We start from the raw sequence: 72089 nt of genomic DNA, 5'->3' as shown, positions 1-72089 counted from the left end.
AAAACCTTAAGTTACAAAAAGACACAGAAACAGGAATATACATTCCATTCAGCATAGCTTATTTTATCAGCCATTTAAACAAAACAGAATCTAAGGCATATCTAGCTAGATTACTTACTAAGTTCTAAGACTCCATTCCTTTTCTATTCCCGGCAAAAACATTACACAGACAGAGCAAACCTTTGTTTCTCCCCCCCTCCAGCTTTGAAAGTATCTTGTCTCCTCATTGGTCATTTTGGTCAGGTGTCAGTGAGGTTATCCTAGCTTCTTAACCCTTTACAGGTGAAAGGGTTTTTCCTCTAGCCAGGAGGGATTTAAAGGTGTTTACTCTTCCCTTTATATTTATGACACGTGCATTGCCCCTTTAAGTACGTTGACCCCACTTTAAGTACACTACCTTTTTAAGTAGATAAGCAAGTTGAAACAGCAGCTGCTGCCAGCAAGCTCCCTCCATCCTGAGCCCCGTCGTGTCCTCCGCCCCACTCTATGGAGATGGGGTACAGGAGTGGCGGGAGGGGCATCGGTGGCGACTTCTAATGACGCTGGTGGGTGCTTGACCCCCTCTGCCCTCAGCTCCGCCCTGACTCCACCCCTGCCCCGCCCCCATTCCAACCCCTTCCTCAAATCCTCACCCTGGCCCCACTCTTCCCCACCTCCTCCCCTGAGCACACCACGTTCTCGCTCCTCTCCCTCCCTCCCAGAGCTTGCTACAGCTGTTTGGTGGTGGCAAGTGCTGGGAGGTAGGTGGAGGAGCGGGGACGCAGCGCGCTCGGGGGGGGGGAAGGAGGAGGAGGAAGGGCGGGGTGCTTGACTGCCGGTGGGTGCAGAGCACCTATGGGGAGGGGAACACCCTGACATTAGCACCCCTTCTTCCCTTCCACCCCCGCATAGCAAGCAGCAAGCTCCTGGGAGCAGCTCCCAGGCACAGGGCAGGAGCAGCACATGGCAGTGGGGGGAGGGACACCTGAACTGCCCAGCAACTGATAGCCTTCTTGGCGGCTGCCGCACAGGGAACTTTTTTAGCTGAAAGGAGGGCTGCCGGCCCCCCCTAGTTCCAAGCCCCCACCAGCTCGCTCCAACGGGCTGCTCCTTCTGCAAGCAGTGGCCAAAGCAGGCAGCTGCCAAACAACATTATAAGAGAGCACTGTGCAACTTTAAACGAGCATGTTCTCTAATTGATCAGCGACGCAACAACGAAACAACATTAACTGGGACAATGTTAAGTGAGGAGTTACAGTACTATGCAGATGGGGTTCATTGATAACTGCTTTGGTACAGACAGAGCACAAACTTCTGGTCTCACAGTACTGTCCACCCTGAAGTAAACTGTTGGTTAGCTACTTAGTAGTGGCTTCTTCCAAATTTTTGATTTGCACTGCCATGGCAATGATACCAGCATAAATGAACCTGGGGCTGTCGTTTGGGTGAGATATGATATTCAGACGTTAAATAAAGTCAGGGACTGCATAGAATCCTGTCCTACGTCATTCAGGGAGGGAAGTTTTGATTGTCCATGCAGACAATAAAACTGAACAAACTTTCAAGATGCTACCATAGTTACTTCAAATAAAAACCAAAGCAAACTAATGTTTGATTAAAGATATATATCCCAGCGGATGGGCATTTGTGTGGCAGATTTGAGCAACACGTATTCCCAACACCAGGATTTTATGATTTTCTATGGCCTAATGTAATCTACCACTTGCAAAGAATAGCCTGTAAATTACAGTGATGACAAAGGTATATATGTTTCCCCTTGCACAAATACCCTCTGTGTTCCCTCCATTACTCTAACACTAGCTTTCCTCTGTCTCTTCACACAATCTCAAAGCTGTTGGTGTAGGATTCTTCGTATCCACATCCTCCTGTTGTCTCCTTGTGTAGTCACTGTGCCATTTCATTTCAAATCTTATCTGAAAGCATTTCTTTTTTCTCTTGACTCCTTTTCTCTCATGTCTCATCTGTTGCCCAGTTCTTTTGGAAAAGGTACAAAGATGCTTACACAGAGTGGAGAGGAACATCCTAAAAACACATGATTTCTCTATACATATCCCCACTACCATTGGCTTTTTCTATGGCTTTGCTCCCCTCCACACCACACAACGTGTGGAAGAACACAGGTCTTTAAGTTGTACTATATTGCTGCTAGATGCGTGGTTATGTACATACTGTATCTGTATTAATTTCACAAAGACGTAGAAGTGTAATTTGTTGTGTTCAAATATCTGGCACATCGTGTAACGTTAACATGTTTTACTTTTGAAAATTACCTCACAGGGTCATAGCTGTTTATGTATCAGCAAAAAAAGGAAGAAACATATGTTGATAAGCAAACTTATTATTATCACCACATTATTAGTAAATAAAAGTTTGAATGACCTAACAGATTTATTTACAAGGTTGCCCAATCAAAAACTATTCAACAATTTATGCTGCTAGTACAGTACCTTCTGACTAGCATAACAGATCCCGTGGTTTTCTAAGGGTACAGCCAGGTTTAAAGCTCTTCTTGGATCTTGCAACACACACACACAAAACTACACTGCACTACAACTCTCTTGCACCACCTCCTGCCGGATGCCACCATCAGAGGCAGACACAAATGCCTGCAGTTGGACAGTTAACAAGATCTGCTAATGCTTAGGCCAGATGGCCTCTTGCGTTGCATCCTGTCTGTGATACTTTATCCTCAGCCAGTACTTAATATTATGAGTCCAATCCATAAAGCTTATATTAGAGGGAAAAAGAAAGAATAAACTTTTCTGCTGTGGGATCTTTGGTCTAATGCATTATATTAACCATTTACTAATGTACTGAATTCAACAGAGGTGATATTTTGATGTTTTAAAACCTTACACCATTGCTTTGAAAAGACAAACTTTTTTTAATGTGGAATTGTATGGCTGCACATTCCTGAACTGAGGAAAAAAAATAAAAAGTTGTCTGGACTCCTTTCTCAAAGAACATTGTCTAAAATTTTTTCTTTGTTCAACGCTATATCAGAAGCCAGTTGGTGAAGCCAGCATCTGCACTGAATCTGGCTATCATTCCATGTTTAACAATTCTGGTTTGTAGCAGCGTTGTTTATGCAATAAAGAATACCAAACATACCCTATTCTACTCTGTTCCCCACACTGTTAACTACCTAGTTACTGCAACTTGGTTCTAAAACCAGGACTGACAAAACCTTCAATTTATAATCAGCTTTTACTTCTAAAGAGGATTTTCCTATTTCTGTTTTTGAAGACCTTCATAACTGTTTTCATGAAAGAAGGAAGCTTTTACCAAAAGCCTCTATCTACCCTGTTTTCTAAACTCAAGCCATATCTACACTACAGCTGCTAAAGGACACATCTTCACTGGTTTGTGAAGTCGCAGCAGAGCGCTGGGAGAGAGCTCTCCCAGTGCTCTAAAAAAACCACCTCCATGAGGGGTGTAGCTCCCAGCACTGATGCACCGTCTACACTGGTGCTTTACAGCGCTGAAACTTGCTGCGCTCAGATTATGCAAATTATGATTTTTCACACCCCCTGAGCGAGCAAGTTGCAGTGCTGTAAAGTGCCAGTGCAGACAAGCGCACAATGGCACTGCTATTGCTGCAGCACTGTAGTGTAGACGTTTCTGGCACTGATGGAAGGAGTTTTTCATCATTGTAGTTAATCTATCTTTCCAAGTGGGGGTACCTAGGTTGACTTACGTCCTTATGTCGACCTAGCTATGTCTACACCAGAAGGTTAAATCAACCTAGCTACAGTGCTTAGGGTGTGAATTTTTCAATATAAAATAGGTCTATGCTCTCAGTTTCCCAGTGAATAAAGGGCAATGTTTTCAAAAGCGCAAAAGTGATTTAGGCTATGTACACACTACATCTTAAATTGGCATAAATTATATGGCTTGGGGTATGAATAAGCTACCCCCGAGTGATGTAAGTTACACCGACCTAAGCAATGGCGTGGACAGTGCTATGTTGTCAGGAACTCTACTGCCAACATAGCTACCACCGCTCGCGGGGAATGGAAGAATTAAGTCGATGGGAGACCTCTCTCCCATTCGTTTATAGCGTCTGTACTAGCAATGCTACAGTGGGGCACCTGCATCGGGTGCAGAGCCTAGGTTCCTTTTTCAGAAGTGAGCACTTAGGAGCCTATGTCCCACTGAAATCAGAGTGGGTGGGAGCATTAGACTTTGGTCTCTACTTCAAAGGCTAGTATAAAGAGAAGTGGCTCTGCATAATCTGCTGAGCATGAGATTGCAGAGGTGTGAAGTGGCCTGTTCATCGCAATAGGATATTCCCATATGAATCAGAAAACCCCATGGAGATGCATACAACTTGCCACAATAGCTCTTAGAGGTGACATATTCTTCCCAGTGGGTAATTTCCTCTCCTCTAACTCAATATCTATCCCAGCCCCTGTGGTGGAATACTAACTGAAATATTAAAATCAGCTCCTTATTGGGATGCTGTACCTTTGGAACCTCTTGACAAAATTACTGCAGATTTCCACCAAGAGGTATACATACCTGCTCCTTTTGTGACATAAGTTTTTAATATAATCTCCCTTTGATTATTAAAATCATCTGATATTATAACTGATACCTGACAAACTCCTTTACCAAGTGCTTCAACTTGCACCCCTCTCTCCACTCCTGGATCTAAAGCAGCACAATAATACTATGGTAAGGTGGTAGTGCCAGTTACAGTTGCATCAGTATTTCCATTTAAATCGAGATGAAAAAAAGATCTACAAATATTCTGTCTTTGGTTTAGTGTTTCATTTTTGGATTTTATTGTCGCTTGTGTACTCATTATTTTTCGACAGCAGTTTGTGGAAGAAAAATACAACTTGATGTTTACTATGAGTGTTTTAAAAATGGCCATCTGACTAAAATGTTCTAAAAACTGACAATATATTCAGGGTCCTTTTTCACAGAAACTACTGCACTCAGTTGAAATCGACAGGTGTGCACCTTTGGTTTGTGTTGACTGGCTGAATTCTTGTACAAAATTGAAATTTGTTTTCTGTTTATTTTTCATGTTATTGTTTTGACTGACAAAACAGTATCCTGGTACCATATTAGTCAATGTCGACTTTATGCAAGACCTTAAAGCAGAGCTCTCTATTTGGGTGCATTTTTTGATGCTTAGCAACCTCTTTGATCATGCTGGCATCAATGAGAATCACAGCTACTTGATTTTCTTCTGTCAAGGCAGTCCCATTGTTCAGGAAATGGGTGAGGAGAATGATGCTGCTGCTTACTATCTTACTGTCTGATGATGCTGCCTTTCATTTTCCTTCTATGGAATTAAATTTATTTTCTTTTACAATTCTTCCGAAGTCAAGTCTGAATACGCACGTGGATTTTAGAGAAATTTGCAATATTGGCTCTTCATCCAGAAGCTTTGCTCACAAGGCAAAACTTCAAGAAGGAACCTCTGAAAAGGCAGACAGAGAGCAACAAATATGCATTCTCAGAAAACTGCCACAGCTAGGACTTGAACTTACAGTACAAGGATGTTAGGCAAATTGAATAGTCACAGCACAGCACCTCAAGCCACCAACATATTGTTATTTAAGGCTGCCTGCAAACATTCTGGTCTGCCAGAGTCTCAGCCTGGCTGCATGAGAACAAATGAGAGATTTGAGAGGGGTTCTAAAATGAAGTGAGCAATTACACAGGAAGTAAGTTGTGTTACAAATTGTTGTAATAAACCAAAAACCAGTGTCTCTGTTACATCCATAGTTGTTAAGTGTCCAGCAGTTAAGTTCCCAAGCTCATCTTTTGAAGTTGTTATTCAGGTTTCCTCTGAGAACTGAGAGGTCACATGTGGAATAATCACTTTGTGAAAAGTGTTTGCCCACAGGTGATAAGGTGTTTTTGTCTTTTATATGAGGTTCTGTATGAGGTTATTTGAGAGCACAGTGATTGTCTGGTTTCACTTGCACAGTTGTTGGGGCGTTTGATGCACTGTTGTGATAAGCATGTATGGAACCCCTGGGTCTTGAAAAGTATGTTGTGGGGAATATTGATCATCGTAGCATCTGTTGCTTCTGGCAAGGTCTAGGGCCTTTTTGAGTTGGTGAGTCCTGATCTTTGGGGAGCTTGCTTGGCAAGGCTGGGGGGTTGTTTGAAGGCCAGAATTCTTTCAGGAAAGATTTCTTTCAGGATGTGGTCCCCATCAAGTATGGGTAGTAATTGTTTTATGATACTCTGTATGGGTTCTAGTTCTCAGACTTGTTATCCTGGGTAGAGCCACATTGTAGATCCAATATTTACCTTCAATATTAAAAATACTGCTTCCCAAAGGAGCAGAGGAATACAGATGATAGCTGAAATCAATCCTGAGTGGATGATACCAGTTTATGGAGGATCACAACCAGTTTCAGTTCCAGAGGTGTGCAAAAAAGTCATATTTGTAAGAACTATAAAATGTTGATGTCATGTAACTTTTGGTAGGGTCTTTATCTCAGGAATCCCTTGCTCAAATTACCTCAAATTTGGAGCACTAACCCTACCTCAGATCTCCATAAGGTACAGCAATATTCAAGACATCCAAGTAAGCATGTGGATTTTAGAGGATTTAAAAATAATGGCTGTTAAACAGTAAGCTGGTCTCAATCTTAACTACAGTTACGCTACCTCCCCACTACACTATAGAAAACAATAAATAACTTCACAGTTTGCTCCTAAAACAAAAATGAGACACCACTATTTTTGTTGCATTAGCAAGTGAATTTTTATTCTCTTGAGAGCGATAAAAAGAGTGCTTTCTAATCCAAATGTACTCCGGAGTAGCACAATATTCAGTATTTTTTGCCATAGCATTTCTTAACCCCTGCCTGATGCACCCTTCTGTAGTTTCATATTAAAAGCACATTGTATATGAATCAGAAAATATTTTCCCACCGACTTTCTACAAGGTCTGACGTAACTGCTGACATTTCCACCTTTTTGTACTTATACCAAATACATGAAATGCTCCAGTCTATTCATGTCTAAATCATTACTTGTAAGGCTATTGGAATCAATAAGGAAATATTTACATTATCTGCTAGGGCTAAATCCTGCAACATGCTGTGCACTTTTAGCCTGATCCACCAAAACCCTTAAGCATGTGCTTAAAATTAAATATGCAAGTAATCCCACTGAAGTCAATGACTTGTGGGCATAGTTATTTGCATGCTTCAGTGTTCCATTGGATTGTGCTAGAGAGCTCAGCAATTTACAGGATTGAAGCCTTAAAAAAAGAGGACTAGAAAATTTCAATGTTTAAAGTGGTAGAAAAATTTAGCCACATTCAAAGTTTCATGTATATTTTTACCCTAAAAAGGAAAGAATCATTCTTACGTAAGTACTTTAGCAACAGCAGCTGAATATAAGGCATGTTTATAGATCTATTTTCCCCATGCCACATCCTGCATATTTAGTCGCCTACACGAACGTGTTCTAAGGTGGTGTACTGTGTAGTAGTTAGAGCAGGGGGGGCTAGCCATTAAAGCTCATGGATTCTGTTCCCAGTCCTACCACTGACTTACATGGGCTTGGAGAAGTTGATGTACAGCGGACCCTCGCTAGAACACGCATCTATATAGAGCGAATTTGCATATAACACGGTCACGGCCATGAATCCCAAATTTAATTACTTTAATTTGGAATTCATTTTAACATGGTCCCCGCGTTAACGCGGTACCATGCATGGATCCCAAATCCCGCGTTCTAGCGAGGGTCCAGTGTCTTTGTCCCTTTGTTTACTCATTTGTAAAAGGTGTCTAATAATACCTTTCTCGTAGATATAGACGTTAATCTTTTTAAAAGATGTATTGAGGTCCTTATGACAGGTTTCAGAGTAGCAGCCGTGTTAGTCTGTATCTGCAAAAAGAAAAGGAGGACTTGTGGCACCTTAGAGACTAACAAATTTATTTGAGCATAAGCTTTCATGAGCTACAGCTCACTTCATCAGATGCACACAGCGGAAAATACAGTGGGGAGATTTATATACACAGAGAACATGAAACAATGGGTGTTACCATACACACTGTAACGAGAGTGATCAGGTAAGGTGAGCTATTACCAGCAGGAGGGGGGGGCTCTCTTTGAACTGATAATCAGGGTGGGCCACTTCCAGCAATTAACCAGAATGTCTGGGGAGGGGGGGAATAAACATGGGGAAACAGTTTTACTTTGTGTAATGATCCATCCACTCCCAGTCTTTATTCAAGCCTAAGTTAATTGTATCCAGTTTGCAAATTAATTCCAATTCAGCAGTCTCTCGTTGGAGTCTGTTTTTGAAGTTGTCCACGTGCAAGGCAGTCGCAGATGTCAGGACATTGCGGGTCCGCTGTCCAGAAGAGAAATCAGTGATGTGGATTCTGGGTATATTCTAAGTGCAAATTGTTTATTTTATACTATATACCAGGGATCGGCAATCTCTGGCACGTGGCCCCGTCAGGGAAATCCAAGGGATGTGCTGGCCACCGCTTCCCGCAGCCCCCATTGGCCTGGAACGGCAAACTTCGGCGAGTGGAAGCTGCGATCAACCGAACCTGCAGATGCTGCAGGTAAACAAACCGTCCCGGCCCACCAGCGAATTTCCCTGACAGGCTATGTGCCAAAGGTTGCTGATCCCTGCTATATACAGTCCTTGAACAGAGATGATCACAAACAGCATACAGGCAATCCCCTCTTTCAGGAATTTCATCCCAAACACTAATACCCATTTCCTAGAAAGCAATTCTGACTCAAGAATTAACTCTAATTACAGAGATTAAGACAAAGAGCAAACTCTCTTGTTGCTTACCACAGCTCTCCCAAAGGAACATCGTCACAACATTAACAATGCAGTATTTCTTCAAAGACTGAACAATATCTTTATGCTAAGTAAAAGAATTTGTAAGATTAAGTGTAACTGTGCCACCTGCTGCCTCCTACCATGACACTTAGGACTTAGGCCATGTCTAGCAAGCTTACAGTGACACTGCTGTACCAATGCAGCTGTACCACTGTAAGAGTGCTCTGTGCCGACAGGAGAGAGCTCTCCCGTCAACATAATAAAACCACCTCAACAAGCGGCAATAGCTATGTCAGCAGGGAAAGCTCTCCCACCAACATAGCACTGTGCATATGAACATTTATGCTGATGAACACTTATGCTGGTGAAACTTATGTCACTTGGTGTGTGTGTGTGTTTTTTTTCACACCCGAGTGACATAAGTTTTGCCAACATAAGTAGTAGTGTAGACATGGCCTTAGAATAAAGGTGCTGTAGAAGCCATATGCTCCCAGTTAAAATCTAAAATGTCACTTAAATCTCAGGGCCTGCCTACACTTAAAATGCTATAGCAGCACAGCGACACCAATGCAGCGGTAGCACTTCAGTGAAGATGCTACCTATGCCAATACTCCACCGCTCCAAGAAGCCCTCCCATAAACATAGTATTGTCTACACCAGAAGTTAGGTTGGTATAACTGCATTCCTCAGGAGTGTGGATTTTCCACATCTCTGAGCGATGTAGTTATACCAACATAAGTTGCTAGTGTAGACCAAACCTCAATCATAATGAGACACAGAGGTCTTGATCCTGTAAACACAGGGATGAAATCCTGCCTCCATTTAAGTCAATGGCAAAAACTCCCATTGACTTCAGTGGGGCTGGGATTTCATCCACAATGCTCATTTCCTTGTCCTTTGAGCTTTGGCAAAACCAATTTTGCACAAACAGAATGTCAATGAACAAATATTCATGTTCTTAGTCAATTATTATAATGTCCTGTTTTGGACTGTTCACAGCATCACCCTCATGCAGGCCTGTAACCAGGGTGACATATTGGACTCGTCTTTTCTCTAGAACAGTGGTTACCAACCGGTTGATCGCGATCTTCCAGTCAATCGCAATCTCCGGCGGCACAGCGGGGCTGCCGCTAAAACAGGCTCCTTGCCTGCCCTGCCCCCACGCCTCTCCCGGAAGTGGCCAGCGCAGTCCTGCAGTCGGGGGGCAGGGGTCTTCCTCCGCATGCTGCCCCCGCTTGCAAGCACTGCCCCCACAGCTCCCATTGGCCGGGAACAGGGAGCTGTGGCCAATGGGAGCTGCGGGGGTGGTGCTTGCAGAGAGGGGTAGCTTGCGGAGCCATGTGCCGCCCCCCGCCCCATCTTGGGTATAAAAAGGTTGGAGACCACTGCTCTAGAACCTCAGATCAGTACATGTCCATGCTGCCTTTTCCTCGGTACTATTTTTAAGACCTAGTTTTTGCTCTGCATCCACTGCTAAAACCCTTGTCCAGGTCCTCACCATCTCTTCTTCTCAGCTACTGCAACCTCCCCATCTCCAGCCTTCTTGACAGGTCCACTCAAATCACTGTTGCTCAGTTAATCCTTCTAACCATATTATCCCATCCCCCACCTACATCTAATACAGGCTCTCTAGACCTTATCTTTAAGGCACTTCCCTATTCATCTGCTCTAGTATCTCTACATCAGCCTCACACATCATCGTCAGTCTCTGCTGCGTGTTTTTCTCACAAGAAACTTTGTGCTTTTTTCCAGGCCACCCCTTTTTATGTAGCACTCACCCCAAACTACTCCATAGTCACTATTCTCATTCTCTTTCAAATACCTCAAGATCCATTGCTACCACAGTGCCTCCAGGAACCTGCCAGCTGATAACAGATAGGTATTTGGACAGTAGGGATTTTTGGCATTTATCTTCATATAGTTAAATCTTCTCATTTAATTTTAAAAATGTGACTCAAAATTGACCTTCTAAGTGTGCATATTACCATTATCTGTACTGTGGTGGCAGCTAAAGTTCGCCATCAGCATCAGGGCCTTCTGTTCTTCATTTATGGGGAAGACGGAGCTGTGAGCAAAAATTTGGCTACATCTGGCAGGACTGTTTTTTGCAGAGCTTCTGCATAGGCATGTGTCACTTGCTGGGTGTTTTTTGTTTTTGTTTGGGGATACTGGTACAATAGGAGCAGCAGAATCCAGGTGTTGGACCTGAGTATTTGTGACATTGTTACACTAAGCTGCACTGGAGTCTGGATTTTTTTTTTAAATATAAAATTCTATTTACATTTATTCTCTGTTTAGGCACTGAAACCAGGGGCTCAAAAAACAACATAATCCAACTTTTAAGCAGAGCCCCAAACTTGGCAATTTCTAAGTTTTTCCCATGCTACTGCACTGGCATGCATCAGTACGGGATATTGCGAATACATTGGGGACAGCTAGCTTTTTCTCTATTTAGGCAGCACAAGTTGAAGGATTGGGGCCAAAAACTGGATGGCTAGAGCTTTTTATGACAATCTTGCACCAGGATCCTTTAAATGAAGTCAGGGCAACGTAATTTATTCTATTTAACCTATGGAGTTTGCAGACCCTCCTCCCGCCCCCATCCCCTCCCAAATTTGTAGACCCTAGGTACAGGATGCATTAGTGTAGATTTCTAGAACACAAAATAAATGCTAAATGGTCTCACTTTAGCCAATGGTGTTTGGCCACTGGGGCCAGAAAGCAGTTTGTACCCGGGCCTAGGCTAGCACGGATATTTAATGCAGCTTTGCCTTGCAAGTTTCGCGCGTACCTGTACCACGGCCATACACAAGACACACCTTACGTCATGCGTGCACTAGGTAGCCCCTGCGCTCGTGACCACATGTGAGAGCCGCGCGCCAAGCCCACAAAGATAGGAAAAGCGCCGCGCGGGGCGGGACTTGGCTCGAAAGAGACGCACTTTGAACGGCGTCCGACGGAGCCAATCCCCTTGCCCTGAAGTGAAGCCCTTCTGGGCCAATGGGTGACGGGGAGGCAACGCTTCAGCGAAGGCGGGGCGTCCGGGAGGGGGCCCCGTGCGCCGGGTAATGGAGGCTCAGTGCGCGAGCGGCCATTGAGGAGGCAGGAGCTGCGTGTGTGTACCAAGGGAGGGGGTGGGGCGGCTGCTGGAGGAGTTCGAGCCCCAACTCTTGTCTCCATTTGCGACAGCGGCGTCGGCTCGGCGGCGCGTCCCTCCCTCGCGGCGCGGGGGCCTCAGGGAGGGGGGAGATGGAGATGAAGAAGCGCATCACGCTGGAGTTGAGGAATCGGGCCCCGGAGAAGGTGAGGGGACGTGACGCCCCCCGGCTCCCCATTGCTGAACAGCTGATACATGGCCCGCGGGGACAGCCGCCACGTGGGGCCGGGCGCCTCTGCGCTGCGAGGCCGCCGCGTTCCCCCCCCTTCCCTCCGCCTCGCGCTTCCAAAGGCTCCTGGGGAGGCAGCTTGTGCACCCGCGTAACCCTGGCTGTTCCGCAGATCGCTGCGGTGTGTCTCCGCAGCCGTCCCCGAGCGCGGCGCTGGATAATTGGGGCAGCCCGTGCCTGGGATGGGCCCCCTGCTCCGGGCGTTTGGCTCTGTCTGAGAGGGTACTCGGGGTGACCCGAGAGCAGAAATTAACCCCCACCCTCCCCGGCAGCCCCTTCTCGGAGCTGCGGATCGGGATTGAGCACATTTGGCGGCTCCCTTCTTAGCGTTTTGCAGGCTAGTTCTTGGTTGAATTTAAGGGTGTTTCCCCGTTTGGTGTCAATGCTGGATTTAGAGTGAGAACTTTTTCTCCTTTCCCCGCCTTCTCTGCTAACTTAACTCTTGTGCATGGGAAAATGTGGGTCACCCATCATGCTTCAATATCTGTAGGTTTGGGGGAGTTTTTTACGACCCTTCAAGCTAGAGCTGCTTTTTGGGGCTGATGAACACATTGGAATCGGTAACTTTTATGATCCCTCTTCTAGTTGCCATCTCTGCCGTGATTTGCCTTATTTATTTTTAACTTCTACTACGTGGATATTGTAAACAGGTCAGAGTTGCACCGAATCCATTTTAGAACTATCTGGGTACATGACTGATTTCCTGCAGTCCTTTTCCAGCAATCTGCCAGAGGCAGGCAATTTTTATAAAACCTCTGTGTAAAATGCTTCCCCCCCTTCTTTCTCTTCTGACATTTGGAGCTGTTTATTTTGAATTACATCGTTTTTATTCTCTTCTTTCTCTTTCCCACCCCCTTCCTTCCCTGAGTTTTCAGCTCTGCCCAGTGAGCGCATGATGGGGTAATGGCACCCTCCTCTCTTTTTTCCTTGAAATCATACTGCTTATAACCGGCCTTCCTAATGGCTAAAGGCAGATAAGGCGATTGCCGTTAGGTCCTGTTCAGTCATCAGAGACAAGATAGGCTTCTCGTTTGTACCTCCACCCACCAAGCAATAAGATTCGGTTTTGCGAGGTCATGTACACTAGGGTTCGCTTCTCTATGCCCGCCATGCAGGTAGCTCCTCTAACTCTGATGGGAGTGGACTGGAGGTGTAGAGTGCTGCAGAGAACGCCAGCCCTCGCTGCTCTAACTTAACTTCAAAACAAAAGTCCAGTGGAAATGGAACCTGCTTATAGTGAAACTTTTTTTGTTCTTTTATAGCGAAGTAGGATGAAAGTCCTGAAGTGCATTGCAATGTGCAGATTGCATGTCAAATATTTTTCTTAACGTTTTATTTCCTCTAAAGGCAGATAAAAGCAATTCTGATCATAATGAACCTCTTCTTAAATGGGGGAGCCCAGGGTGTATGTTTACATTGTAAGATTAAATTATATGTAGACATATATAATGCATCTGATGAAGTGAGCTGTAGCTCACGAAAGCTTATGCTCAAATAAATTTGTTAGTCTCTAAGGTGCCACAAGTCCTCCTTTTCTTTTTGCGAATACAGACTAACAGGGCTGCTACTCTGAAACATGTAGACAAGTGTGTTCCTATAGATTGTCTGAAGGAACTTAAAACAGATGTATTTAAGAGAAGTTTAAGGCAACCATTTTCAGGTGATCATACTCATTTATATATTGTGTTCTGCATTGGGAAGGATTTTGCTGCACCCAGTTTTTTAGGGGGGTGAGGTGGTTCAGTTTATCTCCTATAGTAATTTCATTGACTGCTGTGTGATTAACCTGCAGCCTTTGCTTCTGTGCTGTTGAACTCAGCCAACGAATGATTTGTAGCTCCAGCAGATGTTTTTGCATTTAGGTCAGTAAGAATGCTATTTACCAGCATGTCTAGGTGCCCCAAGAGTAAAGTCCAGATAGGTTGATATCAGAAAGTGTTGTTACTTCATGCCAGGCTGAGAGATTGACCTGATTTACAGTAAATGTAGAAATGCATAAAAACCATTAGTTGAATAAACAATACATATTTTGATCATTTCTGTGCCAGATGTTTTTAAAAGCCTAAATATGCATTTAGCTTAACATAAACATTTAACTGAAGAGACTGGAGTACCCCAATAGTACCAGTGTTTTAAAAAAAAATTATTTTTAAAGAAAAATCCTCTATAAACTTTATTTAAAACATTAAACATTACTGTTTTAAATATTGAGGCTTTAGCTCAAACTGACAAAAGTAAGACCAAAGTCAAGATACCACTTGTACTTTCTCCTCTCTCTGTAGTGGTGTGAAATAAGGCTTTAAATTTTGTACCTCTTATTTGTCTATTATCCACCAAAATGACCAGTAAATTGTCAGTCAACAAGTGTGATGTTCTTTAGAGCCACCGTTATTTCAAAGGTTTCAGAGTAGCAGCCGTGTTAGTCTGTATTCGCAAAAAGAAAAGGAGTACTTGTGGCACCTTAGAAACTAACAAATTTATTTGAGCATAAGCTTTCGGGAGCTACAGCTCCGATGAAGTAAGTGAGCTGTTGCTCACGAAAGCTTATGCTCAAATAAATTTGTTAGTCTCTAAGGTGCCACAAGTACTCCTTATTTCAAAGCTGAACTATATATACTAATATTGGGCTTCAGAGTAGCAGCCGTGTTAGTCTGTATTCGCAAAAAGAAAAGGAGTACCGGTGGCACCTTAGAGACTAACAAATTTATTAGAGCATAATGGATGGATCTTTTTTTTTTTTTTTTTTTTTGCAGCTAGGACATTTAAAATGTCAGAATTTTGTGGGAAAATGTAGTGCCCATGCCTGTTAAAATCCACAGTAAATGGTATAAAGAAGGTTAATTTCGCAGTCCTGTTTATCCTTTTTCATAATATAAGACATTCTGTGAAATAGAGTAACACATTTAAAACACATAGAAGGAAATACTTAATGCACAATTAACCTGTGTAACTCACTGCCACAAGATATTGAGGCGAAGAACTTCAGTAGGATTTGCAAAGGATTTGGTTCTTTAACTGGATATTCTCATTACCCATAAAATTGGTAGAATTAACAAAATTTGGGGATATTAAATGTTCATGCTTCTGGATATAAGCTAACCACTTAAGTGATGGGTTTAAGAAAGAAATTTCCTTTATTGGTATATTATTCCTTAATTGTCCAATGTGAATGGGGTTTCTTGCACCTTCCTCTAATGCATCTGGCACTGTCCTTTATCTGAAATAGGATACTTTATTTGATGGACCATTGAGCTGATCTGGTTTGGCAATTCCTATGTTTCTATCCATATAAAGGCCCACGTGCATCATTGTGGTTGTGTTATCCAAAGCCATATATTTCTGACCATTAACATGCTAAAGTTTGCCTCTTACATATTTTCCTTTTTATGATCATGCTTCAAACTCTATTGCTGCAAATATATGCTATGTACTTTTTTAGTAGGTTGGCAAAGTTAATTGTGGTGACTGTAGGCCCCTGATAACTTCAGTTTTTGCATAAGTGCAAAATAAAACATGTTGTCTTAATGGTTTAATTCTTCAAGCTGTTGGTTTAGATGAAGTTCAGTGTGCTTAAAGGTCTTCATTAACCTGAAGAGTGACTTTATATTCTGTTCGAAGGTGACAGAGTTGGTGCTTGATAACTGTCGATCCAGCAATGGTGAAATTGAAGGCCTGAATGAGTCATTTAAAGAGCTAGAGTTTCTCAGCATGGCCAATGTAGAACTGACATCACTGGTCAGACTCCCCACCTTAAGTAAGCTCCGAAAGGTATGTATTTCTAGACTTTAAAGACTGTTAGTCTTTAAGGTGCCACCGGACTCCTTGTTGTTTTTGTGGATACAGACTAACACAGCTACCCCTCTGATGCTTTGTATCTCTCGACTAAAAGTCCTTCTCTTTTGCCAAATTTATACACCTCTTTGTTAACCAAAGATTTTTACATACAGGTTCTTGTACCCTTTCAGTATTGACAGTCACATTTGCATCATATTGAAATGTCTTACTAGAATGTCTTTGAAGGGCTTTGAAATGATACCAGCCTAAACTTTTCAAGATTTAAAATTGGTGTGGGTATTTTTAAATTATGTTCAAATTATTCTTGTCCAAGAACTCTTGGAACAATAAGTGGCTTATCTATTCAACACTAGAAATTAGGTTCTGGTATAGCCTTTTCATGATATTAGCATTTTCATTGATGCTGTGGCTTTTAATTAATTATTTTATTAATAAAATACACCCACAATATTTATACAAAGTCATTAATGTGTGTACTCTGTCATGTGCATCATTAATTTAAAAATGAGATCTGAGATCCTGAACTTAATTGCTTCGAATTTGAAATTATCCTTTGTAATTTCTGTAAACTTCGAAGTAGTCTTTCAAACAGAGATCGACAATTCGAGTACTGATTAACACATGTAACTTGGATCGATTAATGTCTGAAGCAATGATCAAAAGTACAATATTACTTTTTACTTCTACAGTTAGGTTAAAGATAGTTCATGCAGTTGAATGGAAAGAGAGAGGGGGGCTGGGGATGAGATATATTGGATGAAAACCCAGCTCCAGAGGATGAAACACAGGTTCCACTGGAGTAACTCAGCGTTTCACCCATGACTAATGAACCAGGATTTTGCCCATTATGTCTAAATAAAACCTGTACAAAGATCTAACGTCAGGTTTCACTTCCTGCTGAAAATCTAAGGTCCCAATCCTGAAAACATTTAAGCACATGATAAACTAACTGTGCTAAGTGTGAATAGTCCAGTTGTAGTCCATGGGACCACACAGGCTTCAAGTGAAGGATGGGGACCCAAGTATGAAACTGTTTAATGAATTATGTGAACCAGGCACATAGTAAAGTGATGTGGAAATACGTACACATCAATATAGGTTCCTTTGTTTTTAAGCAAACTTTATTTTATGTAAGTAGTCTGAGGCTTTTATGGGTTATACAGGAAGTCAAGTGGTCTTGTGATGCATTTATTGTTATAATAAAATACAAGCTCTTAATTTCAATAGCAGTGAAACCAACCATCTAATTATCCAATTTTTGTGTACGGTAGTTGGAATTGAGTGACAACATCATTTCAGGAGGCCTGGAAGTCCTGGCAGAAAAATGTCCGAATCTCACATACCTAAATCTAAGTGGCAACAAAATCAAAGATCTTAGCACTGTGGAAGCCCTTGTAAGTATAAAGTAGTTTCTTTGTTTTTGTTGTTTTGTGTGTGGTTTTTTTTAAAGAATTGTAAACAGTTGTTAAATCTCTAAATTAAAAAAAAAGTATCAAAGGTAAAAATAGGAGATCATAATATTGAACACAGCAGTATTGGTTGTAAGTGGTTGACAATAGGAATGCCTTACAAATACAACAGATAAATGCAATAAATGGTGTTTAAGCTAGTGTTACATAGGAGATCAGTAAAATATAAAACAGTAATAAACTGGGTGGTTTAGCTGCCTGTGTATAGCTTTAACAAAACTGAAAGGCATCCAGAGAGCAAAATACTGTTTTACTTTTTCCATACGTCAAGGTTTTTTGCCAGTTCAAGTAACACTTGGGTGTTTTCTTTCTAGATTGTCAGTCTCCCAGTCGGTCCTGTATTGCATAACTCTGCTGTAATAAATTCATCATCCCATAGTTCAATCAAGACAATACTTGAAAATTTACTATTGGAAGCTATCCTGTGTTAGCAGTGGCATGGACCAGATCAGAGGTTGTCAAACTGTGGTCTATAGTCCGTATATTTATATATTGCTATCTATATCTATCTATCTATGGCTATCTATATATTGCTGATCCTCCTTGGCTTTCAGCTGCTAAAATACACTGAAAGAAACTAAAAATACAATAATTACTTGCCTAATAACTTTTCAGTGTAAGCAATTATAGTTGCCACAAGAATGTTAAGTGACTGTGAGTGGGAAGTGTCTATGAAACTATCTTTGAAGAGGTGTTCTGTAATATGGGAAAAGCTTGGGAGTCACCAGTACTAGAACTCTTTAAGCTTATCTGCAAGGTCTGTTAGCATGCGCCCTGGCTTGCTGCACACCACCTGGTATTATGGACTCTTCCACGGAGCACTAAAAGTTCTGTAGTGTGTTTTGATGTAATGACCCCTTTAATTGCAGGATCAAAGCCTCTCTTGGGTATCTAAAAAACAGGAAAAAATCCCACCTTTCTTTCTTCCAAGTTTATAGGAGAAATAGGTTGATTAGCTCCTAGGGGTTGGCTTGTGTCAGTGAGTAGTTTTGTATTTGTGTAGAAACTGAGGGGTAAGCTAAGTTGAAGAAATAAATCTTGAGGTGTAAGTTCCACAGAGTAGGTCCAGTGCCTGTCTAAATTCTGTTTTTTGTCCTTGCAAGCCACCTCCTGAATAGTTTTGCTCTTCTCGTGGAACATAGCTGTTAAGAAAGACCATGGATGCAGAGGGATAGGTGATATCTATGACCTTATGGGGGGCTTCTTTAATTATCAGAACAGAGACTTTATACTGAACTCTGTATATAAAGGGGAGTCATTGCAGAGAATGGAGGACCAAGGTGATGAGTACAAAGTAAATTGTGTAGCTGAGTACAGCCTATTATGTTTAGGCTAATACTTGCAACTTGACAAAGTTTCAAGGTACCAAGTAGTTACTGTCTGTTAACTGGAAGAAAAAGATGAGTATTCTTAATTCTTCATTTTCAGCAAAATCTTAAAAGCTTGAAGAGTCTTGACTTGTTCAATTGTGAGATCACAAACCTGGAGGATTACAGAGAAAGCGTTTTTGAGCTGCTTCACCAAATCACATACCTAGATGGATTTGATCAGGAAGATAACGAGGCACCTGATTCAGAGGAGGAAGACGAGGGTAATTTTTCTAAATGTGCTATAGCTCGGAGCTAAAAATGTACTTTATATTATCAATATCTAAAATTGAGACTAGGATGACTCTTGGACTGAAGTAGCACAATATCGTAAGTTACATTTTTGCAGTATAGCTCTGTAGCATTCACTCATTCAAATGATGCTTATGCTGAGTTATAATAGGAAGAACTGAACTCGGAACATAGTCAAGAATATTGTGCAATTCTTGTTAAATGAGAGACACTTGTACTTGGGTAAAGATATGATTACATTAAAAGTAATAAGTAAGCGAGCCAGAGGTAATCCATTTTGTTAATGAAAGCTTTTGGGGGGAGGGTTTTCTCACTTGATATCTGATCTATGTGGAAATTATATTTCAGTAAGCATACTTGTATCACAGGAGTAGAAGTCAACAGACAGGAGGCCTGTAGCAAAGTTAGTATTGGAATCCCCTTGTGACCTCGAGCATCAGCTTTCCTTATTGCTAAAGTAGGGATACCACCTTCTTCATTGCTATTGAGGGCTAATTCATTAATGCTTGTTTATAAATGATTCTGAAATTAGATGGAAGGCTCTGTAGAAGTGCAAAGTTATCACAATTTCTGCATTGATTTCAACGCAAGGATGGAAGGTAGCAAGACTTTCTTTAAATACTGTTAGCTTTAGTGATCATGGTCCGAAAAGTTATGAAAGACATCTGAAATGTTGGTTTTACATAGAGCTGTTCATGAGTGTCTCCATGTTGCTATTCTGGTGGATTGTACTTTGGCTTTAAATTAGGTCTGTCGTCATACTTAAAATCTGAGTTGTGCTCTTTAAGAGAATTTCACCAAAGAGAAGCTAAATGTGTCAAATGCTCTATTTTGAAAGTGTAAACAACGGATAAGTAAATGTAACAGCATCTGAAAATCTCTTAATGGGCATCAACCAGAAATTCAGTAAATTAAAAAAAAAAAAAAAAAAGTTTAAAAAGTAGTTTCAGATACTAAACCTGTCCCTAAATTCCACCTGCCACCCTTAGTGGTTCACACTTATATTTAAAATGTCTTCCCTATAGTTGCATAAAATACCCTAGACAGAACTGCCTATGTGCTGCTGCAAATGTACAAAATAAAAATGAATCTCTTCTCTAATACAGTTCTAACTGTAGGCATTTCCTGGAACAACTAGGAAGTAAGTCATTCAAGGGTATTGTGTTAAGCTGGCTGTCCTTTTAAATTTTAGATCTTGATCTACAAGTGACTATGTGCAGCAGATACCCCACAACCCCCTTTTCCTCCAACTTCTTTGAGGATTGCTGCAGGTTTAAGGATCTGCACCTTCAGAAGAGTCACTTGAAGGATCAGGGACCTTGCCCTATCACCCTTGGTATCTAAATGCTTGTTAAGTTAGTGTTTCTACATTTATAGTCTTCATATATTTTAAATAGACTCCCTTCTCCAGAATGCTGTCCATTTTTTAAAACTTCTGGAGAAGAACTTGTATCTGAGTTGTCTTAGATTTTTGGGAAGCATGTAAGATGAGTTTATGAACAAATCATCAAGTTTTAAGTGAGGATATATGGAACTATTTCCTTTCTTTCAGAAGGAGATGAGGATGATGATGAAGATGAGGATGAAGCTGGTCCACCAGGAGAGTATGAAGAGGATGATGATGAAGATGATGGAGGTTCAGATTTGGGGGAGGGTGAAGAGGAGGAGGAGGAAGTGGGCCTTTCATATCTGATGAAGGAGGAGATTCAGGTAAATTTATACTTTTTCAGCTACTCCATCCAAGAAGTTTTAATTTCACAAACTCTGTTTTTGGGGTTTAGGATTTTCATGATGCAAAATGGCTAAACACAGATGCATTTTGTAGAAACTGATTCTTGTATATCTAGCATTGTATGTAAAGCAACAGACCACTTTAGATTTTGATGATGAAGTTCTCTCTGAAGTATTTAGTTGAGCATAATTATTGCCTATCAACTAAATATCTCTGCATTTCTCTTAAGAATATGGCTTTGATTTTTCTAAACTTCCATCCCACCACCTAAAATGAAAAATGTCTGCATTTTCTGTAAGCTCAAAAAACAAGACCCTATCTCCCCTCCCCCATGTTGAAATTGTACACTACTATCAACTAAACTGTCAGATTAGAATATTTTTTGGAGTAAAGTAGATAACCAATTTTTTTTTATAGATAAAGTGAACAAAATATCCTTGTTCTCAACTATGAAGTAAATCTACAGTAGTAACAAAAATAGTCAATGCTACTTTATCTGAGTAACATTAAAATTAAACGGGGCAATCAAGCTTTTTTGTAACTAATGCTATTTTACATCGGGTGGAATTTTTATCCCCTTGGTTCATCTGTAACTCCTCTCAGCACTTCTGCAAGGCTAGCATCAAAATTACCACCTTAATTCAAGGATCTCAGAGACCTTTACAATATTCACTCACACAAGCTTATTGAGAAAGGCAGGTAAGTATCTCCATTTTAGATGTGTGAACTAAGCACAGGAAGAAGTGAGGTGACCTAATCATGGCTACATGAATCAGTGGCAGTTAGAAATAAAACATAGGAATCCTGATTCTTAGTCCTAGTCTCTAACAACTAGACACTTGCCCTGTTTTTTGTATGGAGGAAGTGTATTTATTTTTGTTTCTGTATAGCAGCAGTTCTCACACTCTTAAGACCTTCTGTACCACATTCAGAACCAAAAGTATTTGGAATACCACCTTCATAACTTCAGTGTAGTTATAACAGATTCTTATTTTAATATAGGTTGACTCTCACTAGTCCAGCACTCTCTGGTCTAGCAACATCCGTGGTCCAGCATGATTTTATTTTGTTTTTTATGCTTTATCTACTTATTTCCTTATGCCAATACAGTAAAATTGTATAACAGCGCTAACACTTTATGAACAGAGCTGGTAAGCCTTGGCTAGGCGGTAGCACATTGTTCCGTTTATTTACCTCATCAAGATTACAGAATTCTGTAACCTTTTATCAGAGCATTGAGATTTTGAGGAGGTAATGGCTGAAAGTCATTACAAGAAGGTAGAACTAAGTTTGATTTGAGGAGTTGAATAAGAACCTTTTGGAAATTCCTCTGGAGAATGGACAAACAAGGGTTTGGAAAGAGAACAGAAATTCTTCAATGTTAAAATCTTCAGTAAGTCAGTAGCTTCTCTATACCGTTGCTTTTGGGCAACAAGGAATTGCAGCATGCATTAAAAAGGGCTTTAGAGGAGCTGGAAACCATGGTAGCACAACAGAGTTAGATAGTGAGGGATGCTTTTTATTTGCTATTGATAAAGTGGCTATATTGAGCATGCAGTTCGGGAAGTTCAAGCTGCTCAGATTTTTATCATATTTTGGAAAACGTAAATGAGGGCTAGAATCAGCCAAATTATATGCCATTTAAACCAGACCTTTAAATAAGTAGCCTAATTCAAAGCTTCCCTTATACATTCAGCAAGAGCTTGTCTTAAATTTGTTTTATGTTTAAAGACAAAATTATAGATAAAATTTTAACTGTAATGCCTTCAAATTTTTACCAGATGGTATAATAAATTAATGTGTATAACATTAGCAGGTACTGCTTTCGCAAATAATGTTCAGTTTTTCATTGAATCTTGCAGTACTGCAGAGATCTCACAACATTGTGTGATCTTGTCTGGGGTTTGCAGTAACAAGTTGGTCCGATTTTAAGCCAATTTGCCAACTGCAAACCTGAAAGAGCAACTTACTTCTCATTTACTGTATTTTTTCTTTATTGACGTTAGTAGCAAAAAATTAGATCTGTTCCTAGTTCATCTATTCTTGCTGTCATAGTTTCTCCACATATTTTCACAATCCTCTATTTCTGTGACATTTTGATAAAAGCTTTTTTGTCGTACTGTCTTGCTCTTCCTTAATGTATCATTTTGTAAATTCCTAGTGGCATCACAAAGGATTGAGTGGGAAGTAACAAGAAAAAACTCAGACTACAGGCCAAATTCTGATTTTTATATATCTGTGCAACCCAGATAAGTGCAACATGGAGAAGAATTTGGCCTCCTGTCTTCACACAGCTATAGTAAAAAACTGAGAGAAAGTAAATACAGAATGTGATCACTAAACAGAATAAGTGCTTTGTTCAGAGAAAACTGAAGTATAGGCTGCTTAAACTAATCCTAGGTATACTGCAATTTTTAAAAACTGACTAAATATTTCATATTGTGAAGGATGAAGAAGATGATGATGACTATGTTGAAGAAAGAGGTGATGAGGAAGAAGGTAAGTTTCACTAATTGTGAAAGTAGCATGTTTCAGAACCCTTCTGAATTGATTCTTTCAACTTCTGTAATTTAGGAGGTTGAGACTATCAGTCCATTAGTATAAATTTTGTCTATCTAGCTGGTCTGTTTGAAGGTATATAAACACAGGGAAAGAAGGTATCCTGATATGGGCTTATGAAAGATTTCAAAAGCTAAGCATTTAGCTGAGCAGCCGTGCATTTCTTCATATGCTATCTCTTTTCCCTTAACCAGTATATCTTAACACTTTTAACTTTTGAGTAAAAGTGAACAAAAACAATTTTCTAAACATTTTTATAGAAATATTTTAGTGCCCTAAAGTGTATAAGGGGAAAGTTGCCAAATGAAGGAGCTACAGAAATCTAACTTCCTAAGGTGAGGCTGCTGCATAAACTTCATTTATTGTAGGTTTAAAAGAGGTTCATTAATAATGCATCAGAAGTGTCTGAATTCCCTGGTTAGGGCTTAAAAGCAGCACTTTTGGGACCCCCGCAAAGCCCTGCCTTGCCCCCACCCACCATGGCATCTGCATAACATATTTTAAGGAGGTGTCATTTAAGAAAAAACAAAACCCAATGTCCTGTTTAAGGGCTGCATGCTTAAATTCATTAGTTGGATTTTTTTCCCATCTAGTATCTTTCAGTAGCTTCTTAAAGAGTTTAAATGAAATTCCATACATTAATCTCTTATGTAGTTCCTATAAATATAGACAAAGGCTTGGAAATAGATGTTTGAGGGAAAAGAGTTCTGTTTGAATTCATCTCGAGACCTAAGAATGTTGAGAATATAAACAAGCAAAGTGACGAGCTGCCTTGTAACTAATAAAAATAAAGGAAATTCATCCTACTTGGAGAATATATTGGTACTAAGTGTATTGCCACTATCGAGGAATAGTGGTATGTCATACTTCTAGAGGGAATGATCTCAAGCTCTGTCTGTTGAGAATATTGAGTTTTCTTTGCATGGTTCAAATGGGATACTTCTGTATACTCATGTATACAATAAGTATGAAAAGAATCAACAAGAGAAATTGGGTAAGCCTTACACTTAATAGGCAGAGGCTACAAACAAACTGCCAATCAAAAGGCAAATAGACAAAAGCAGTGGCAAAAAAAGGAAAACTTTGGATTGTACCCTTCTCTCTGTTTAGAGTGTCTGTTTAGATTTCAAGATGTTCAGGGCAGGGACCAGTCATTTTATGTTTATAAAATGCCCAGCATGTTTTTGGATGCTAGATTAATAATAATGGTTCTGTTGTTAGTGGCAGTAGTGTAATCCTGCTACTGCGTAGTCAGCATCTACATACTGTGATGGGTTGGGTGAGTTACTTATGTGGTTCTGCTCATTTTCAGTAAGGACTGGCCAGATTTAGAGAGATTTACAGGGTGAAAGATTTTTTTTTGAGTTTTTGTGTAGCCCTTTGAAGCCAATTTCTTTATTAAATGTAGACTAGTAGACAAATTTAAAAATTCCTGATTGCATTAGTAGAGTTTTGTTCTACAAACTTGGCTTAACTGAATACCTCTTTGGAAATTTGTATTCTGGATTTTAAAATCACTGATATTGAACTATGCAGTGTCGTAGCCATGTTGGTCCCAGGATATTAGAGAATGGTGGGTGAGGTAATGTCTTGTATTGGCTCAACTTCTGTCAGTGAGAGAGACGAGCTTTCAAGCTCACACAGAGTTCTTCTTCAGGTCTGGAAAACGTACTTGGTGTCACAGCTAAATACAAGATGGAACAGATTGTTTAGTATAAATAATTAATGCACATTTCAAGGGACATTCAAGGTGTTAACGGTCCACTTCATCTTAATTACCATGACAGTAAAGCAGTCAGTGAGGATGTTTGCCTGACAATGTCAAATCTTAAATTTTTCAAATTGCATTTCATATTTTGGCCACAAGAGTGCATAATAGGCCACTTGGATTAATTATTGCCACATTTTCTGTATGAAACTGTTGAAAATTAAGAAAAATAAGTTAGTAAAAGCAAAATCAGGTTAAATGTGTCCTCTCTACATTTTAAATCTCTATATAATCTGGTTTACTGAATATATAACTTGCAGTCCAGACATGAAAGGATTCAGATGTTCATCAGACTGAAGAATAACCTGTTTCCAGTATGAAATGTATTATGTTCAGTTTGAGTGTTCAGCTTAATATGGCTCACCTAAATTACTCAGAATAAATAAGAAACTGGTTGTTTCAAAAAGATCCATCAATAGCACAAAGATGTATAGTAATGAGTGCATATAAGAAGAAAAAATATAATTTGAAGTAGTCTGCTAGTTTTTTTTATAGGTCAGACTACAACACATGTTAACTTCTTGATGTTTAAATTGAGTGTAATCAAATGTATACAAACTTCTTTTTCTCAGCAGAGGGTGTCCAAGGGGAAAAGAGGAAACGAGATCCTGAAGATGAGGGCGAGGAAGAGGATGATTAAGTCACTATAGAAATAAATAGGACCAGAGTCTTTACGTTACAGAATACGCAATAGTGATCATGCAGATCTGTATGTCTCCATGTACCATAGATGTCCTTACAGAAGATAACGTTAACTTTTTATAGGAAAGGTGTGGTTTTACTATTTTTGCCCTTTTTATCATTCCAAATAAGATGTAATAGCCTGGTAGTGAACATATGTAGAAAACGACTTTCAACCCTATAATCACTGAACCCATTGTCAAGTTTTCCCCTAGAATTTTATTTGGACTTCTTTTGTTTTATACAAGCTTGCAGTGTTTGTCATTATTAGTCCACAATTAAAGACAGACTTTTACATGGGTTTAGTATGGCAAATTTCATTTAAGATTTTAAAATTATAAGTAAACTGAAATCAAAGATGCTGTAATGTGATAAAGTCAACAGTCTATTTCAAATGAAAAGTTGGTTATATCCAATTGAGCTGACCACAGGTCCTACTTGGAATCAACTTGATTATTTTAACTTTTTTTGAAGGAAAAAAGGGGAGGGGGCTGTGAATTATTTGGGGGTGGGGGAGCTTATGCCCTCTTTTACTATGTTATTACTTATGAGGAAGGCCTAAACAGGTTTAAGGCCTAGTTTTCCCTGTTTGTTCTGAATATCAACTGTGCTTGGAGGACTTGTTGGATATGTTTGAGGATGTATATTAGCTCTTATGCTTTAATTGAAGTAGAGGAGATGTGGCATCCTTAACAAAGGTTTGCTTTCTCCAAAATGTTTAGTCATTGAAGTTATATAGGTATTTCAAACAAACTAAAAAAAACAATCCAAAGTTTTTAACAGTCTAACCAAAACTCCCTTTTCCTCTTACTTAACTTTCACTCACTTGGCTCTTGTTATTGTCATTTCATTAGTTCCCCAATTATCGTAGTCTTTGAGGTGAGACAGGACCTGAATTTCTAATGTAAAAACAAGCAGGTATCCCCATCAAACACACTTCTACATTTAAAAAAAATCCAACCTTTTAAAGCCTTTATAAAGCATAAAAAGGCAAAAAAATTAGTGTAAGATGAGTTCTCTCATCTTTGCAAGTCACTTTTAAAATTTTTGTATCGTTGCAGCTAAATCATTAAAGGCCCCATTTCAACACTAAATAGTTCTTAGTTTTCTGTCTTGGAAAGCTGCAGGAACTTATTCTACTTCACATAGTCGGTTGCAAGGGCAGAAGATGTGCAGGCCAGGCTTTTCTTTGGCAGACTGTTAATTGTGACTGGCAGATCTTAAATTCTGCCCCAGTGGATTCTCTCACTTCCCATTTGAGCCAATGCAAAATAGAAGTTCAGAGACACAGCACTCCTCTTTTGCAGTTGTAATTTGGATTTCAAACAAGCATCTCAATGCAACACTAACTTGCATTGTTTCAAATAGATACTCAACCAAATATCACACACAGCTTTATTCAAGAGACTCTATTTTTTTATTATATATCTTTCTTGGCTGACAGTAACTGTGTTTAAACTGTGGAAAGATACATGGGGTATTTCCTGGACCTGTATAGTGGAGTCACCCATATAACACAGTTACCTGTAAATATTTAATAAGGCATTTCACATACTGGCAGACTTTAAGGCTATATCTAAACCATGAGTTAAGGGTGTGATTTCCAGCTTGCATACACATACTTGTGCTAGCTCTCATTGAGCTAGCATGAGTATAAACTGTATTTAGCATGGCTTAGCTGAGCTCAGTATATACCCATAAGGTTCAGGTGGGTTTGTACTCGGCACTGCTAAACCATACTGTTACTGCCCGTGCTACTGTGGCTGCCTATTGAGAATCACAGTCCTAGATTTTATAGACACAGCCTAAATGTAATTCATGATTCCTGAATCAAGTTAAGACAAACCGCATGAGCAAAGAAGTCCACAAAGCCCAATTTCTTTGGGGTTTTTTCTGTTTTTTTTCCCTTAATAGAGCCTTAAATCATAGTTCATGTGGTTGTAAAGCAGAGCCAACTTTTAAAGGCATTTGAATGGAATGTATGAGACAGTTGGCAAAAGATTTGGAAATATATTGATTAAATGGGTTAAACTTTTAAATGGATATCTGTAGAGACACTAGAAAAGTAATTGGTGAAACAACATTTGCAACCACAATCCAAGTTCCTATGTTTGTTGTATGAATATTAAATGAATTAAAAATCTTAATTAAATGCACACCCCTTCTTTCATCATGGAGGCTCTGTGTTCAAAGCAGTTGCTTTGTATTCATCTTTACAATCTCAAAGTTTTTCCCCTATATGTTTGTCTTTGAATGTTAACTTTTTTAGTCTCAGCAAATGATAAAACCTTCCTATTTACAAATATGTACTTAAAAATCTCTCAATGTAAAGGTTATACTAGACTCTTATATTGAGGCATACACAAATTGTACTTAAATACAGCGTTACACTGAAATTAAATTAAGAGATTTTTGATGGAAATTACTAAAGTTATCAACAGTCTTGTTTCAGTCGGCAAGTCTGCCTTAAATCATTCAATGTTATAAAGGTTAAACTATTTAATTATCTTTGGAGGGTTTAGTAGATCCTTCCATAAAACATGCAGGCTTACATTTTTAAAAACAGTTCACAATGTGGTGCATCAGCTGCTGGTAACAAAAGTCTGAACCTCACATGCAACTATGACTTTCTAAGTAATTTTGTCTTTTCCACAGTGTTACCATTTTAAATATAGTTCCCACATTTGCCAGTCAGCTTGACATGTAACCAAGATAGTACAGCTTTTTTGTTTGTTTTTAAGGTAACACATAGAGCCTCCAGATACCTGAAAATTTTTTTGCTTGGTGGGTGGTCTTTTCATGCAAATATGTAAGGGTGGGTTTTATATTTTGTAGAGGTTTTTGTCCTATTTTAATGCTCTTTGTATGGCAGTATGTATATAGTGTGTTCAGTTCCTTATCAAACCCTTTCTTTAAAAACTTTGAAGTAATTGATTTTGTGCAACTGTGTTTTGAATAAAGCCATGACAGTGTTAAATAAAAAACAAACAAATCCTGCAGCACTCTTCTGATGACTTTTAGTTGTAACAAAATGTGTTTCTTCCCCATGTGTGCTGTAAATTTTAAAGTTTTTCAAACTGAATTATTTCAAATAAATTGAAAATTTATTGTTGTATTGGATTAATTTTCTAGCATATAGCTTCCATTCAGTAGCTGCATTTTTTGTTTGTATCAGAGGAATAAGCAGTATTTGCTATTTCCCAGTATTGTTCTCAGTTAATGGAAACTTACACTGTACTTTTATTATAACCGCAACTACCTGTCCTTGTAAAGTTATTATTGAAGTAATAGCACTTCCCTCAAGTTTTAAAATACATTAAGTGTTGTTCATGTCAGTTGGGTTGTCATTGCAGGGTGGGGTGGGGGGATTGATTCTGCCTTGTATAATACAGTAATACCTAGCTCTTGTATAGCACTCTTTGCAATAGCATTTTGAATTCCATATTTCAGAGAATCAAGAAACTACAGTTGTGAAAGGATGATTCTAAGAAGATAATAGACTGACATGCTGTTTTTTAAAAAAGTGAACTTAACAGGTTTTGGTATTTATTTGCATTGCAGTAGCTCCTACAGACCAAGGTCCTATTTGCTACACACCATACTGTCTCTGTCCCAAAGACCTTACACTCTAAGTAAGTGACCACCCAGATTAGGGTGACCAGATGTCCTGATTTTATAGGGACAGTCCTGATTTTTGGGTCTTTCTTATATAGGCTTCTATTACCCCACCCACCACTATCCCCATTTTTCACACTTGCTGTCTGGTCACCCTAACCCAGATTCATATTGGCTTCCTGAAAGAAACTTCTAATTAATGTTGTGTAGAATTGTATTTTCCTAAGCTTAGCCCTCTAATTTTACCAAGAAATTTGGTTCTTGAATTTTGTTGCTGTGAGTTCTCTGCACTGAGCTATTTTTGACACCTGTATATAAACCTAAAATGATATCAAGAGAATTGAAATACTTTTCTGCATAAACTCAATGCAAAAATGAGGGTGCAAGTGCTAGCGCTGCCTGCCTTCTCTGTAAACTGATGCAATTCAACTACAGTAAATAGACAAATCTGGTTCAATCTTGTGAAGTAAAATCGATAGTGGGATGACAGGTAAGAGCTTGGACCTTGCTTTTTTAAAAGTGGTTAGCTAGACATCTCTTGGAACTGAACTTCTACCTCAGTCTCTTATTCTTCTGATGTAGAAACATTGAGGTCTCCTTCAGGTAGGACTTTAGAAAGCTACTCCCTCTACTCTGCAAGAAGCTAGAGATCCCATTGCTTTTATTTTGAGATTGGTCCAATAGCCTTGACAAAAATCCCATGAATGCACTTGTGCAAGTTAGTTACCTCCCTCGTTTCTGTCCTAGATGGCTGCTTACTCCATTGATATATTTCTGAAGCACTTCCAGTGCTTCAGAGTGAAAGGCATTAAATTGGCTTCACAAAATCCTATGTGCCTATTTCCCTAGTGGATTTTTTTTGTGGGGGAGGGGATAGACGGTTGGGACTGAATAAAATAATTTGCCTTTTATAATGGTAGGTGAGTATATCTTTGGTGTGAATTGGTAGTTTTATAGCCTTGTAAGTCTGCAAAAAAGTAAAAATATTATAGTGTGGTATGCCAGTATATAGAGGGGGAAAAATAACTATAGTGCACAGTACTTTGCCTTTAAATACAAAAATAAATGTGAAGACTTGAGGCATTCATGGGGATAGGTGTTCCGAAAATGAGCACCAAGGCTAGTTTGTTGTCCTGACCTGTATTAACGTGCCTTTCTCTCTGCGGTGTCTAGTAAACCTTAAAAATAATACAGCTTTTGTCTGCCGTGTTTGTGATAGCTGCTGCCTGAACACATTTATGGAAAGTGGGGTGGTAGGACAGTTATGTCAGTATCAACTCGTTGCAAAGTATGATGCTTTCTCTTAAAGAAAAGTTGATTACCAGTGGTAAGGTTTGTACTGTTGCTTATGTCATCCATTTTGTCACAACCTGCACCGCAGTCCCATGCGTATTTTTTCCCCTCATACTTTCTCTTTTTACCCCTTCCCACACTTCCTTCCCCTTCCTCTTTAGTTCTATTCCCTCCCCTCTCTTGTGTGACTCGCTTTATGCCCCATATTTTGCTCTCGTATGGTATCTCTCTCTCTCTTCCCCCCCCCCCCATGCCTCTGTCTCAGTGTTGTCCTGCATCTCATTGTGTCTCTGTTCCCCACCGGGTCAGTGCACACTAACAAGTGGGACACAGCAGCCTTTTTTCCGAGAAGCCTGTAGTAACTAAAATGGGGGCGCCCTGTCACTTTCCATTCACCCAGCCAAGCGCAGGCTGCCTGAGGCAAGAACCGATTGGCCCCTGAGCGCGGGAAAGCCGTTATCCACGGGTTTTCCCCAATGGAGCAGCAGGGGCTAGGCAGCCACCCGCCGCTGACTGGCTGAAATTTGCCGCAGTTGCCCCCCCCCCCCCCGCTCTCCCCTTCAGCCTCGTTCGCAGCTGGCGCGCGGGGATTAAGCTTTGAAGTGGCGCGAGCGCTTCACCCTCGGCTCCAACGGTCGCTCCCCAGCCCCTCTGCTTCCCGCCCCGCCCTTTTGCCCCACTGTGGCTCAATGATTTATTTTTGTAGGGGAAGAGGGAGGAGGGGTGAAAGTCCCGCCCAGTGCCACAGATTCCACCTTTGAACCACCATTTGCTACATAATGTCCGAAAAATAAATTAATTCCTGTCAGCTGGTTAATATTTTTCATCTCCCCTTGAAGAGAAACACCCACCCACAAATCTTGAACTTTCTCCTCAAGTCTCCTCCTTGACTGAAAATGTGATTTTTGTCGTGGGCGAGAGAGCTCAAGGATTGTTTTAAATAATCATTTCCTTCATAGTTTTAAAAGTTGTTTGTCAGTTGCTGCCCAAATAAACATCAAAATAAGGCAAATTCCATCAAGTACACAATTTACAAAATATCCTCACCACCCCATCCTCTCAGTAGGTTTAATTTTGTTGCTGGTCTGCTGGGAGATTCTGAAGCCAATCAGGCCATTGCTCCACCTTTCCTCTCAATAAATACTGGCAAGATGTCATAACTCTCTCATAGGCACAATTGAGCATTATGGCTTTTATCCTCTGTGAGACAGGCACCCTATTCTGGTTTCTCTTACTTGCTAGCTGTCTTAATCTTACCCCAGGTAATATTTCACTCGTAGGGGTTTTCCACCAAATGCATCCGATGAAGTGAGCTGTAGCTCATGAAAGCTTATGCTCAAATAAATTTGTTGGTCTCTAAGGTGCCACAAGTACTCCTTTTCTTTTTTGCGAAAACAGACTAACACGGCTGCTACTCTGTAACTCCTAGGGGTATATTTTAATTTGGATATAAATAACTGCTGAAGGAGTTACTGTTGCCAATCCCACATACACAAAAATTATGAGATTGTCTTGAAAATCATGTTTTTTAAAAAGAAAATAAGAATTCTGTTTGTTTGTTTTTTTTGTCTTCTGGTGCTGTAGCCTTTATTGGTAATGTTTTCAATCTTCTTTCTGCAACTGTGAGAGCTAAAACCACTCTTTTAAAGACAGAAGCTGAGATTCTCATGTAATCACATTAATTCAGGAGCTGGGGCTTTAAGAAAAGCAGCAATTATCATGAGATTTGTGATAAAGTTGTGAGAACTGGTAACCCTAAAAGCCCCCATTTCCTTACAAGTAAGATGGCTAGCACGTTTTGAGCTTGTCAGCAGCCAGTTTGGAGGAGAGATGGTTAAAAGAAAATGGGAAATATACTTGGTGTTGCTAAACGCGAGTCATGAGTCAGGGCACAAAATAATAATGAAATTGGTTTAAAAATAGTTTAAAAATAAAACAATGTTGGTTCCTTTTATTTACCTGCTGGTTTCTGTGCATTTGGGATGCACTCAGATCACATTTTCAATTTTTTCTCTAGTCATAAGGGCTAGAAACTTTAAATGAAGATTGAGGTTCTTCACTAATCAAATGCCTCCAGGAAATGGGGCTTTAAAAAAAATATTATGAAAGGAGGACCCTCGGCAAAAGCAGGGTCATATGTGACTGGAAAAGCAGAGGGCAATCCCATTCTGTTATTGGAGCCTAATCTGACTTCCTTTAATGATAGACTCTCATTGATTTAAATGAGAGTTTAATTGGGCCCTTGGAGATAGGGTAGCTCAGCAAAGAATTGCCTTCCATTCGGTCCTGCTGTTTGAGGTGGTTAGTGTTGCTACCCTGATCCTTCAGCAGAACGTGAGGGATGGGGGAATTGAATGAGGACTTGCCTTTTGTGCTCGTCTCAGGATAGATGGTTGCTGTCTACTCCAGGCCTGCTGCCAACAGGGGAGGTGGGGAATAAGTGAGTTCTGCTGCTGAAAGAAGAGATTGGGCAAGTCTGTGAGTTAGAAATCCTGGCAGGGCTCCTAGCAATTGCTTGGAATTAAGTTCCTGTGTCAAGAGCAAAACGTTACATGTATCGTGTGATTGCAATTTGTCATATGGCTAACACAATGCAATGTTCCATTTATATTAAAATACACAAAAATGTACGTACTTTCATGAGAATGGGAATTGCTCCAGTTTGCTCGTAGGTCAGACTAAAATGGCTGGGGAGGAAGTTGTGAGAGTGCTGCAGTTCACATGGATCCAATACCCTGCTTAATCACAAGAATGGAGCAATCTGGCACAGTAGAGAGAGATGACACCATGTTGTATGCATAGGTTCATGATCTACATTTGTTGCTCAGTGGCCAGTCACCTAAAAAACTGGGATTTTATTGTGTTGTAGCCTTAATTTTCTAGGGCTGATGATATTGCCTGGACAAAGAGAAACATTTAAACCATAGCATATGTTAAGCTTCAGTTTTGGACTTTCCACCTTGACCATATCCCTTTTTCCTGAGATGAGGAAACCTTATCCTCATGCCTCTTAACTCGTCTGCCAAAAATGAGGGAAGATCCAAAAATAAACTTAATGGACACCAGGACAAATCAAAAGAAAACCACATATTACATAAAAGCTGGCAACTTCTGGCATTGGGGCAAGGGAGCCTATCCCAGAAAATGAAATGGATTCTGATTACATATTTATAATTGTGTTGGAGAGAAGAGTACTTTTGCCAGTTTTATGTGGTGCTTTAAAACAATGTACATGATATGTTCTAGTATTTACTAGTTCTTCTTTCAACAGTAAAGATAAATTCAGATTAAAAATTTGCATTTATGCATGGCTGACGTGGGTAGCAAAATGAAAGTTACTTGAATCCCACTCTGTGAAGCACTGTCTGACAGCTCACATGTAGAATAGAAGGGTAAGTGGGAGAGGGCCTGTCTCCTGCCATTTAGAGATTAGGATTCTAATTTTTCTGCAGCACACAGATCATATGAGAGTGGAATGTGGGCGGGAAAGATAGGAGGCAGAGAATATTTTGAATGAGATGGGAATAAAAGTGTTTAGAAAAGGATTGGAAAGGGAAAAGAATGGTATGGTAGGGCATTTGAACACAATAATAAAAAAGGAACAGGATTGGAAGCAAAATCAAGAGAGTGGTAGAAATGGAACAGATCTAGTGGATAAGGGGGAGACAACCTGAGTGAGGGGTGAGAATTTAACACGGAAACAAGAGCTGCGTAGGGAAAGAAGGAAACAAATAAGAAGGTCAGGAGAACGGTAGACAATGTCAATTCATAGAGTAACCAAAAAGAAGGCATGAGAAAGTGACAATACAGACTGGATGGAAAGAAAGAAACAGAGAAGGGTAACACAAAATTGGGGCGGATCAGAGGGGAGAGTTAATTCAGCAGAGAGAGGGAAGGAATAAATAAAACTGTACTGAGCACTCAAGAATAATTTGTTTGAATTTAGAAAAATAAAAGGAGTACTTGTGGCACCTTAGAGACTAACAAAGGTGCCACAAGTACCCCTTTTCTTTTTGCGAATACAGACTAACACGGCTGCTACTCTGAAACCTTTGAATTTAGAGTAACTGTTGTGAAGACTTAGGCACAGTTCTGACCTCAGTTACCCAAGTGCATTTCCCATTACATGCATTCTCTTCCATCCTCCCAGTGTGTCTGCTCCAGTTTTGCAAGCACAAAAGACTTCTGCTCTTTGATGCAAAGAAACACTAACTAAATAAACAAGTAGGAGATATCCACCTTTGGAAAATGGTGTTTTCTTTTGGATATAAGAGGAACAAAATACATTTTGAAAATTTTATGCTAAAAGGATAGGATTAAGTAGGGTTGCCAACTTTCCAGTAGCAGAAAACCGAACACCCCTGCCCCAACCCCTACCCCGCCCCTTCTCCGAGGTCCCACTACCACTCACTCAATCTCCCTTCCCTCTGTCACTCACTCTTCTCCATCCTTGCTCATTTTCACTGGACTGGGCAGAAGGTTAGGGTGTGGGAGGGGGTGAGGACTCCAGGGTGGGGTAGAAATGAGGGGTTTGGAGTGTGGGAGGGGCTCCAGACTGGGGCAGGGGGATAGGGTGTGGGAGGGGGTATGGGCTCTGGGCTGGGGGTGTCATCTCTGGTGTTGGGCTGGGACTGAGGGGTTCAGATTGTGGGAGGGAGTTTGGGCGTGGGAGGGGGCTCAGGGCTGGGGCCAAGGGGTTCAGAGTGTGGGAGGGGGCTCAGGGCTAGGGCAGGAGGTAGAGGTTCGGGAGGGGGTGCAGGGTGCAGGCTCTGGGAGGGAGTTTGAGTGTGGGAAGGGACTCAGGGCTGGGGCAGGATGTTGGGGTGCAGGACGAGATTAGAGGTACAGGCTCTGGGCGGTGCTTACCTCAGGCAGTTCCCAGAAGCGGCCGGCATTTCCCTCTGGCTCCTAGGCAGAAGCGCAACCAGGGGGTTCTGCGTGCTGGCCCCGTCTGCAGACACTGCCCCCATAGCTCTCATTGGCTGTGATTCCTGGCCAATGGGAGCTGCGGGGACGGCACTTGGGGCAGGGACAGCACACGGAACTCCTGTGGCTGCGCCTCTGCCTAGGAGATGGAGGGAAATGCTGGCCGTTTCCAGGAGCTGCACGGAGTCAGGGTAGGCAGGGAGCCTGCCTTAGTCCCGCTGCACTGCCAACCAGACTTTTAACGGCTCAGTCAGCAGTGCTGACCGGAGCTGCCAGAATCCCTTTTCAACCAGGCACTCCGGTTGAAAACTGGATGCCTGGCAACCCTAGGATTAAAACATCAAAGATACATGAAAGTGTTTAAGACCACCTAAATGACAGTAAATTACACAATAGGAAAATTGGTAAAATTAAAGGGAAGATTCCATGTTTCTGAAAATTAATTTTATAACATTGATTATACAATTTAGTATATATAATAAAAATGGAGACTGGATTCAAAATCTACAACTGCTGAGTGATTGTATGTTCTAATTAACAAAGGATAGAAAATGTTTAAGCATCAAAAGAAAGTATTTGGAAAGAGTGTCAAGTAAGATTTCTTACGAATAGCCTTCTAAAGTATGCAACTTTCCCTTCCCTCTCAGGTCGCAAGATTGCATACCAGGTAAAATCTTTTTTATTATTAGGAAGAATATATTAAAACATGGTTGTAATCAGAGAAGTGACGATTAAAAACTGGCACTTTCGTACTCTAAATTTCTGCTTCTTGTGCACCTTCAATTTCTATCTGTTTACTTAATGGACACAAACAAATTTTAAATACTGTTAGCACTGCAGAACCAATACAGTTTTATCTGAAACAGCTGTATGCATTGTCAACAGAATCGTCAGTTAAATTCTGAGTTTAGGATCTTTTGTACTAGTTAATGATGATGTAAGGAGGCAGTAATAATGCAATTGGATTTTCAGGTCACAGTGCTGGTTATAGAAAAATCATTTTGATATATGTACTGAGCATACTGGATCTGGTCATGCTTGAGGGAGAGTTACATATGGGACACCACAATGTGATTTTGAGAGTCAATTTTTTTACAATAACAGCATTTTTAAAGTATATTTTCCCTATGTAAGAAAAGTGATTAAGCAAATCATTAACCAAATGTCATGCTTCAGATGAACTTTGTTTTGCTGAAAGTGTCTTTTTTATTATCTTAAATTTTAAAAAGTTAAGTTTAAAAACAAAAGTTTGTTCCTGAATAGAGACCCAGTGTTTTCAGCTGTTGTAAACCTTTAAACAACTATAAGCCCTGATATATATAAAAACTTGATAGCACAGCTGAGTTGTCTAGTCTTTTGGAAAGAAACTCAAAGGTTTAGGCAAGCTTGTGTGTAGACTGAGTTCTGTGATGCACTTTGTGAGCAAGAATGATGGAAAGCTTTCCCCATTTTTCAGACTTCACTGAAACTGATGGGGTTTCATGATAGATGAATTTAACCTAGCATCTAGATAGTATTCTGAAGCACTTTACACTTTTATTATAGCACTTCATTTAAGTTAACTGATAGATTTACACACATTTTATAATAATGACCGTAGGTTTATATTATAACTCTTATGTATTTTGAATTTAAAATACTTATAAAATTCACACTATCACAGGTAAGTCGGTGACAACTTCTTTCATCAGAAAGAACCCAAGATACTTTAAAAATGGAGACTGGCATACAAATTGTATTCAGGGATTACTTCATCGACTGTTGAAATTCAGCCAGTGTTTAGCAGCATGCAACAATAATATTTAAACTTAGTAAAGGAAGTGGAAAATATCTTCCAAATGAAATTGGAAAGGAGAATTTAGGTAGGCAGAATGGGAATATCCATATTAGAATTTATTCAGGACATCAGGGTTAACATGATTTAGCAGAATAATCATGGGATCTTTTACCACTGTAAATTGCTAAGAACTTATTTTACACCTTCTGCATATTTTGCAGTACAGTGCTCTACAACGGAGCATTTGATTAAGCACTGACTCTAAAGAAAGAATACCAGATATTTAAAGACCAATACTACTTCCAGAAGATTCCTTAGGATTCTCACATCCAAATTCTGTCTAAGTCCATCCTGACTTTTACTATGATTCTGTCAGATCTCACAATTACTATTGAATTTAGACTTTTGATAGCATAGGTGCTGGAACTGGGGGTGTTGTGGTTGCTACAGCACCCCCTGGCTTGAAGTGGTTTCCATTATATGTAGGGTTTACAGTTTGGTTCAATGGCTCTCAGCACCCCCACTATAAATATTGTTCCAGCACCCCTGTTTGATAGTTGTATTTACATTTTCTTTTGAATGAAACAAACACATTCACTACTGCGTTTAGAAGTGTAAACACAGTATTTCCTGAATCACTTATGTTTTTTAAAGGTCAGATTAACACAGATTGACAGCTTTAAAACTGATTCAATGAAGTCAAGAAGATCTAAACCTGATATTATCATAATTCCAAAGGAATCAGGTAAATCATATTGTACTTGTCTGAGACTATTATTTGAATATTTAACGCACTGAAAACTAAAATTGTAGGAGTGTCTAAATCTCTTTTGTATGTGTTTTATCTGCATAAGCACTCTTATTAAGGATAATGCTGTATTGTGTTAGCTTTTTTGTTTTGTTTATTCTATTAACGATTGCTTGGAACTTTGATGTTTTTTAATTAAAGGGAGGTAAATAGCATAGACTAGCTCCAAACATAGTGCTATTCAAGTTTGGGGCTTCTCTTGTTCTGCGTAGCGACTATTTGTTCTGTGGTGATTCTGAGATGTGGCTAAGGATCAGTTTAGGCTTCTTAATTATATTAAATTACAAAACTATTTTTTGGTGAATTGATTCAGGACTCCCGAAACCTAGATACTGTTTGGCATCATAGTTATGAAGTTAAAATGCTTTGACTATTAGCCTTACAACCTTCTTGATGTCTTGAGATATTCTGGGCTTTGTGGGAGCCCAGCACAAATTAGAGCAGTCTCATTTATGCTAGAGATCTAGCCAGGCACAGAGGAGCTCCACTGTACATAAAGAGGGCAGTACTGTTCAGAAATGGAACTCTAGTTTAGAAACATTATTACATACACTTGTTAATAGAGTAATCTCAGTGTGAATATAAGCACTGTTACTCAAGAAGTGAAAGGTTGCAAAGACAAATTGTCCCCTGCTGATACTGCCTCATTCTGAGCAAACTGTACCTACTTATGATAGAGCTCTTAGTGTTCTGTCTCTCTTACACTGTGGCAATACTTGTATAACTCATCAGGCCAATAAAGTATTACTGAATTGAAATAAAATTAATTTAATTGATTTTGGTTGCCTGTCTGTGTGATTGGGGCATTACAAATACTGATGGAGGGGAAGTGCAAAAATAAGAGTGAGGTAAGCCTTCTGACAGGAGGAGACGGAACAGCTAGGGAAGATGCCAAGGACAACCATGGGGTGTGAAGGCTGTGGTTCTGGAGGCCCTACTGTGACTTCTTATCCTTAGTCTGTAAATCTGGACTGCAGCTTTTATCTAATACAGTCTAGGTTGGCTTCATTGCAGTAAAATGCCTTTGCTATCTGTAGTAAACAAAATGCCTTCCTTACATTATCATAAAATGCATTCATCATTAAATGTGTTCGTTGTCAATACAGTGGCATAAATGGAAGTGGTTATGGGATAAGCTGTACTTTATCGTGTAAATGTTAAATTAAATACATATCCTATAGTAATTAGTTTTATGTTTCTAATTTCTAGCAATATTAAACCAGAGGGACACAGAGAAATGTAATAAAATCAGTATACACTAAAACTATATATTTTTAAATGCTTCTAATTTTATTAAATCTATTCAATGGAACCACTTAAAGCTTTCACAAAAAGTTAAATATTTGATCCCTTTAAAAAGCACTGTGAGTTGGGAACTAATATTTTTTTTCCTACAGAACTGATTAAATAAATTCACATTTTAACTGTATTTTTCAAGATTTCTTTTACTATGGAGTCACGACTAGCAACACCATAATATGTATAAAATGAGGTTAAGGTACCTAATTGACTCTGCATGATTCTGAACCCCTTTGTAATGTCCAGGCAGAGTCCTCCATTTTAAAACATATGAAATGTTCAGAAGTATTCTAAACAAATATACTTTATCAAATAATTTCCAAAAATGAATGTACACTCAAGCTATTGTTTATTTGATATGTTTAGTTCATCCCTATGAGAGGTTTTTTTTAATGGTAACTTATTTCAATAGAGGAGGAATTACTGACATCACATATGCACCAGAGCAATGAAGAAGTTAATGAAATGATGTCAAAGATTCTGAGAGATTTGGAACCAACAGAAGTAATACCTAGGAAACAGTTACCTTTGAAGGTAAGAATGGAAAGTTAGATACAATTACCAAATACAATGTAAAGACTGATCATTCCATTACTTGGACCAAGCATAGAGGACACACTGTGGCTGATTTCCCCCATTTTGTGCAGATGAGGGTTAAGGGTGTGTGAGTAGGGAGGTATAGGCCATGGGCGGTGGGTATAACAGGCCAGGAAGCCACTGCCGTGGGACACTGGAGTGGGGCTCCTCGGCCCAGCCCGGGGCTGTGGCTGCTCAGGCTGGCCTGGGGCTCCTCTGGTGGTGGGGGTGAAGGGTGGCTTGGGGTTCCACCTGGCCCAGGGCTTCTCAGGCCGCAGGGGGAGAGGGAAGGGCCAGGGGGCTCAAGGCTCCTGCTGCAGAGAGCGGGGTCTCATGCGGATGGGGCAGGGCTGCAGGGATAGCCTCCCCATGCCTGGAAACATGCCTTTAATAGAAGATTTGGGGTCAACCACCATTGTTTTTTATTTAGAATTTGTGTTTCTAAAAAATAAACCAGTAAATTTTCTTAAATCCATTCTTCCGCTGGTATCTCTGTTTAGAGGATTTGCACACAGAACACTATTAGAAGATCTGCACATAAATCCAAAGCTTCAGATACAATAGAGACCCCTATGTTTGGAACTTAAGTGGCTATTCACCTTTTGTGCTGCTCTATTTTGTGTTGCAAATTTGTAAAAACAATGCAAGTATTATTTAAACCTAGTAACATTAAAAATGCAACTAAGCCCCATAAATTTGTGACAAATGAATTACATCTATAATAAGTGATGAATATTGTACATACATTATTGGTGGCATAATAAATCTCTCTATATAAATAATAAATATACAATAATACTTCTGTAAACAACCTATTCTTAATTAAATTATTTTAATTTATTTTAGTACAATAGCAGCCCCACTCTCCAAATAAGGTATGAAAAAATGTCTATTAAAGAGGTACTTGTTGTAGTAATATAAGATGTAGATTCTCTGGGTGAGGTTTTTTGACCTATAATGTGCAGGACGTTAGACATGATCACGATGATCCCTTCTGACCTTAAAGTCTATGAGTTTATAAATGTATGGACTTAAGGGCCAGAGGACCTTACTTGCCCTGTTGGAATCAGAGCAAATTCCTAATCAATGACCATCTATTAAGCTGAACTAATATAAACCTCAAATGTAGATAAGGAAAACTCCTATGTGTACTAGAGGAGCTTCCCCTCAGTTTCAGGCAGGAGTATGTGCCACTGGTACAAATCATAGCTTTCCTTGTCTGGAGTCAGGGTTTGCAACAGTGCAACCGCGCTGATAGCTGACTAATGCTACTAATTGCTGCAACCAGGATAAATTTTCAGTGTAGACAAGATCTGATTCTCCACTTACTTGTATCTTGTGTAGTCATTTACAATGTGCAAATTGAATGAAAGTAAGGTGTAAAATGCTGCCACTCTTATTTTGGTGATATTTTATATTCAATTTGCACATGTATAAATGACTACACAACCATCAATGTGAAAAATCAATATGTATATATTAAATTTGGTCTGTAGCTTGCAGACTGCTTATTTGATTAAGATAGGCCTCCCCTTATATTTTTAAATCAACATTATGTGTTTTCTTAAAGCATTTGAACAAAAAAAACCCCAAAACACTTCAGAAACCAGGCAATCGTGTGTTTATATGGGAATTTACCTTAATAAAAACAAAACAAAAAAGCATAATTAAGCTGTGGTACTCAATACCAGAAGCTATCGTTGTGGCTAAAAGTATAGCAGGATTCAAAAAAGGAATAGGGACATTTACATGAATAATGAGAACATCTACAGTTACATAAGTTAAGATTTTTTTGGTATGATTATAAACCTTCATGCTTCAGATTATAAACTGACCACTAATTTATGAATGTCAGGAAGCAGCTTCTCCTGTTCTTCCTAATCTTCCACAGTTATTCCAAACTGTTCATTGTGGGATTTCTTGTTCATTTCTCTGAAGCATCTGGTAACAGCCACTGTCAAAGACAGGATACTGGACTAGATGGAACAGTATGACAATTCCTAGGTACCTTGCAGATGTAAATAGGTAGTCTGTGACTTGCCGCAGATAGATAGATAGATCTGCTATCTAAATTACACACTCGTGCACTATGGAGCATACTAAAATTTATTATATATTTTTTTTCTTTTTTAGAATCTTCAGGAGATCATTGCTCAGAAAAAGCAAAATATTTATGTAGATGGTGATGTTTCACAGAAGATTAGGTGGGCTTCTGAAAAAAGGAGAATAATACTTTTGGAAAAAAGGAGAAAAAGATTTATTTTCGCAAAATCAATACTAAGGGCCACAAGAAATGACAGCTGGATTTCCAGAAAATACAATAAAACACAAATATGTATGATAAAAAACAAACAGACCAGTAAAGGCAAAATGCAGGAACAAGTTAGGAATATAAAGTTTAGAAATCAGAAACAAACTCCTAAATGTGTCAGCAGATTATATCCCAGTGCTGGAAAAGCCAAAAAACAACAAAAATTAAAATATACTAAAAATATTAAGAACAGAAAAGCTAACTGGAGAAAAAAGAACTCAATAAGTAATGGCAAGAAGGAGCAAACGTTAGTACTGAAGGAAAGAAGAAAAAGAGAAATACACATACAGAAAAGAGTAAAGGATTTTAAAAATCCAGTAGTTCACGATAACTCATACAATTATTTGTCAGTTTATGTTACATCAGTTACTGTTCAGAGTAAATTATCAAAAAGACTAAGGAGAAACCTAATTGGTTTTAGAAGAAATACAAGAGAAACATCTTTGAATAATTTCTTGCAGAAATTTGGTGATTTTCTTAAATACTTTGCAAGACACAGAACAGTTGGTAATGAAAAAGTTACAGGAATTGATATTAGTCTTAAAATAAAAAAATCCCCAAATAAGTCTCATGTTTCCATAGGAACACAAAAACCAAACATGAAAATTCTAATATTATCAAAAAGTACTGCTCAGCCTCCAGGAATACTGTCCTTCCCAAAACATATGGGAAGAGCTGAAAAGAAAAGAAAGATGTCACACATGAACTCTTGGAAAACTCCTCATTCTGTTTCTTTTAAAAAAATAAAGCATAATTCTGAGCATAAATTCAGACTCAATACATTTAAAGCAAATGAACAGAATAGTGTTTTAAAAACCAAAGGGAATAAAGAAACAGTAAAGCAGATAAAGAAAATAGAAAAGGGAATGGCAGAAAGACCTAGAGGCACAAAATTATAACTTTTATTCGAAGGTTTAAAAGATAAACAGATGAAAAAAATCAGTTTCTAAAATTCACCAGAAAATAGTAAATGTAGGATTGATTACTAGAAAATCCCCAATTCCCTGCAAATTTGGAAGTACCATAATGATGTCAACTCATTTTAAGAGACAAAGACAAGTAATTGGCAGAGAAAAGAAGCAAACACTGCTAGCCTAGTTACTCATTTGAAGCTGTCAGAAACAGTAAAACACATACCAAACAATCCTAACAGCAGATCAAAACAAATGCAACTTGGCCACATGCATGAACTGCTAAGAGAACTAAAAGATACTCATTAGGATTTTACTACAGCAGATGCTGAAGCAGGCACAGGAAAATGTTAAACATTTGACCAAAACTTCTGCCAAAATCCCCTCAGAAACTCCTTAACATGCCTCAATTTAAAAAATTCAGGAATAAAAAAAATTCCTGTGAAACACTGACTAAAATATAAAAGTGTTGAGGTGAAAGAAATTCTCATATTGCAAATTGGGAGGAAAAAAGCATAGTTAAGCTTTATAAAAATATCTTCATCTCAGTTTCAGTCTCTAGGAGAGAAGGAAAAGAAACTTTGAAAAAGACGTGGATTTGAACTTTTTCTTTTTCTAGAAAAAATCATTAGTTTGTTTAATAAAAATTCTTCAGCTAATGTTATTCAGCCAAAATGAATTCAAGTATTTTACCACCAAAATAAAATATTAGAAGTTTGTTAGTATTTAATGGTACTTTATTGAAATATGGCTTTGTTTAGCTAGACTTTTAAATTCATTTTCAAATATATTGATTCTCTATATTCATTCAGATGAGTTTGTTATATCAAGCATGTACAGTAACTGAAGTTACTTTGGATAAACAGTAAGCAAGTCCATTAAATAACGTTGCATAAGTGCAGACTCTAAAAGGGTTGATTGCCCTTTGGTCTCTATTCCAATATTTTCACTGGCATATCCTTGACTTTCCTTTTGTCTTTGTAACTTCTACACAGGTCAGTGGGCCAAATTCTGGCACTGCAAAATAGCCAGCCTCCAGAAAACCCACAGCCAGCAATAGGAGCACAGGGTATAAGTTGGCTGTACTTACTCTGGTCTCTTACAGTCACAATCAGAAAAAAGAAAAGGAGTACTTGTGGCACCTTAGAGACTAACAAATAAGCTTTCGTGAGCTACAGCTCACTTCATCGGATGCATTTGGTGGAAAAAACAGAGGGGAGATTTATATACACACACAGAGAACATGAAACAATGGGTTTATCATACACACTGTAAGGAGAGTGATCACTTAAGATAAGCCATCACCAGCAGCGGGGGGGGGGGGGGGGGAGGGGGAGGAGGAAAACCTTTCATGGTGACAAGCAAGGTAGGCTAATTCCAGCAGTTAACAAGAATATCTGAGGAACAGTGGGGGGTGGGGTGGGGAGGAGAAATAACATGGGGAAATAGTTTTACTTTGTGTAATGACTCATCCATTCCCAGTCTCTATTCAAGCCTAAGTTAATTGTATCCAGTTTGCAAATTAATTCCAATTCAGCAGTCTCTCGTTGGAATCTGTTTTTGAAGCTTTTTTGTTGAAGGATAGCCACTCTTAGGTCTGCAATCGAGTGACCAGAGAGATTGAAGTGTTCTCCAACTGGTTTTTGAATGTTATAATTCTTGACGTCTGATTTGTGTCCATTCATTCTTTTACGTAGAGACTGTCCAGTTTGGCCAATGTACATGGCAGAGGGGCATTGCTGGCACATGATGGCATATATCACATTGGTAGATGCGCAGGTGAACGAGCCTCTGATAGTGTGGCTGATGTGATTAGGCCCTATGATGGTATCCCCTGAATAGATATGTGGACAGAGTTGGCAACGGGCTTTGTTGCAAGGATAGGTTCCTGGGTTAGTGGTTCTGTTGTGTGGTGTGTGGTTGCTGGTGAGTATTTGCTTCAGATTGGGGGGCTGTCTGTAAGCAAGGACTGGCCTGTCTCCCAAGATCTGTGAGAGTGATGGGTCGTCCTTCAGGATAGGTTGTAGATCCTTGATGATGCGTTGGAGAGGTTTTAGTTGGGGGCTGAAGGTGATGGCTAGTGGCGTTCTGTTCTTTTCTTTGTTGGGCCTGTCCTGTAGTAGGTGACTTCTGGGTAGTCTTCTGGCTCTGTCAATCTGTTTCTTCACTTCAGCAGGTGGGTATTGTAGTTGTAGGAATGCATGATAGAGATCTTGTAGGTGTTTGTCTCTGTCTGAGGGGTTGGAGCAAATGCGGTTATATCGTAGAGCTTGGCTGTAGACAATGGATCGAGTGGTATGATCTGGATGAAAGCTAGATGCATGTAGGTAGGAAAAGCGGTCAGTAGGTTTCCGATATAGGGTGGTGTTTATGTGACCATCGCTTATTAGCACCGTAGTGTCCAGGAAGTGGATCTCTTGTGTGGACTGGTCCAGGCTGAGGTTGATGGTGGGATGGAAATTGTTGAAATCATGGTGGAATTCCTCAAGGGCTTCTTTTCCATGGGTCCAGATAATGAAGATGTCATCAATGTAGCGCAAGTAGAGTACGGGCATTAGGGGATGAGAGCTGAGGAAGCGTTCTAAGTCAGCCATAAAAATGTTGGCATACTGTGGGGCCATGCGGGTACCCGTCGCAGTGCCGCTGATTTGATCAGCGTGGCTATCCTTCAACAAAAAAGCTTCAAAAACAGACTCCAACGAGAGACTGCTGAATTGGAATTAATTTGCAAACTGGATACAATTAACTTAGGCTTGAATAGAGACTGGGAATGGATGAGTCATTACACAAAGTAAAACTATTTCCCCATGTTATTTCTCCCCCCCACCCCACCCCCCACTGTTCCTCAGATATTCTTGTTAATTGCTGGAATTAGCCTACCTTGCTTGTCACCATGAAAGGTTCCCCCCCCCCCCCCCGCTGCTGGTGATGGCTTATCTTAAGTGATCACTCTCCTTACAGTGTGTATGATAAACCCATTGTTTCATGTTCTCTGTGTGTGTATATAAATCTCCCCTCTGTTTTTTCCACCAAATGCATCCGATGAAGTGAGCTGTAGCTCACGAAAGCTTATGCTCTAATAAATTTGTTAGTCTCTAAGGTGCCACCGGTACTCCTTTTCTTTTTGCGAATACAGACTAACACTGCTGCTACTCTGAAACCAATCAGAAAGTGGTTTCCCCACAGACTTTCCATGACTAGAGCTGCAGAAGGGGCTTTATATATGGTGTGATCTAATAGTCAGGGGATATGATGGATATGTCTATCCACATATGCTCACTGATGTGGTCATGCCTTCCACTCATAGCCCCTCTGCAAATTATTCCCATCTTGTCTAGAAATAGACTGTCAGAAGGAACTGTGTCTAGGGTTGATTTTGGCTGGAATACACTTTTACATTAATGCTAAACTTCGAGGGGCAATAAATGAAATAATTACTCTTAATATTAGCATAGTGAAATAATACTATTTTAAGTCAAAGTACACAATCACATGCACAATGTTAATTCTTGAAATCAAGAGGGTCAATTAGTCCTCAGTGGATGGGCCACTTTAAAAAATGATGGGTCATACACTGAATATTCATTCAAATTTTCTTCCAAAGATAGTGTTGAATGGAATTCAACTTTAATGAATCATCTTACCAACATGCTGAGAACTTGATATCACAGAGCAGTTACTGGTCTTTGTTGAAAACACTATCAAATGTAATATAGCCTTTTAATACTTACCTATCAGGCCAGTCTGAGTTGTAAGATCTGTGCTGGAATTACTTTCTTTGGGTTTTCCCCCATTTTTTTCTTCCTTTTTTAAAATTCTGCTTTAGAGGATAAAACTATAGTATATCTAACAAGAGATGTAACTAACCTTAGACTAGTTTCAGGCTTGGAGCTTTCATAGTTAGCTAATTAGAATTAATTGCAACTTTTAGTGCATATGTCATACACGCTACAGGACACTCTATACTACTGATATAAACTGTGTTAAACGTCAGGGTCGAACCATGATGTGGCTCTGAGGCAGTAATCTCCATGAAGATCCCCTTGTGGGGTATCACCACTATTTGTGTGGAGGGGCTGGGGAGACTATGCACAATATGCTCAGTGCACAAATATAGTGGTTCCCAGAGAATTCGTGATAGGCCCTGATCATCCATTCAGAGGCCCAATGCCTATGAGCCCGTACTCTCAGCAGCTCCCCTCATAGTATGGCTTTATTGGGGCATCTCTACTACAGACCCACACTAGCCACAGTTTCCTCTTGAAATTCCATTGGAGCTTCACTGGGTGCAGAAGGGTACAATATTTGTGTCCTGCTCCTGGCCTGTCCACCGTGCCCTGTATTTTCTTTAGCAATATTAAAATAGATATTCTATATTATGTACAAACTTTTATATTTTCCTGTTTAGTTCAGTGTACCTTTTATCTTGCGCGTTCCTTGTAAAATAATTGTTTATATCTTATATTGTATTTTCTACTGTACAATTATTTAAAATGTCTTTTATTATCCTTTAGAAAATATTTTTGTTGTATTGGTTGCAAAAGCCGAGCATCTGCTATTTATAAAACATTCATTTGTAAAGTTTCTCTGTTTAGTACAGTTAAGAAAATAGAGTGGGCAAATGAAAAAATGTAACTAGGGGGAATATCTTGCCATTGATTTTTATGCAAAACCCATCACTAAGTTGAAGAAAAGTTCTGCATGCAAGATGGGGGGCAGGATGGTATAATAATAAATATTTTTCTTGTTCAGAATGCTTTATAAACATCAATCCTCATAATACGTAGGTCAATAAACATTGCAAACATCATTTTACAGAAGGGAAATATTAAGTAGACTTGCCCAAGTGGATGAGAAGATTTACAGAAAGCCATAGTAGAAGTAATTCTCAAGGCAGGGATTGGAAATCAGAAAGTCCTGGCCCCAGGCCTCTGTTCCCATCATTAAATCACATCTCTTTGACAGCTGATATTATTACATATGTTGCTTAATAGTATAAATTGTTATTAAAGGCCCAATCCTGAATTTTTCACACTGGAAAGTCTCATTGAAGTCAAATTCAGCTTTCCTTCTCTAAGGAGTGTAGGATTAGTATTAGTATTAGTAGTAATACTGTTACTGTGATCACATTACACAGTGTTAACCAGAAGTCAAATGCCAACAACATTTATTGTTTTTTTCTAAAGGAGTTTACGTGCTGTGAAATCAGTTCCTAATATCAAGACTCCAGTTACATGATAGTAATTTCCAGTTTAGTACTTTCAATTATTTTTAATTGCATATTACAAAGAGCCATATTCTGTATAACAAGGTGTTTGGCAGGATGTCTACCCCCTTTCCCTTGTGCCTTAAAACACAGCAATAGCTTGTTAAAGTCCTAGCTATTTGCTATCTGCTTGGTGAGTAAGAGACTTAGTTATTTAAAATATGCACAAAAATACAGAATAAAGAGGAGATTTTCAAAGGCATATAGGGCACGTAGGCACCAGCTTCCACTGAAAGTTAATAGAAGTTGGGCACCTAACTCCCATTTGTGCCTTTGAAAATCTCCCCCCATTTCTAATCAAACCTTAGGCCAGATTTCCCCCAGTGTAGAAAACTTGTGGAAGGGGGCCAAAAAAGAAGGAACATGAATAGTTTCTTGCCTTACTGGAACTTCCTATGGTTGTGAATCTTCTTCTTTGAGTCCCTATGGGTGCTCCCTGTAGGTGTGGTAGCGTCCCTGTGCCTGGAATCGGAGCTCTTTGTTAGCAGTGCCTGTTGTGCCATACATGCACTCCTCCCCATCTTGTGATATGAGCGGCATCTATATAGCTCTGTACAGTCCAAACACCCTCAGTTCCTTTTCAACCACCTTGGTCTGGGACAGTATCCTTAGTAGAGCCCTGCATATGTCTTTACTTCCCTTAGTAATACTGCTTAGAAATGGTAATAGTAATAGTAATAGTGCTTTCATTACTATTTCCTAGTTAGTAGCTGTTTCCTTTAATTTTTTTCTTCCCTTTACCCCCTCATAAAACATTTTTTTCCTTTGGCTGTTTCCTCCCTGTTTCTTCTAGATTAGTGTAGGTTTCCTTTTCTATACCCTTCCCTACTAGGAAGTTCTCCTTACCCAGCGCTATGCCCAGATCCCCCAAGTTTAAGAGGTGTCTCTGCTGTCATGAGGACATCTCAGTGAGCGATGGCCACTCATGGTGCATATGCTGATTGGCTGAGGGGCACATATCACAAATGTGTACCCACTACCTCAAATTGAAGGTTCAGTCCAGAGAGGACTGTGAATTAAGGCTAAAACTTTTACTAATGGAGAGCTCATTGTGACCAGCCTCGGACCCTGGCCCCAATACCTTTCCTCTGCAGCAGGCACCATCGGTCTCCAGATAAACATACAAAAATCGATACTGTTGCCAGTACACCATCTTGAATTTATTGGGGACCTATTGGATGTTATAAAGGCCGAAGCCTTCTTCCCAGCTCACGGATTTTCCGCAATAACCAGTCTCATTTCCACCATGAGAACTAGCCCATCAATCTCTGCCAGGACTTGTCTACAGCTGCTTGGTCATATAGCAGTGGCCACATTCATGGTGAAACCCATCAGATTATACATTTGCTGCTTTCAGGGATGGCTACGCACAGTGTATGTATCCCACAGACACAGGCTAAACAAACTGCTCTCAATACTGATTAAGCTCAAGGACTCATTAGACTGGTGGACACAACACCGAAATATCTATATGAGAGTCCCCATCCTCCAACCAGCACTGTCCTTGATACTGATGACCGAAGCCTCACTACTTGGTTGAAGAGAGCACATCTACAGACTCACACAGTACAGGGCAAGTTGTTCCCCTCAGAATCTGTATTGCACATGAACCTCCTAGAATTATGGGCAGTCCACAATGCATGCCTACACTTTCTACCAGTAATCAGACAAAGGACTATAACAGTAATGATGGACAACCTCGTCTGCATGTTCTGTATCAACAGACAGGGCAGAGCGAGGTCCCAATCCCTATGTACAGAAGCTCTGAAATTGTGGAACTGGTGTATCCAACAAGGCATCAACATCTCTGCCACCTACCTATCTGGACACCTGAACACCATGGCAGACTAAGTGAGCAGGGGGTTCTCACAAGAACATGAGTGGGAGATAAACACAAAACTCCTACAACACATATTCAATCGCTGGGAATTCCCAAATATAGATCTGTTTGCTACTCCCAAAAAGGCCAGATGCCCATAGTTTTTCTCAAGAGTAGGTGGATGCCTTCTCTGGTGGACGCCTTCTTCATTACGTGGGATTCACCCCTCCTCTATGCTTTCCCACCCTTTCCCCTACTATTTAGAGTGCCCCACAAGATACAAGTGGAACAAGCCAGGGTCATCCTCATAGCCCTAACGTGGCCACAACACATATGGTATCCTTACCTCTTGCGCATGGCGATCTGTCCACCGATCACTCTGCTGTCTACTCCACACCTCCTCCCCAGGAGGCAGGCCAAATTCTCCATCCTAGAACTTAGAACTTCTCCATCTGAAGGCTTGGCTCCCTCATGGTGCCAAGGTGATTGAACATGAGGGGGAAAGGAGTCCAGGAGAGCTGGCTGTATTTTAAAGAATCCTTATTGAGGTTACAGGGACAAACTATCCCGATGTGTAGAAAGAATAGTAAATATCGCAGGCAACCAGCTTAGCTTAACAGTGAAATCCTTGCTGATCTTAAACACAAAAAAGAAGCTTACAAGAAGTGGAAGATTGGACAAATGACCAGGGAAGAGTATAAAAATATTGCTCGGGCATGCAGGAGTGAAATCAGGAAGGCCAAATCACACCTGGAGTTGCAGCTAGCAAGAGATGTTAAGAGTAACAAGAAGGGTTTCTTCAGATATGTTAGCAATAAGAAGAAAGTCAAGGAAAGTGTGGGCCCCTTACTGAATGAGGGAGGCAACCTAGTGATAGAGGATGTGGAAAAAGCTAATGTACTCAATGCTTTTTTTGCCTCTGTCTTCACCAACAAGGTCAGCTCCCAGACTACTGCACTGAGCAGCACAGCATGGGGAGGAGGTGACCAGCCCTCTGTGAAGAAAGAAGTGGTTCAGGACTATTTAGAAAAGCTGGACGAGCACAAGTCCATGGGGCCAGATGTGCTGCATCCAAGAGTGCTAAAGGAGTTGGCGGATGTGATTGCAGAGCCATTGGCCATTATCTTTGAAAACTCATGGCGATCGGGGGAAGTCCCAGACGACTAGAAAAAGGCTAATGTAGTGCCCATCTTTAAAAAAGGGAAGAAGGAGGATCCTGGGAACTACAGGCCAGTCAGCATCACCTCAGTCCCTGGAAAAATCATGGAGCAGGCCTCAAGGAATCAATTCTGAAGCACTTAGAGGAGAGGAAAGTGATCAGGAACAGTCAGCATGGATTCCCCAAGGCCAAGTCATGCCTGACTAATCTAATTGCCTTCTAGGACAAGATAACTGGCTCTGTGGATGAGGGGAAAGCAGTGGACATGTTGTTCCTTGACTTTAGCAAAGCTTTTGACACGGTCTCCCACAGTATTTTTGCCAGCAAGTTAAAGAAGTATGGGCTGGATGAATGAACTATAAGGTGGATAGAAAGCTGGCTAGATTGTCAGGCTCAACGGGTAGTGATCAATGGCTCCATGTCTAGTTGGCAGCCAGTATCAAGTGGAGTGCCCCAAGGGTCGATCCTCGGGCCGGTTTTGTTCAATATCTTTAATAATGATCGGGAGGATGGTGTGGATTGCACCCTCAGCAAGTTTGCAGATGACACTAAACTGGGAGGAGAGGTAGGGATAGGATACAGAGGGACCTAAACAAATTAGAGGATTGGGCCAAAAGAAATCTGATGAGGTTCAACAAGGTTAAGTGTAGAGTCTTGCATTTAGGATGGAAGAATCCCATGCACCACTACAGACTAGGGACCGAATGGCTTGGCAGCAGTTCTGCAGAAAAGGACCTAGGGGTTACAGTGGACGAGAAGCTGGATATGAGTCAACAGTGTGCCGTTGTTGCCAAGAAGGCCAATGGCATTTTGGGATGTATAAGTAAGGGCATTGCCAGCAGATCGAGGGATGTGATCGTTCCCCTCTATTCGACATTGGTGAGGCCTCATCTGGAGTACTATGTCCAGTTTTGGGCCCCACACTACAAGAAGGATGTGGAAAAATTGGAAAACGTCCAGCGGAGGGCAACAAAAATGATTCGGGGACTGGAATACATGACTTATGAGGAGAGGCTGAAGGAACTGGGATTGTTTAGTCTGCAGAAGAGAAGAATGAGGGGGGATTTGATAGCAGCCTTCAACTACCTGAAAGGGGGTTCCAAAGAGGATGGATCTAGACTGTTCTCAGTGGTAGCAGATGACAGAACGAGAAGGAATGGTCTCAAGTTGCAGTGGGGGAGGTTTAGGTTGGATATTAGGAAAAACTTTGTCACTAGAAGGGTGGTGAAACACTGGAATGTGTTACCTAGGGTGGTGGTGGAATCTCTTTCCTTAGAAGTTTTTAAGGTCAGGCTTGACAAAGCCCTGGCTGGGATGATTTAGTTGGGGATTGATCCTGCTTTGAGCAGGGGGTTGGACTAGATGACCTCCTGAGGTCCCTTCCAACCCTGATATTCTATGATTCTATGGTTTCAGGATCCAGAGTTGACCTGTTTGGAAGGAGTAAAGGAGATTCTTTTAAATAGCAGATGTTCAACAACTTGCTATACTTACCTACAAAAATGGAAAAGGTTTCGGACTTGGTGTGACACCAAACCTATCCCATTATTTATCACTCCTTTACCATTCATTCAGGATTGCATTCTTAGAACTCAAGAGATTGGGGCTATCCACAAGTTCTGTTTGCATACATTTGGCCGCCATTCCTGTATTCCACTCCAAAATAGAAAGTCAGTCAGTATTTACCCACCCAATGACAAAAAAATTCCTTAAAGGTCTCCAAAACCTTTACCCTGAAGTATGAGACCCCACCGCAACTTGGAATCTCAGCCTGTTTCTTTGCTGTCTCACCAGCCCCTCATTTGAACCAATAGTGACCTGCTCCTACATGCATATATCCATGAAAACTGCATTTCTTGTGGAGATTACATCCACCCTACAGGAATGAGAAATAGGTGCCCTCAAGGCATACTCTCCGTACACAATCTTTTACAAAGATAAGGTCACATTATGGACCTTAAGTTTTTATCCGAGGTACCATCCTCTAAACCAACCTATCCACCTTCCCTCCTTCTTCTCTAAATCACATGGCAATCAGCACAAGGCTATGCTCCACACCTTACATGTCAGATGGGCACTAGTCTTCTACCGTGACAGAAAAAATAGTTCAAACAGTTACCACGTTTATTCTTCTTTATCGCTGAAAAATCAAAGGGTTCGGCCATATCCAAACAACATCTTTCGAAACAGATCTTGGAGTGCATCCACCTTTGCTATCAACACCACAGACTTTGGCCCCCCATCTGGCACTTGCATGCACTCCACTCGATTGCTCTCCACATTGATAGCTTTTCTGAATAACGAGCTGATTAGGGACATTTGTAAGGCAGCCACCTGGGCATCCACAGACACCTTAAGTCATAATTATGCGATCACCCACGATGCAGCATCAGATGCCTTCCTAGGACCCACAGCTCTATCCTTCTTAGTAGAGATCACTCCAAAGCCCCAGCCTTCGATTTCGGGCACTGCTCTACAGTCACCTACAGTGGAGCACCCATAGGGACACTACTCGAAGAAGAGAGGGTTACTCATACTATGCAGTAACTGAGGTTCTTTGAGATGTGTGTCCCTATGGGTGCTCCACTGCCTGCCCTCTTCCCCTCTGCAACAGGAAAGGAACTGAGGGTGGTTTCACCGCATAGCGCTATATAGACACCGCTCATGGCATGAGACGGGGAGGAGTGCATGTGCGGCCGAACAGGTACTGCTTCCGAAGATCTCCAATCCCAGGTGGAGGGATGCTACCGCACCTAAAGTGGAGAATTGCAAAGAACCTCAGTTACTGCATTGGGTGAGTAACCCTCTCTTCTGTAAGAGCCATGCTGCCAATGTGTGGGCCCCATGCATTTGATCATTAGTAGTTACTGAGGTGACCTACTAGTTCATTTCCCAACTGTACTAGCTCCCACCTAGATTTCCTCACCAAAATCCTGGTGCAGAGGAAGGAATACTGGGATGGTGCTGCAGAGAGCAGCTTCTACCTGCTCTACCATCCTCTGGATCATCAAGAGCTGCATAGGTACCTTTATACATGGGAAGGGCATGCTGCAGAAGGGGAAATCATCCTCCTTTTGCATAATGAGGGGGGTGGGATCCACACACAGGAGGGGTTCACAAAACTGGGGCTTGTGAACCCCTGGGGGTTCACAAAATGTTACAGGGGTTTTCCAGGAAAAAATTCCCTAATGGCGGACAGAGCTGTCCCTAGGGGCCCCGGGCAGCACGGGGCCAGCAGCCTAGAGCCCCTGGACTTCCAAGAGCTGCACAGATCAGAGCAAACATATCTATCACACTGGGGAGATTTAAACTTCAAGACTCCTTATAAGAAATGGAAAGGGAGGTGGATATTTTTTGCTGTTCTTAAAATTAAATAGGGCAGCTAGTATTGTTTTTAAAATTATTACAAAGAACAAGTTTAAGCTTTGTTGTAACATGCATTGTTTATCTGCACTGCTCAGGACCTGAATGCTTGTGTAGGAGGAACTCTTTGGGTTGGCTTCTTATATCCCTTCATGCTGTTTCACATCTGATGCTCCTTGATGAAGCATAGGAGCCTTGCTTATAACAGGCTTATTCAAAGTGATACAAGCTACAAAAGTGAGATCTTGGAAGAGTGTTGCCATTTTCACAATATAATAAAAATACTGTAATGATAAATAATAATTAATAATAAATAGTGTGTAATACGCATGTAATAAAAACAAATTTTATATTTCCAAGATCACTGCTTTTATAATTTATACTCAGGTAAAGGAGAAAATCCCTGGAAATACTCATTTTTAGGAGTGGGTTCGCGAGACTTGACATTTTAGTGAAAGGGATTCACAGGTTGTTAAAGTTTGGGAACCACTGATATAGGGTGATCCAGACCTTAATTTTTTTTATATGCAGTCAAGTTATAATGAATTTTTATTTTAATTCCTACCTCAAGATGTGATTTTTCATCTCTTGCACATCCAGTGCTCCCATTGAAGTTAACGTAGGATTGGAGCTTTAGATCATCTATCCTGAAACATTTTGGTGTTAAAGATAAATTCATGTGTTTGTGGTTTTCTCTCTTTGAAGCATGTGCTCCTTAAGATTAACAAAGCTTTATCTTATCATATAATGAGAATATTTCCATCTCTGTTGATGTATTTTGCCAGAGGTAACAAGGCTTGTTGTTACTGAAATCTCCAATATTAACATGTTACATAAATTAACAAATCTGGAGGTTTTCCCTGAAAGAGAGAGCCTCTCTATTCTTTACAGACCTCTAGTTACTCCTCATTTGAGTCACAGGTCTGAACAGACTGGTTGTAGCTACTTGAACTGGAAAAACATTAATACACCTGTGTTCTAAATTTCTGCATAGCTTTAGGCTTAAATTTCTGCATAATTTCTATATTAGAGCAGAACATTTTCAGTACAAAGAAAATTCCAGGAATATTCTATTATTGAAAGACAGAAACATTTCCTGGAACAGTGTGAGGTAGCATGAAGAGGATAGTAATGTAATAAATCCCCTCAGTAGCTAGGAATTATGTGCATAAAATCTCACAGATCAAGGTGAAAATATATTCCACAATTACTGTACTTACAATTTTAGATACAAGATACATAGCAATGTTGTGTATTGCTTAGCAGCACAAATCAGGTTCCTACCTAGAACTGATATCCAGAAATTCAAATCCCTTTCCAAGAAATTGTATTCTCACCAGAGTCTGAGTGCTGTGGAAGGATCTTTTTTATCTTGATCTTGAGTGACCCCATCTGGCTGATGTGTCAAATGGCATTGAGAGGCAGATTACAAGAAAGACCCACATTTGCACGTCAGCCAGCAAGAAGGGTCACTGCAACATGGAGCTTTTGATGGTACTTAGCCTTTTGCAGCAAGGCCTGCCCTTTTTGGTGTGTACGTGTGTGCAGTGCCTAGCACAATGGGGCCCCCAAAACACTACTGAGGCCTCTAGATGCTACCACAATAGAAATATTATATTTTAATAAATAAGTAAATGGAGGATCCTTGAGTTTAAAATCCCAATAAAAGCTGACAAAACATGTATATATTTCTTTAATCATGATAATTTATGGATTGTATTTTTTACTGATTCTCATTTACACTAAGGCAGTGTAAAGGGGCCTTAATGTAAACGAGAATCAGACCCTTTGTGTTAAAAGAACAAGCACTAGAGGGCACAATCCACACAAAAGTGTAACCAATAAGTAGCTTTGATATCTTTCACAGAAGTTTCAGAGTAGCAGCCGTGTTAGTCTGTATTCGCAAAAAGAAAAGAGTACGTGTGGCACCTTAGAGACTAACAAATTTATTAGAGCATAAGCTTTCGTGAGCTACAGCTCACTTCATCGGATGCATGAAGTGAGCTGTAGCTCACGAAAGCTTATGCTCTAATAAATTTGTTAGTCTCTAAGGTGCCACACGTACTCTTTTCTTTCACAGAAGAAATCACAGATTTACCATACTTAAGCTATCTTCTTTTTGTAAGGAATCCAAAACGATAGATTAAAATTACTTCTTTTGGAAGGCTCTGTAATCTCTAGCCCAATTCATTTAATTAATCTCAGCATTCATAGCATAATAGAGCAGTAAAGCAAATAGCATCTGCTTCAGTCTGTAATGATATTTGAACAACTCAAGTCCAGAGAAGGTGTGATCAGTTTTCACATGGCAAAATGCACATAATTGGTACCATACTAGCACTTCCATTTGCAAGTGAACTAAGCCTGCAATATGCAGTGTAGTTGTAGCAGTGTGGATCCCAAGATACTAGAGGGACAATGTGGGTGACATAATATCTTTTACTGGACCAACTTTTGTTGTGTTATTCCTAGAATACTCTATCTTTACAAAGCTCCGTATTTATAAACATACAGTTAACAAATTTCTTTTTAGTGAACCAGAGCACAGGAAAAGGATACATTCTGCAAATATTCTATCTTGCCCTTTCACTTGAGGATTATTTGATGTAGGGAGGGGAGAGGTAGATGACTCCTTTCTTGCTATGTTAAGATTTGAGGATGTACAAGCTAGTTGTGATAGATTCCCAGAGCTCAGACCGAATTTTTGTTAGAGCTGGTTCCTAAAGGGTGCAAATTATTCTCAAACAGCTGACATCTGAGGTCATCAAGCTCTGATTTCTTTAGTTTAAAAAAAATCATGTCTTTTCCTATACTGTTAGATGTAATAAAAAGTACATAATTTAAAATACAAAAAGGAACATCTGTAAGGGATAATATATATATATATATAGTTGACAGACAAATGGCACTTGGTCCAGCTTCCTCTTGCCAGCTGAGAGTTTAGCTACCAGAAAGGACTACTTTAGGGAACAAGTGGAGCAGTGTGCAATGCCTGAAAGACCTCATTCACATAACAGCCTGGAAGCTCTTGTACTACATTGTTTGGTATGCAATGGCTTTGTGACACCAGTACTCCAAAATTAAAAAAAAAAAAAAAGTTTGCTTCTCTTCTTAAATTTACTCTCCAAATGAGGCACGAGATGTCCAGAAGATTTCATTCTCATTCTTTTATGTTTGGGTCTGACATACTATAAAGGCCACCTTTATATTTTGCCAATATATTCTTGGGAGTCTAGTAAATCCACAGAACTATACTAGAATTTGCCCCCGTGGGCTGAAGATTAGGTGCCATACCCGCAGCAACAGGAAAGGGAGAGGGAAGAATCTACAGTAAACAGTATTGACCTTTTCATTTTTCCAAGTATGCTTGAAATATAATGGGCTGATCCTGCTAGATATGATTTAGTCTCAAGACTTCAGACCTTAAATATAAAAAAAATTACAATACACTGTATTTGTCACTTTTCTTATCCAATTTAACTCAGCCTTGAGAAGGGGTGAAAACCTGTGTTGGCACTGCAAAGAAAATTCTCCATGTTCTGTTTGTTTCATGACGCCTTATTTGCAGCACAATTCCACTTACATATACTGTGTTAGCTGGACAGGTACTGTTCTTGTCAGCTATATTAAAGATATGCACCATAGAGCCACCATGCATGCTTTGCATTTAATGTAAATGCAATAAGTTAGGATAATGCAGTGTCTTCCATCATCTGAGAAGTGCAGTAATGGCCCAAATAGTGTGTGTGTTACAATATCCAATCACTATCATAACAAAAAAAGCTTTGGAAGAGATAAACTCTATTAGTTCTCACAACTTGGCCATCAGACAGAAGTAGCAGAAGCACTGAAAGTTTGCCACTGTAACCCACTAGTCAATGTGTGTTATATGTTCCCTTCAGTGCTCCATCCACAGAGGATGTAAGTTTATTACAGTTTCCTGCTACAGAACCTGGCTCTTTCAGTTTAATCCCTAGAGTGTCAGCCAGTTGTCATGATACCACCTGCAATCTGGACCGATGCCTGTCTTTGCTGATCAAAACCAGCAGAGAGTATCTTGGCTGGCACAAATACGTAACTCATTAGAGGAGTTAGAGAGGGCACTCAACCTACTACCCTGAAACACACAATAGTCTGACTTGTTCCATAATAAACCCAGCAACACTAGATGCTAAATTACCATCTAGTGTTAAATCTCTCTGCTGGTCAAGATCCTTGAGGAACTGGGAGTAAACTCCAGCAACACTTGACATCTGCTGTTCTTTCTAGACCCCTCCTGGTCTGGATTTAGGCTGAGTCATGGCCAAGAAACAGCACAAGTTGCTCTGGAGGATGACCTCATCGTGGCAACAAAAAGAAGCAGAACAATGCCCATAATTCTGGATCTGTCATTGTGTGAGATTCTTCTTGATGCATGATTTGTCTATTTTTCTGTTACTGACTTGATATCCAGCAAGGGAACTGAAAAGCTAAATACAGCAACACCAAAAGGGTCTAAATCAGGGGTCTCAAACACGCGGCCCACAGGGTTATTTTCTGCGGCCCGCCAGCTCCCTGCAGCCCCCCCCAGCGTTTACCTAGAGCGGCTCCGGCCTGGCGTGCACCGGGGACAGGGCAGGCTCCCTGCCTGCCTGCCCTGCCCCCACGCTGCTCCAGGAAGCGGCTGGAACCTGGGGGATGTGGGGGGGAGCACAGGAGTCTGTGTGTTGCCCTGGCCGCGCCTCCAGGTACCTCCTCCGAAGCTCCCATTGGCTGTGGTTCCCTGTTCCCAGCCAATGGGAGCTACAGAGGGCGGTGCCTAGAGGCATGGCCAGGGCAACACACAGACCCCTGTGCCCCCCTCCCCGCAGGTCCCAGCCGCTTTCCGGAGTGGAGGGAAGCCTGCTGCTTCCCCCTGCCGCACCCCGCACCCCTCCTGCATCCTGACCCCCTACCCTGAGCCCCCGTCGCACCCCGCACCCCTCCTGCACCCTGACCCCCTGCCGCACCCTGCCCCCCTCCTGCACCCCCTGGGGGCAGGGAGGGGGTGGAGTTGGGGTGGGGATTTCGGGGCAGGGGTTGAAATGGGGGCTGGGAAGAAGTGGGGCAGGGGCACGGGGGGCCTTATGGAAGGGGTGGAGTGGGGGCGGGGCCAGGGCAGCGGGGGGGTCAGTGATACGGCCCTCGGGCCAATGTACTAGTCCTCATGTGGCTCTCATGGTCATTTGAGTTTGAGACCGTTGCTATAAATGATCTATTTATAAAATAAGGTACATTTTTGACACAATGAAAAGGGAAATGGAACTGTACTTTCCCTTACTGTTAAAGAGACTGGAATGCCCTGAGCACGATAATGTACTTCTCAGTCTTCTGACCCATATTCTTATAGTGGCTACCAACTACTTCTATTTTTTCTAGTATAGGTACTTCCTGCTTTTGTGATTGGGATGCTAGGCTGCTCCTTCCCAATTTTAATGAAGTAGTTCTGTGATGAGCTGCTATAGTCTGCATCCAGTTCAGTTTATTCATGCTGCAGCTTACAATGGAGCTATTTCAAACCCTAGTCTTATATAAGATGGCTTTGGAGAGCCCAAACTATGGTTATTAAAGAATCCACAATTGAACGGAATATGTTGACAGTACTGCGACAGTCATGATCTTAGTCTGGTGAATTGATACAATTCCCCCCAAAAGGCTTAGGATGCTAGGATTATAGCAGAATGGCAGTCTGCTATTGTTATGGGTGAGCGGTTTCAGAGTGGTAGCCGTGTTAGTCTGTATCAGCAAAATCCTTGTGGCACCTTAGAGACTAACACATTTATTTGGGCATAAGCTTTCGTAACAGTAGGGGGAAATTAGTATGGGAGAAATTAGGTTTATGTTTTGTAATGACCCAACCACTCCCAGTCTTTATTCCAGCCTAATGTGATGGTGTCCAGTTTGCAAACTAATTCCAGTTCTGCTGTTTCCTGTTGGAGTCTGTTTTTGAAGTTTTTTTGTTGAAGAATTGCCACTTTTAGGTCTGTTATTGAGTGCCCAGGGAGATTGAAGTGTTCTCCGACTGGTTTTTGAATGTTATAATTCTTGACGTCTGATTTGTGTCCATTTATTCTTTTACGTAGAGACTGTCCAGTTTGGCCAATGTACATGACAGAGGGGCATTGCTGGCACATGATGGCATATATCACATTGCTAGATGTGAAGGTGAACGAGCCTCTGATGGTGTGGCTGATGTGGTTAGGTCCTATGATGGTGTCCCTTGAATAGATATGTGGACAGAGTTGGCACCTGGGTTTGTTGCAGGGTTTGGTTCCGGGGTTGGTGTTTCTGTTGTGTGGTGTGTGGTTGCTGGTGAGTATTTGTTTTAGGTTCGGGGACTGTCTGTAAGCGAGGACTGGCCTATCTCCCAAGGTCTGTGAGAGTGAGGGATCGTCTTTCAGGATAGGTTGTAGATCCTTGATGATGTGCTGGAGAGATTCTAGTTGGGGGCTGTAGGTGACGGCTAGTGGTGTTCTATTACTTTCTTTGTTGGGCCTGTCTTGTCACATTACTCTGAGACCTTCTTATCAACTGTTTGAAATGGGCCACTCTCATTACCACTACAAAAGTTACTTTTCCTCCCTTTTTTTCCACCAAAGGCATCCGATGAAGTGAGCTGTAGCTCACGAAAGCTTATGCTCTAATAAATTTGTTAGTCTCTAAGGTGCCACAAGTACTCCTTTTCTTTTTCCTCCCTTGGTATCCTACTGTTAATTGAATTGTCTCATTAGACTGACCTCACACTTGGTAAGGCAACTCCCATCTTTTCATGTATTTATACCTGCTCCTGTATTTTCCACTCCATGCATCTGATGAAATGAGTTCTAGCCCACGAAAGCTTATGCCCAAATAAATTTGTTAGTCTCTAAGGTGCCACAAGGACTCCTCATTGTATTTATGGGTGAGCATCACCTTCCGTTGAAAGGTTGACTATTCTAAGTACTCTAAAATCCATATGCTTATTCAGATTGTCTTGAAATGGGGGGTGTCAGATAGGGTTAGTGGTCAAAATTTAGGGTCATTTGAACAAGATTTTCCCCAGATGCAGCCCTCTCCTCTCTCCCTTCCAAAAAAAGCTGTTTACAAAATCACCTGGTCGTTCTAACTTTTTTTTTTTTTTTTTTTTGCACAACTGGGGCTCAGACTATGGCTCTAACCTTCCCCAAACTGATCTCAGACACTCAGATTTATCTCTCCTAATCCATGGCACCTACTACCCCTTTGGAGAAGGAATATTAAAAAAAGTCCGTAAGAATAAAGTTAGGAACTCCAGGCCAGAGAGTGCCAAACTGATGCATCTAAAAGAGAGAAATGCACTTGTGCAACAAGACTAAGACTCTGTTTGAACCCAGAAGGTTTAGAGCAGTGGTTCTCAACACATGGGCCGCTTGTGGCCCAATCAGCACACAGCTGCGGCCCCTGTGACATTCTCACAGCCCTATAGGTAGTTTATATATTGTGTGGATGTGTTTCATATAACACATAGAGAGCTGCATACATGGCCCACAATGGTAAATAGGTTGAGAACCACTGGTTTAGAGTCAGTCTGTTATCACAAGGATGGAGGGGCAGTCAGGCCAAAACTGAATAGCACTGCATCAGGTTGCAATGCACGGAGTGGGGACTTAGGCCCAGCCCTGCAGGGTTGAAGCTGCTGCTGCTGGATGTGTGTGGGGTGGCCCCCCATCAATGACCCATCACACTTCCACCTTGAATGCAAAACCTGGCTCTGCCACTAACACAGTGAATGCAGTTGGAGACCATGCAGATAAGTGCTGCAATTCAAATCTGTGGATCACAATACAAACCATGGCTCATTCACTTAGTACTTCTTCGTGACTACTTCTTATGGCACCAGCCTTACTGATCCCGTCCCAGTGGCTGTTGCCAGCTCCAGAGGGCACAGTTAATTTCCTAACAATGGGTAATCTGTTAAATCAATATTGTGTAGTTGTTCTGTGTTTAATAAAAGTGAGGTTCAACTAGATTTATTCATCTGACTGAGTAACTGGTATTTTGTTGGTGTGCCAACCCATCAGAAATTGTAGGCTATCATTTCTGACTATTATATCAAAGAATGTTGACAAAATTATGGTTTTTACAGTGGTCTCTGAAGTTTATTTTTAATGTCGTTTCCTATTGTTATGAGAACAGATTGATTCACCAAAGGTTTAGGGTAACACAGCTTTTTCCATCAGGATACAAAATTGGATCATTTTCTTAACTGTTATAGTAGGTTACAGATAGAACCATAGTTACTGCATAAGAGCCCAATACTGAATTCTTATGCAGACAAAGCTCCCACTGAAGTCAATGGGGACTGGCTGCCTAAGAGCTGCAGGAGTGAGCCCCAAAATTAATGCTTAAGAGTTAAATTATTGGCTTGGAAAACATTCCATTTCCTTCTCCCCGTAGGCTCCTAAGGTAGGGCACCCTAACTTTTCCCAGCTGAGGGATGCATTGAAAATGGAGGAGACTGCAGATGCCCTTATCTTTAATATGGAAATGTAATCCATAGACACTACAGGTCCCTTCATGAATTACTCCAGCTTTATCTGACCAGCCAGGCTCAATCTAGCCTATGAGATGCCAACTCTGTAAGGAGTCCCCACAAGCATAAGCATCCAACAGGCACAAGTGTTGCTTATATTTAAGGCCAGTTCTGCCAGATTCCAGTACATCTTGACCCACGTCCTTGGCTATGGGCAAGGAGTGTACAGCACTGATCAAAAGAGGGAGTGCAAAAGTGGCTTTAGGCCATCTTTTCACTCTACAAATCTTGGGCTGCCTGTACCCATTCCAGGTCCTTCGTATAAGTTAGAGCAGCCCAATGGCTGATCTAATTTGTGCTAGCTGTCAACAGTCTCAAGAAGCTGATACAGTAGGCTGATGATTGCTGGGATGCAGGGAGGCCCTGGACATGCCCTCTTTCCCTCAGTCACACTCTCTGTAGCAGCAGGTATAAGGGACATTTTGTGTGCATTATGAGGCATGACCCCATGGCTTGAAGCATGCTGTTGTTATTTATTTAAAAAAAGAAAAACCTGTTACATTTTAAAATGAAACGTGTATTACTAATTTCAATTTTAAAACCTGGCATTATTTAGTTAGTTAGTTATTTCTGTTGTATTGCAGTAGAACCTAGGCATCTCAGCCATGGACCAGGACCCCATTCTGCTAGATGCTAGACAAACTCAGGACAAAAGATGGTCCTTCCCCCAAAGAATTTACAATACAAGTAAAAGATGAAAGTCAAACAATTTTCCATTTATTTATTTATTTATTTATTTATTTAAGTTAAGTGACCATTATTAGATAACAGACCCACCCTTCCTTTCCACTCTCATAGCTTTGTGAGAGCATCTGTAAGTGTTGGCACAGTGTAAAAGTAGATGCTGAGTTGATACGTGCAGGTTAATAGTTTGAGTGTACAGTATGTACTGCGTGTCTAAGAATTTTAAGTTGTATGGTATGCAGTAAAAGAGACAGCTGAAAAAGATCAATCCTAATCCACCCAGCACTGATTATCTAACTGACTTTCACAACAAGCAGTTTCTCTGTACAAACCAATGTATCATGCACAGGTGGATGTTAACTCTTACACTTCAAATATGTATACTCTAATTTCACCTGGAAAGGTCTGCATACTTCAACAGAGTGATCTTTATACCCGAATATCCTTCTTTATCATTTCTTAAAGTACTGGAAAATCAGTGAGACTCAGGTTCACACTTTCAAACAAAATGAAACAGAACATTTTACACATGGTAGCAAAGAATTCAGGGGTGCAAAGAGGTTAAGTTTTCCCTTCATTCAGACAATGTGAGGAAAAAGCAGGATCTGCAAAGTTAGATTGCAAACAATGTCTCACGCTGGTATGAAAAGACTGTAACTTCTTGTTCAGCTAATTGCCTGAAAACTAGATTGGTCTCCAGCTCTAAACACTAGCATTTCTACAGAACATGGCTTCCTATTACAATGTCATTTTGTTTTGTTTAAATTGTCATTGCTGGGAATGGGAATGTTAATTACATTATTTTTGTTTACCAAAGAAAGCAATGACACATATAACATCATTTCCTTTGATATTCTACATATCTTGCTGTGATAAGCTGAGAGCAGATGGCTTTCTTTACTTAAGAGCTTTTCAAATATATTGTTATGAACAGAAAGAACATTTTGATGGGTTTATAATGGAGTTTTATTTTAAAAACAGACATTTTGAATATTTTCAACTGGTTACCAAAAAACCCCAACAACCTCTCCCTAAGAACCTGTACCAAAATATTTTAATTTTTAATAGTGAATAGATCGTGCAATATTTTTCCACTGTTCTTTTATGCACTTTTTAATGTATGATTCCTAAGAAAACCAAGGACTTAAATAGATAAACATCAGCAGGTTGAGGTACTCGGTGACATATGCCATTGTGGGTGTGAATTAAAGGAGAGTTGGTCTAATTTTCCTTTGCCTTGCACCTTGTGCAGTCAATTGCACCTTGCAAAGTAAGTATAAACACTACCAGATCAGAATGGTAGCATTTCAGTCCACTTTGAACAGTGTGAATGTCTACACAAGGTGCAATGCCCTGGAAAATAAGGCCTCAATTTTTTATTTAGAGACAAATATCACTGTAGTATCTGAGCACTTAGCATTCATACAGTGCTTTACATGTTCAAACGAATGATCAGCTGTTTACTAACTAATTCTCACATCACACCTGTATTTTAGGTATGATGTTTAATACCTGTGTTTTACAGATGGTAAAATTAAATCAGAGAGCTGAAGTTTGCCCAAAGCAAGTCAGTAGCAGAGCTGCGATAGAACTTAACAGTTCCTGATGCCTAACCATATGTTCTCACCAACACTCTATGGTGCCTCTGGTCATATAGTTTTCCTGCAGATATCCTGCAGTAGGAAATCATCATCTTAAATACTGCTGTTTTTTTTTTTAAAGGACTGGATTTACATTTACAGTTATAGGGCCAGATCCTCTAGTGCACCAAGACTGCTTTGTGCTGGTCCAGTAGCACAAAGCAGCCTTAATCCCCACAGATCCAGTCAATGGAGGATTCTCCCCATCTAGGGGTCTTTTCAGGTGGTGTACAGCAACCATAGCAGCTCTTCTGTCACCTCCTTTCCTGGACCTCTAGTGCAGGGGAGGATAGTTGGAGAAATGGAGCTGTAGCCAGGCCAGGCCTTTGCCCTGGCAATCCCTGCGTTCTGCAACAGCCCTTAGGGGCCATGGGCAGACTGTGCAAATTAGAGCAGCTCCTGGGGCACAACACAGCTGTAGCTTCAGCTACGGGCCATAACAGTCATGCTAAGATAAGGTAATTAAATCTCACACTTCGGGGCACAAACTGATCTATGCAGGTTTCTGGAAGGGATTTCCCTCCATGCACAGTATTGCACAACTGACTGGGTACATGATTTTTCTTCTTAGTCTGGGGCACTCGTCAATGACCACTGCTAGAGACAGGATGCTAGATTAGATTGGCCAACGATCTGATATGGTATTGCACATCCGACGTTCCAAGGAAATGGAAATGAAGCATAGCTCTGGGGAAAGCAGAGCTCTTTGCTCACAGAATTACTCATCATTGCAGCTTCACAGCAACTCTTTTCATAGATTTTTTTTTTAAGTCAAGACCCAGTCACATTAGAGGTTAAAATGGAGGAGAGGAGATTTACAGAAGACCTACTCCAAAGCCAAAGCGCTCATCACATTCATCTCCCGTTCAAGCCCCGGTATGCAACATTCAGCATTTTTCTACGTGCACAAGTGAGTATAAATGAACGTGGAATTGAGCCATGTGACATTTTCCAATGAGTGGAAAATAAAATGGGGAAAGGAAAATGAGAGAAGACTTGGTTGGTGCAAAGCACAGCTTTACACAAATACAGTTGGGCAGTGATTTAGTTGTGAAATTCTTACAGGGTAAAAAGAGCCACACATGAACATCACACAGTTGTGGAGTAAATAGCATGTCGTAAATATATTTAGCAAATGAGGATAACAGCCCACAGACCAATATATCAAAGAAAGTAGAATACATTCCCTGGCTGAGTAATTATTGGCTATTTATAGCCTGGGAAGCTCTAGTTCAGAGTGGGGATTTCCTTAGCTTCCTCATTTCTACCACTAGCTTCGGGGGCATAATGCTGGTACAGGTTAAAAAGATGTCAGATCCTCTTCTTTTTAAAAAACAGGGAAGAAGAGTACTCTGGAAAAAGTGAATAAGAAAAATCCTCCTCCACCTGCTTGTAGTAGCTATGTGAAGAGAAATGTCATCATGGACTGTGCAGAGAGAACATATGGAACATGTTTTGCATTTAAAAACTTTGGACACAATGAACTAATGTGAGGAGAAATTCATATAAAGGACATGCCTACTGATAAGCCAGATATATTGCCCTTGCATCTGGACTGTCTCGAAAGAAAAATAGATTGGTACAGGATCTCCACTATCTTTACATTACTAAATATAGCCAACTTTGAATTTGTTTAGAGCACAAGTATTACCTATCTCAAAACCAGACACTCACTTGAAAATGATCAAGAAATAAACCAGGGTAAACACAACCAAAGCATATTTGTTTCAGCCACCCACAGATGAATGACATTTATGGCTTTTGGGTGGGCAGGGCAGAATTCAATTTTTTAAAAAAATCATTTTGATGGATAATATCAATGTTTATTTTTAAGTATTTTTATCTATTTAAATTTTCAAAGTTATGCAACATTGTGGGGTTTAAGCTTTTTAAAATTTTGAATGAGATACATTTTTACAGTTGCAGGGAATCATGGAGGAGGGTCAGACAATAATCCTTTAATGACAATAGACACTGAGATTCAAAGTGCTAAATTTAACTCTTAAAACACAAATTGCCAACATCACAAGTCAAAATATACCAAGTAAATACCTTTAAATCAAACTCTTAATAAGTTCTCAAGCAGCATTTTTCTGACTTGGCCTACCTGTAAATTTCACTTATTATCAATGGAAATATTTTTGTTGGTCTGTGTGTGGATGATAAAATTGATATTGACTGATATTTACTAATAAAAATCATAGGCTTCCAAGTCTAATTTTGGGGTATGTTTGCACAGCAAGTGAAGGTGTGTACTTTTTCACAAAATATACAATTAACCTGTGGAACTCATTGCCAGGGGATGTTGTGATGGCTAAAAGTATAACGAGGCTCAAAAAAGAACTAGATACATTAATGGAGGATAGATCCATCCATGGCTATTAGCCCAGAGGGTCAGGGATTCAACCCCATGCTCAAGGCAACCCTAAACCTCTGACTGATAGAAGCCAGGAGGAGAAGATAGGGATGGATCACTCCAACTCCCCTATTCTGTACATTTCCTCCAAACCTCTGGTACTGGCCACTGTCAGAGACAGGATACTGGACCATTAGTCTGACCCAGTATGACAGTTTTTATGTCTGATTGTAGTACACCCATGCTAGCTTTAATAGCACAGGTAGCAATAATAGTGTAAATGTGGTAGCACACCCTTCAACATGGGCTAGCAACTTGAACACATACACAGATTCCCTTGTGAGCTTGTACTGAGACAGCTAAACTGTGCTGAAGCTCATGTCACCACAACTATACTATTATTGTTACTTATACTAGCTAGATTACAGCTAGCATGGATATGGATACCTGTGCTACAATCACATGTTCATTTTTAGTGTAGACATAACCTTGTTCTGTGTTTGTACAGCTCCTAATATAATGAGATCTTTGTCTAGGACTGGGGTTTTTAGGCACCACTGCAATAAAATAATAATTATAGCATCTTTCCTCCATAATGTTTCCTGAGAAAGGACTGAGTAACAACTCAGTAAGAACTTCCGGATTTAGCTTTCTACTTGAAATCACTTTGTGAATCACTGTGTATCCATCTCTGCTGTGAGACCGCAGATGGTTAACAATGCACAGCAACCTACATAACAGTTTGGGGCAGGAAATGAAAAAGAGTGCTAGATTCAACTGAAACCATGGGGGATATTTCTCTAAGTGGAATATAATCTTCCAAGTTGGAATTTGGCCAGAATACTGGGGTTCAGAAAAAGTGCTACAGGATTTTTTAATGACCACAAGAAGCCAGGAAGTTAGTTTTATGACTATCAAAAAGACAGCACCTTCAACAGCAGTGCCACCTAGTTCTACAGTGGAATCTTGGCTCATTATTGACTCCTGTGGAAAAGTGGCATTTACTAAATTATCAATCAGTCTACTGAGGTAGTTGTGGTCTTTGAGCACCAACACGACTTCCTACAGTACATAGGTGTTCCTTGGCAGCTTCCCATCCCAATACTAAGTTGGATCAACCATGCTTAGCTCATAAAGTCTAATGAGCTCACAAATTGAGATGATATTGCTACAGGCCATGGGTATTTTGTCCTCTTTTCTCATGTTATCACTACTAAGTTTACCTTGTTCCGAGACAATCCTTAACCCCAACACTGTGGGGTTATATACACTTTGTAATATACAAGTTTATGCACTTTTGATCCCAAAGTACTTTACAGGCATAGGGCCTGATTCTCTCCTTGTGCATTTACATTACAGATTACACCACTGAATCAGACTGGCAACATATTACACCCAATTTGTAGTGGTGTGAATGATTGCACAAGGTGCTGGACGATGGAGAATCAGGCCCATAATTAAATATTATACAAGCTACAACATATATAAAGATCAGTTCATCCATTTCCAAAATGCTTCTATCTCTAGCGTGAGCTGCTATTTTAATAGTGAACAGCACATTTTCATCAAACACTACAAGCCTGCCAACTGAGGATCCTGTCAAAAGGGGGTCAGGTTCACTTAAATTGGATGAAGTCCCCCATAGCAAGTCCCTTTCTACCCCCATCTGCCAACCATTTCCTCTCCTTAACTAGTCTTGTGTAATGGCTCTTATGTTTGTTGGGGCGGTGAGGGAGGTTGACTGTGGGGAAGGAGATTTATCAACTTCATGGATATGTGAACAACCACAGCCCACAATTCCCAAACTTTTGTGAGCACAGCTAGAGGTTCACAAACACACTGCACCTTGAATTCCAGGCTCTGTTCACACATGGTGGGTTTGAGGTTTGATGCAAACACTTTGCCCAACGGCACTGAATCTCCATAATAATCCAAACTATTCCTTGCCCTTTGTCAATCTTTTTTAAAATGTAGGCGCTGGAGCTCAACAAATCCTCTTCAATCCAACCTGTCTGTTGGAGCTGCAGTGTTTTAGCAACATGACAAAAGATATGTCTGCATCGCAAATTAAGGTATAATTGTAGTGCAGGTAGGCACCCCCACACTAATTTTAATCTAGGTAGTGGGGATAACGTTAGCAGTGAAGACATGGCAGCAAGGACCCCAGTGCAGGCCAGCAACCCAAATACATAGCCAGAGTTCCTGGAAGGATTGGACTGGGGCAGCTAATCCATGCGGAAGCCCAGGCTGCTATGTCTTCACTCCTATTGTTCCCTGTGCAAGCTAGATTAAAGCTACTGTGGGTATGTCTACCTACACCACAAATACACCTTAAATTGCTGCATAGACATACCCAAAGATGTGTTAAAAATTTCATGTATATGTGTTTGTACACATATGCATTCCTTTTCACCAAAGAGAATAAAATATAGTCAAATGCTGTTAATCTGAAGCAATGAGTGAAGTCCCTTTTCAAATCAGATTAAACTCTGAAATTGGTTCCCAATTTTGGGTACTACTCAGACATATGGATGAACTAAAATCAGATTAACCAGACCCAACTGTATCCACTTAAACGATTTATAGTCCCTTTGGTCAATGAGCCACCAGATTTCAAATGAAAGAAACTCTGCCTTATGTGGCATTTCTGCAAAGCGATTTAATTTTGCTATGTTTTACATCTGCAAACATATGCATTCTTTCTACGGTGGAACCCTCTTCTGCTGGATTTAAGCATGGTTCTTTAATATGGTGATGCTTCAACCATATTAGAACATGAATTCATTTCACCTGTGTAAATGGGACCAAACTGTGTTATAATTATGGTCTAGACAAACCTAGAGCACTAGTTCCAAAACTATTCCCTTTAGGGAGATGAGCAAAGTTATAATATCTTTATCAGAAAAAAATTCCTTAAGCACATAGCTCCGGGAAAACCCACAGAAATCAAGGAAGAACTGGAAGAGACCTTGATAGGTCATAAAGTCCAGTCCCCGCACTGAGACAGGACTAAATATTATCTAGATAATCCCTGACGGGTGTTTGTCTAACCTCCAATGGCAGAGATTCCACAGCCTCCCTAGGTAATTTGTTCCAGTGCTTACCTACCCTTACAGTTGAGAAGTTTTCCCTAATGTCTAACCTAAATCTCCTCTGCTGCAATTTAGCCTGTTACTTCTTGTCCTGTCCTCAGTGGTTAAGGAGAACAATTTATCACCCTCCTCTTTATAACAACCTTTTACATACTTGAAGACTGTTAGCATGTCCCCCATCAGCCTCCTCCAGACCGAACAAATCGATTTTTTTTCAATTTTTCCTCATAGGTCATGTTTTCTAGACCTTTATTCATTTTTGTTACTCTCTTCTGGACTTTTTCCAATTTGTCCACATCTTTCCCGAAGTGTGGTGCCTAGGTATGGATGCAGTTCTCCAGTTGAGGCCTTATCCCAGTTGAGTGGGAAATTACTTCTTGTGTCTTGCTTACAACACTCCTACGAATACATCACAGAATGACGTTCACTTTTTTTGCAGTGATACTACATAGTTGACTCATATTTAGTTTGTGATCCACAATAAGCTGCTAACCTTTTCTGCAGTATTCCTTCCTAGGCAGTCATTCCCATTTTATATTTGTGCAATTGATTATTCCTTCCTAAATGGAGTACTTTGCATTTGTCCTTATTGGATTTCATCCTATTTATTTCAGACCGTTTCTCCAATTTGTCATGATCGTTTTGAATTCTAACCCTGCTCTGTCCATAGATAGATGTAAGCTATTGGTGAGTGTAGGTCAGTGGTTCTCAAACTTTTGTACTGGTGATGCCTTTCACACAGCAAGCCTCTGAGTGCGACCCCCCTTATAAATTAAAACACGTTTTTATATATTTAACACCATTATAAATGCTGGAGGCAAAGCAGAG

The 72089-nt window shown here is 40.4% G+C and overlaps 2 protein-coding genes and 1 long non-coding RNA gene across 7 annotated transcripts; 2 read left to right on the top strand and 1 right to left on the bottom strand.

Annotated features, from left to right (window-relative positions):
- The first annotated feature begins 11660 nt into the window (after window positions 1-11660).
- ANP32E (acidic nuclear phosphoprotein 32 family member E) lies at window positions 11661-26263 on the top strand. 4 transcript variants are annotated; one of them, XM_038382516.2, is made up of 7 exons: window positions 11661-12091; window positions 15793-15942; window positions 17241-17363; window positions 18867-19029; window positions 20610-20767; window positions 23237-23288; window positions 25689-26263. In XM_038382516.2, the coding sequence occupies exons 1-7, from the start codon at window positions 12038-12040 to the stop codon at window positions 25754-25756; spliced, it is 768 nt and encodes a 255-aa protein (XP_038238444.1). In that variant the 5' UTR covers window positions 11661-12037; the 3' UTR covers window positions 25757-26263. The 4 variants fall into 4 exon arrangements, with proteins under 4 accessions (XP_038238444.1, XP_038238446.1, XP_038238445.1 ...); XM_038382518.2 differs by having other exon boundaries at window positions 11811-12091; window positions 25692-26263; XM_038382517.2 differs by having other exon boundaries at window positions 11814-12091; window positions 20613-20767.
- A 9610-nt stretch (window positions 26264-35873) lies between these two features.
- LOC119847602 lies at window positions 35874-44531 on the top strand. 2 transcript variants are annotated; one of them, XM_043502047.1, is made up of 4 exons: window positions 35874-36298; window positions 38063-38153; window positions 39928-40049; window positions 42225-44531. In XM_043502047.1, exons 2-4 carry the CDS (start codon window positions 38102-38104, stop codon window positions 43299-43301), a joined length of 1251 nt encoding a protein of 416 aa, XP_043357982.1. In that variant the 5' UTR covers window positions 35874-36298; window positions 38063-38101; the 3' UTR covers window positions 43302-44531. The 2 variants fall into 2 exon arrangements, with proteins under 2 accessions (XP_043357982.1, XP_043357983.1); XM_043502048.1 differs by lacking the exon at window positions 38063-38153.
- LOC119847601 lies at window positions 42875-59559 on the bottom strand. Its single transcript, XR_005290140.2, has 4 exons — window positions 59498-59559; window positions 57480-57640; window positions 55486-55567; window positions 42875-43077 (listed from the first exon to the last, which is right to left on the bottom strand). It is a non-coding gene; the product is annotated as an uncharacterized LOC119847601 (long non-coding RNA).
- Window positions 59560-72089: the final 12530 nt, after the last annotated feature.

Source organism: Dermochelys coriacea, chromosome 24, assembly GCF_009764565.3.
Source record: "Dermochelys coriacea isolate rDerCor1 chromosome 24, rDerCor1.pri.v4, whole genome shotgun sequence".
NCBI lineage: Eukaryota > Metazoa > Chordata > Testudines > Dermochelyidae > Dermochelys > Dermochelys coriacea.
This window is presented reverse-complemented; position numbering and strand designations above follow the sequence as displayed.

Bases quoted from the DNA above. Each gene is read 5' to 3' on its own strand.
- ANP32E (XM_038382516.2), top strand. From the start codon at position 12,038: ATGGAGATGAAGAAGCGCATCACGCTGGAGTTGAGGAATCGGGCCCCG. The intron at 12,092-15,792 runs GTGAGGGGACGT...TTCTGTTCGAAG, and splicing joins GGAATCGGGCCCCGGAGAAG to GTGACAGAGTTGGTGCTTGA. The intron at 15,943-17,240 runs GTATGTATTTCT...TGTGTACGGTAG, and splicing joins CCTTAAGTAAGCTCCGAAAG to TTGGAATTGAGTGACAACAT.
- LOC119847602 (XM_043502047.1), top strand. From the start codon at position 38,102: ATGAAGTCAAGAAGATCTAAACCTGATATTATCATAATTCCAAAGGAA. The intron at 38,154-39,927 runs GTAAATCATATT...TTATTTCAATAG, and splicing joins CATAATTCCAAAGGAATCAG to AGGAGGAATTACTGACATCA. The intron at 40,050-42,224 runs GTAAGAATGGAA...TTTCTTTTTTAG, and splicing joins GGAAACAGTTACCTTTGAAG to AATCTTCAGGAGATCATTGC.